General features: G+C 36.7%; 2 protein-coding genes across 2 annotated transcripts; both read left to right on the top strand.

Annotated features, from left to right (window-relative positions):
* The first annotated feature begins 12,249 nt into the window (after nt 1–12,249).
* Nucleotides 12,250–34,392, top strand: LOC121427188 (deleted in malignant brain tumors 1 protein-like). The gene is made up of 8 exons (XM_041623458.1): nt 12,250–12,294; nt 12,475–12,810; nt 17,667–17,996; nt 18,887–19,210; nt 27,308–27,646; nt 30,866–31,186; nt 32,806–33,165; nt 33,515–34,392. The coding sequence occupies exons 1-8, from the start codon at nt 12,267–12,269 to the stop codon at nt 33,718–33,720; spliced, it is 2,244 nt and encodes a 747-aa protein (XP_041479392.1). The 5' UTR covers nt 12,250–12,266; the 3' UTR covers nt 33,721–34,392.
* An 11,918-nt stretch (nt 34,393–46,310) lies between these two features.
* On the top strand, nt 46,311–48,208 carry LOC121427814 (beta-1,3-galactosyltransferase 5-like). Its single transcript, XM_041624379.1, has one exon. The coding sequence runs from the start codon at nt 46,351–46,353 to the stop codon at nt 47,605–47,607; it is 1,257 nt and encodes a 418-aa protein (XP_041480313.1). The 5' UTR covers nt 46,311–46,350; the 3' UTR covers nt 47,608–48,208.
* The last annotated feature ends 2,264 nt before the right edge of the window (nt 48,209–50,472 follow it).

Below are 50,472 nucleotides of genomic sequence, written 5' to 3'. Positions count from 1 at the left end.
GAGATGTTCTAATTCTATTTAGATTTTTTTTCATTGCTCTCACTGAACATTGTCTTGAAGTGTCATGAGCACCGAACTAATGACCTGTGTCTTCATTATTATCATCATTATCATTATTATTATTAATTATTGTCATAAAATTTAGGTAGGTTTATTCGTATTCCTATTTTAAGTATAATATCTCGTCAGTATTTCATCATTTTTTTTTATAAATGCATACATAATTACATTGATAATTATGTCTAGTTTCAGTCCAATTATAAATCATCGATGGCCACAAAACATTTTTACTCATTTGATATTAACCTTGTACACAGTTCAATGGACGGGAATAAAAGATTTTTCGGCGCATGCGCTTTATTATTTACGGACACTCCTCATACAGTTGTCTACCTCACTCGGCTATTCATGTTGGGGAAAAATGCGAAATGACTTCCAACGCCATTGGTCATATTTTGTGCTTCAATATCTTGAAGTTGACGGCAAACACGAGTCACAAAACCGTCTAGAAAGTTAACAGATTTTATTTCAAAACATATATATTCAAGATTGGGAAGCTTATTGATAATACGGAGGATTCTAAAACAGTGCTTTTGATTTCATCAATATTGGCCCAAATCCGAGCCTTCTTAATATCATGGCGTCCATTATTAATAACGAGCGACTTATTGGATCTATGAAAGTGTGGATTTTCTGTGCCTTTATAATGCTAATCCCAAGATTAACACAATGTGGTAAGTATAGGTCTAAAGATTTCATATTAGCTTCATCTTGTTATACTGCAAGTGCAAGGGATGAAAATGAAGTGCCGGAATCCTTTCCCTACCTTTTTTTAAAGACGTAACGTATTATTCTATGCAGAATAGAAATGGAACTATTGCTTTGATACGAAAAGGGTTTCGAGTCATTTGATAACATAAGATATATATTAATCAATAAGCAGAATTCTGCAAAACAATGTTGAATTATTATTTTAATGTTCATTTCATTCATGTTCCGAAATTATTCAAACGTACACAGTCGTGACAGTTGCCAGTTCCATGTTTAAATAACTTGTTGTACGTTATCCGTACATTCCAACACTATACGATGAGGCTGGTAAAGGATACTCAATTTAATATTACAGGAAAATGCACTCGAATCTAGTAAAATCTCGTGAGCACGAAAATTACTCAACATATAACTTCTTTACTAGTCTTGAGAGAAATAATAAGTTTAGTCATTATGAGTATCTATCACCATTACTGACGATCATTTTTTTTTAATATTTCATCACTTTACCTGTTAAAATTGCATTCGAAACACATACCTACACCGTCCGGTAAAAGCACAAAATAAATCCAAGCCTTATTATATATTCATTCTTTCTTAATGATGATGAATAAAATGATACTGATAACAATCCTTACTATCATTATTACGAATGCTATACTATCATCATTAAATGTTATTATCATAATAGTAATTAACAGTAAGTAAATAACAGTAATTATCATTAGTGTTAGGATATCTTCTTCAGATTAACCTCTTGAAAGTCATTGCAACCTTTAGATTTTCTTACAAGCTCATTCGGTCATTGTAACTTAAAAAAATGCAAAATACATAATATAAATGAAATCATATCAAAGCGGTGATTACAATGTTGCATGATGAGGACATTTTCTCAATGTTACATATGAAAATTTACTTCCCGAAAAGGGTCTTTCTTATATCCAAAGGAAATGATAAGGGCAGTTATTCGTAATAAGTCATACATCTTTTTAGTAATTGACTGAGGTACAAAATATGCCATTTATGAAAAATACTTTTCCTTTCATTTTCACCTTTTTTGAACGCTGCGTTCCTCCATACAATGGTAAATGTATGCATAATGACCTACTCGTGTATAAGAACAAATACCACACCCAGCATAGCAAATATTGCCAGCTTGCCCCATGATCGAGTCAGGACGCGATGTGGACAGTCCTTGTTGACATTGGTCTACAATTTTTATGCTTTATCTTTTTAGTCATTTGATATATACATTAATATTATTTTCTTATATTTTACTATCTTGATTTATTTTGTTATCATTTGCTGGCATTTATTGAATCAATTACAAATAAGATTCGATTGTTGCCTATCTGTACTATATAAATGATAAAATGATAAATCCATAATTTATTGTTAGAAATACACATGAAATGAAACACTCCGAAAATTTGCTTTGCCCAATTGATCGTGGGCCCGGCAGCCGCTGTGCAGCGCCAGATCGACGAGGCTCTATCCCTTAAACCGTTGTACGCCAAACAGGGTAGCAGCAATTCCAATCTTTTAACGTCTTTTGGTCTGACGCGGCCGGGGTTTGAACCCTCGACCTCCCGGTTGTGAGACGGACGCTCTACCGACTGAGCAAACACACCGGTTTGCCCTTGCACGAGCTCGAGGTGGTCGTGATTGCCCTTTTATCTTAAGTTTTCCCAGATCCAATACTCAGCCCTATGAAATTGTCTACCTCATTAGTGTTGAAAAACATTATTAAACAGAATAAAGAAGTCAATTCGGACTTGCAGGCATAATTTACATACAAACTGACTTCTTTTTCTTGTCACGAAAAAAAAGGTTCTTTATGAGGAATGTTTTGGAGGGGATGGCCGGGGGCAGCTGTGTATGCCCTTTGTAAATATTGTCATGAACAATTGCTTTTTAAAGCAATATTCCTTGATATAATATACGATCAGTGATATTTTGCAATTCTTGCACCTTATAAGAAGAGCTTTCCTTTTACCAATGTGAAATCTTTTGGAAATTATCACAATATTACTTATAAATTCGAAATTTATAACAATAAATCTAAAAAAAATGTGCAGTTTAACTTGCTGTCAGGTATTGACGTTCGGGTACTGCAGTCTGATACTAATATCAATTTGATACAGTAGAACATTTAAGCGAGGGAAATCATGAAAATTCCGTTTAAAATCGAATGACATACTGGATTTAACGACTTTAGAAGTGTTTTATTATATTATTGTAGTAAAACAGGCAAATGTATATGAAAATGTATATGCAATGAGCGTGCTTTTGATGCCACGCCCCCACTTTGCATATCCTGAAATTCCTATTGTCCAAATTTAACGCCTGATTGATACCTATATAATCTGCATCTACTATGATCGTACGTATTAAATGAACAATCAGATCAATGGTAATTATTCTTGGAGCAGAATAATCAAATAATTATCTTTGTCATACACGGATATAATGGAATATAAAATTGGTGAGACATGACATATCTGATAAGACTGATCTATAAAATTGTTTAAGAAAAATAAAAAAAAACCTAAAAATGCAATAAATCCATCATTTATTTATTTTCCATCCAATAAAAAGAAAAAAGAACAACAATGTTTTAATTGATTAATGAGCCTGGAGTACAAATCAAGGAGTTGATTATGTAGGAGAAATATGAAAAAATTAGGAGCTTGAATTAACGAAATATCAGGCCATTAATACCGCACAAACGTATATTTTGTTTGAAAATGACAGTATATAATACATTTTTGCTATAACTAATACCTGCAAAAATATATATTCATTTAGAGGATATAGTCGATTCATAGGATTACTTTTGGCTTTTTATCTCTTATTTATCGAGAAGACTTAATTAACAGGAATTCCAATAGAACTGTTGATTTTGCTTTTTAATTCAACCCAGATGAAATCGACAAATAGCAGACAAGCAAACTCAATAATTTCCAGATAATGCAAAAACAATTGAGTTTGAATATTCATCTTGTAATCTGCCGAGAAATTATACAGCGTTTTTCCACATGTACTTTAACATGTCTGCATTGTGACAAATCGCCGTTTGTCGTGGGCAAATATGAACAGCATATGTTGACTCGATATGAGGTCTGTAGGCTTTTTATAGCCATGACGCAAAATTCAAAAGAAAAAAAAAAAAATATACCTTTACAAAGATGTATGAATTGAGGTATCTACACATTCAAAACAAATAATGGTTAGAAACGAAACTGCATTTTCATATAAAATTTATTGTGGGCCTAACCCCGGAGAAGTAATATGTACTGGAAATGGAAATTGGAAAACATAATTATGAATTCCACCTGATTGATAAGCATTTATCTTAATTATATCATAAGGCTACGGTAGAGCCAAAACAAATAACATCACTTCAGCACAAAACTATTTAATTTTCACTCCATTTTTTTTTCCGAATGGCCCCCTCTAAATTTTCGCCAAAGCTTACATGGTGGAAATGGAGAATGATGAGAGAAGATGGTCGGTGTCCATCTACACATTACATTTTAAAAAGTCCATTTGAGCACTTCTCGTGACTGATATATCGACTGTGCATGCATCCAAACGTTTACCAATCCAAGGATTTTTTAAATATAAAATAAACGAAATTATCCATAAGAATCGTAGCATGCTTGAGCTGTTTGTATTAATGTTCTCGTCATCAATGGCTGTATGATTTGTTTTTTCATGGAGAGCAAGAAATTTATTAATCTCTTAAGTAACTCGAAAATGAGGGCGCAAAGCGCCCTTGCTCGTCATATGCCGCTCTTGTATTTTATCAATTTGAATTGAAGGATCGGTGATTTTTTTTTTTTTTGGGGGGGGGGGGCGCTGCCTCCTGCCACCATGCTGCGTACCGATAAGATAAATGAGATTTTTTAATTATTCACCTGAGGATACTCAGAATAAGGTAGGACATGAGATGTGGATAATATTTGCTTGGTCTAAAAGCCATAGCCCTACTTCTTATAAACACCACATTTGGGCGAAAACTCATTTGAAGTAATAATACCCACGTAATCTAATTCCCATTTGTTATATTACCGAAATGGTAATAATAATTACAATGTAAAGCGCTCAGAAAAACATTATATTGTGCGCGAAAAAAATGTAACTATCATTATTACTATTATTTTTATCATCATTATAATTATCATCACTATTTTTATTATGATTATTATTAATGTTATCAATATTTTTATCTTTATTATTATTATTATCAGTATTTATATTTTGTTCTCATATTTTATCATTATTATTATTATTATTATTGTCCTCGTTGTTGTTATTATGGGTTTACTACCTCTTTGTGTGCTAATTATTTAGGTTTTTGTCAAATGTAACGAACGATATTGTTTCAACAAAATGACTAGGTCAATCTCTAAAACATCTACTTAAAAAAAATCCACCATTTATAAGATCCAATGACAATGTATTGTAGTTAAACTGGCAAAATATCTAAAAATATAGGCTACACAAATAAGGGAATTAATCAAGAAAGTAAATATGCAGTTTTTAGAATAGGTATAAATGTCAGTTCAGTAACAAAAATATTAATCTCATCTTTTTAAGCCAAACATGCAAATGAAGATTTCATTTTGTTTTCAACTTTGGAAATTTAGTACAAAGCAGAGCAGTTTGTAAAAATGCTTTTTATTCTTTACAAGGCCTATGGTTTTATTTCTATTCTCCTACACAGAAAAAGAACAACACGTACGTTGTTTAAACAACTCACTTTAACAGCAAGTTCTTTAAACATTGTTTAAATTTTTTAAAATCTGAATCTGAAATGGTACCCGGTTGTTTGTCCGGAGGAGACGGTAATTTCAGAAACTTTGCGATCAATATTTTTCCCATTTTAAGAATGTTTTTTCTGTGTTTTTTGTGTTTTATGTTCTTGCTAATCACATTATTTTGATTTCTTTTGTTTTTGATAAATGTGCAGAACTGAAGGATTGGCCTAGATAGGTATTTGACATTTTTCGAATTCCCTACATCCACTGCAGATTGATTTTGCCCCTTTTTGTTCTCATAATAATTTCTTATTCACTAATTGTTCATTTCTTATAGTTTATAAACATATTGTATATTATTATTGTAAACTTTAAATGGATGTGAATAAAGTTAATTCGATTTTTATATTCATAAAACGATTGAAAAGTATCATCGGACAATATTACACAGCAAAAAATATTGAAACTTATCTTTACAAATTGAATGATGGAATTATGAGAAAACCCAGGTTAAAAGATGGCGTTTTATTCGCTTAGTGTCTGGACAAAGGACATTGCTCGCAGAACTAGGAGGTGAAAGGGGAGAGGGGGGGGGGTGTTCGGAGCTGCTTTAGCCCCATCTTTTTGACTGTGACGTCTGATCATTTTCGGGGATTTGTTGCGTGTCCACTCCCCCAGTCCCGGCTCAAATACATTTCGCGGACCCGAAGGCCTGATAGATAAGCTCATCCTAATTAGGGGGAAAGGGGTGATCCCCTTTCTCTAGCATGGATCCTACTAGGTTCCTTCAATAAAGAATATCCGTTTTTATCGAACTCCGACGCAAATAATATGTTTGAACAGATGAAGAAAAATCAAACAATACTGAAATTTGTTCAAAAGGAATAAAGTTATGACATTTCAAGCTTTTGAAATATTTCGATGAAACAGTTCGATGCATGTATTCATGAATATTCAATTAGGAAAGTTATGGTGACATATCCTCACTTGTTTTGCATTTACGTTTATTAAAATTTTCCCTGCCAAGAATTATGAATACTGGATTGGCAACTTTTAATTAGTTAACAGGTGAGAGCGCTGCAACGTATTTTATCATAATTAAGGAGACATAATACATGCATGCATGAATAAATGAAATAAGTATGATTTCATGTTATAACATAAAATAGGAAAGTGGGGACAAGACGTCATCAGCCTATGATGAAGTTTTCAGCACTCTTCTTGGTGAATATTACTTCGTACATTTAGGCATAATTGTTTTCAGCGCGGAGTACCCCTTTTTATATTGATCTTTATCACGTTGACAGAGTCCGAACCTGCAGAATGGGACATTCGCCTTCGAGACGGCGGAAGTTCGAGCAGAGGAAGGGTAGAGGTCTACCTCGATGGCATGTGGGGTTCTATCTGCGCAGCTGAAGATGCTTTTCTTTACCAGACATCGAGGATTGTGTGCGGAACACTGGGCATAGACTCTACGAATGTGCGAGAGTATACAACAGATCGTGGGAGTAGTAATCTGCATAATATAAGCATTGCTCATTGCTTTAATAATTTTCACGGACCGTTAGAAAGATGTTCATATCTAAACCTGTCATCATGTAATGCCAACGAGCAGGTTTTGGCAGTCGAATGTGGTAATTCATTTTTTATTATTTTTATTCATATATTTATCTAAAAAGATGCTCATTTAACAATGTGTTGTTCTCCCATGGGGCTCTGTGACGATGTATGAATTATGAATTAGAGCTATCAGTAGGGAACATTTTATTTCTATGTTTTCATAATTTTTGTTTTCTCCAAGTCGTCCCTCCTTTTACGAATCGAAACATGGGCTTACTCTTTATGAGATTATCAATGGGAATGTTTTTACTCTAATATGAACTTACTTGAACTTTTGCATGAATAATTTACCCCATTTAGAAAGATCGGATTTGGCAGGAAAGTTGCTGAGATGCAGGAAAGAGCTCTCCACGGAGTCTGAGGAATAAAATTAGCAAATACCGTAGCGCAAAGTACAATCATGATAAAGTCTCTATGTACTTTAACACTCTAAAAAATGAAGTGCTAATTTAGCTCTTAAAGAGCGTGTACAGTGACTGCACTTCGGAGTGCTGATTTGTCTAGTTCAAATTACAGTGACTGCACTTCGGAGTGCTGATTTGTCTAGTTCAAATTTGAACTAGACACATCAGCACTCCGAAGTACAGTCACTATACACGCTCTTTAAGAGCTAAATTAGCACTTTATTTTTAGAGTGAAGGAAAGACGGGACACACTCCTGTTATCATCATCATCATCACTATCGTCAACACCACAATCATCATTATTAAATTTTAATTCTTTATATACATGTAAGGGGAATCGAAACAATTGGGTTGGAAAGTATCCTAGAAACAAATTGTTTTAAGTGGAATCGAAAAAATTGGCCGAGAACAAAATATTTCCCTTAAAGTTAGAATTATCATTATCAACTGTAATTGTTAATATCATAATTGTGACCTCACAATTATCGAATTCTAGGAATCACACTATCATGGTTTGAGAGTTATTTTTCAGTTAGAGAACAAATATGAAATTCGCAATAGTACTTCTTCTAACTTTCAGTCAATCAAGTGTGGAGTTCCTCAACGATCGATCTTAGGCGCCTTGTTTTTTTATAATACAGTAATTATTTGACTACCGTTACGCATAACGTGGTCTCATCGTCATACCATAAATTTCCTACCAAGAGCACATTAATTTATTCATTCACACCCTACACGGAACCCTTTACAATTTCATTAAATCAACCACACATTGCTGAGAGATCCCTAAGACGCCGTGGTCCCGATTTATGGAATTCTCTACCAACTCATTTATGGCAAACGTTAAATCCATGTGTAGAAATAAGTAAAACGAGGTATAAACAACGGTAGCTAGCTGAATGTATTCATATTAAAGCTGCGCTATTCAAAATAATGTTTGTTAATTTTTTATTAATAGTTAAATAAATTTCCTGTGTCAATGTTTCAGTGTATCATCAAATCATTCGTCCTTCGACATGTTCGATTTAATCAATAAACTCCACCATAACCATCATCGCCCCCATGGCCTAAATCTTCATAATTGTCTCCATCATATCCTAGACCCTATTATCTCCATCTTCATTATTTAAATTATGAACAGATATTAACATAAGTATTGTAAATGCATTATGCAATTTAATTAGTTTTCTTTTTCTCAAACAATCTGCTTAAGATGACAATGCTTCTCCTGTAACACGTGTAAATTTCGAATGATATGAGACTAAATCATTGCGTAATATATTTTTAGTTAATTTCGTTTTTCTCAATGATTCATGCCAAAAACCGTAATCAATATATTATGTTTACTACATGTGTTACGTAATGAAAAATGTACTATACAAATTATATGAATGCAGAAGAAAACAATACATCAAATCAAACCAAAACCAAAAATAAGTCGCTAAGGAAGGTTCTCTGTAAACGCCAGAATGGTAATTCGATCTTCAAAAGGTGATAATTAGAAATTATCTTATTTCAAAATTAGATAAAACACGAGATACAGCCATAGTTCTTTTAGGCACATTTTTTCCCCGGCCTTCATACTTTTTCGCCGACACGGCCAAGATGACTATATATGCACATCCCATGCTTGACTGAACCTTAACCTTCAAACCTTGCCAACCTGTGATTCTCTGTTGTACTTCGTCTTCGTTCAATCACGTACTTGGTCGGTAATCGTTTATTGATGCTGACAGGCTATAAATGAAGCACCATTTGGTGCTAGCATCGTTGTTCTGATTAAGTCATTATTACATAAACTGCACCCTTTTCCCTGTAAATCACTTTGTTCAAGGTACCGTTCTGGGCGACGTTCGACTGGTAAATGGATCAACCGTTGATGAGGGGCGGGTCGAGATCTTCATTGACGGAGAATGGGGGACAATCTGCGATGACGGTTGGGATGATGACGACGCTTTTGTTGTTTGTAAGCAGCTAGGATACTACAAGGATGGCGCTAAGGCAGTGAATGGAAGTACATACCCTCAGGGAAGTGGTCCGGTACATTTCGGTTATTCTGACTGCGATGGATCAGAAGAGAGACTTTATTGGTGTAACAGGACCGATTGGGGGGCAAGCAGTTGTGGTCACGACCGAGATGCCGGAGTGGTGTGTCCTTGTAAGTAGCGCTTAAGAGTAGAAGGCAATTCACTCAACCAATTATGCAGATGTTTCAATTATATGAATGCACATCCCCGGACTTGGCATGACATGTTCCACGCCTAGTTACAGTTCACTTACTATCTCGTTTTCTTGACATACGAATTTCATTTTATTTATTTATTTATTAAACAATATTTCAATAGGGTGCCCTGTCAGCAAAAGCTGGTATCAAAAGGGGCCCTAAAAGCATAGAAACAATACATGTATTATAGTGGTAAAACATACAAGGTAAAACAAGGTAAAAACATATAAATCATAGATATTAGAACACAGAAAGGCATAGAAAATTAAGTCATTAAAATATTTGTGGCACAGAATCATTGACATTTTAACATTTGCTGGACATTATATATGATTTGAGTTCTTTTTTTTTAAATTCAATTCATTTCATTTTGTATAGAAACATGAATGCAAATGAAATAAAAACCAAAACAAAAAGTTGGGTACTTGTGACAAGCCATCGTCGCATAAACGCGACGGCAGTGAATGCAACTGGTTTACATGATACCAACGTTAATAATAACCACTTGGTATTTCGATTTTTATTCAGTTGTCATTGGTCTGAGCCTCTTTAAAAAGAACTAAAATCATAATATTTAGAGATTTGATACCCCCATGCCTGATACAACTTCAATTGGTATATTAAAGTTCACACGCCTTCAAAACTACCTTTCTGATATTCAATCACAAAGTGCGCAAGATAAGCGATTAAAGAGACCTTGTTAACTTTTTTTAAAAAACAAGTGCACACCAAGTTATAAATAATGCATATAGCATTTCCATTTATTTGAAGGCAGGATAAAAGAGCATTGTACATTAAATACTTTTCTCACGGGCATAGGTGCCGCGGCCGGGGATCGAACCCCGGATTTTCTATGTATAGCCAGGCGCCTTAGACCACTCGGCCACGGCACCTCCGAACAGAGCCAAATTCACAATACGGTGCGCCAACTATCGGTTGCAGCGGACAGGCCAGATCGCAATACAAATGAGAAAAAATCGACATCTGTGCTATAGTACTTAAATGAGTGCAAGCATGGGATTACTCGGCGCTGGTTGACGTATCTCGACCATAATTTATCTTTACTAGGGTCCAGGAGGTAGGAGAGAAATTTGCTTGCATGTTGTGCGGAATTTAGACGTTTATGGTGATTTGTTTTGGCATATGGTTTCCATTTTTGAAACAGTGGCACTGTGCGCTGCCTGCGCCTGCTCGCGATGTCGACCCCAGAGGTCGACCCCAAATCTAGAACGCTTTCAACCGATAGATGGTGCACCATATTGTGAATCCACCGAACAGACCAGGGGCCCGTAACACAAAACTTAGCAATGATCGTAGAACAATTTTTCTACGATTGATTCCATAGACTACAATGTACAATCAATCGTGAAAATCAAGTGTACGATCAATCGCTAACCTTTGTGTTACGGGACCCAGTTCGGAGTTACCTAAGGGGAAATTTTAGTCAAATGACCTTTCATTTCTTTCACTATCATAAGCAGATTTCAAAGCAAGATATGTAACCATGCCTTACATAGCAGGATGCAGAAATTGCATAGACCAGATGACTAATACCTTGGTCACATTTGCTCTACGGCGGCCGTACGGCGAGTAGAAAACAGTCGTTTAATCCATTTTTATTCTAACCACCTATATTCAGCTGGTACGAAAATGTTAAAACGGCTGTTTTCGACTCGCCGTACGGCCGCCGTAGAACAAATTAATACCATGTGACCATGGTATTAAGTAGCACACAATCAATAAGCCAGTTCGTAGTTCCTTTCTGCGCATGATCAAAATATTCTGCGCATGATCAGAGGAAGGTCATTTGTACTAAAGTGACATGGTGGATTAAAATCTAATGAGATAAGCACCAACTTTGATGTCTTACTTATTCATATTTTCTTTTGAATTGTGGTTTTCCTTTACATCCACAAAAAACAACAATGCATCCACGAACGACTGGTATTCCACAGTTTGCCAAGTACATTGTACAAAATGCTATGATACGCATTCAAAGTAGGAATGCAACAAATACCTTCATAAAGTGTACATTGGTGTGCTATTCTCGTCACCTGGTCTATTCAATTTCTTCATCCTGCTATGTAAGGCAAGCTTACGTAATATCTTGCTTTGAAATCTGCCTATCATAATGAAAGAAATGAAAGGTCATTTGACCAAAATTGTCAATGAAGTAACTACGAACTGGTCTATTAAGACTCTTTGAAGGTATTTGCTGCACTTCTGCTATGAATGCATTAGCATGTTGTTACATCAATGATTTTGGCCAACTGTGAAATACCAGTCGCTAATTGGCGAATTGTTGTTTTTTGTGGATCTAATGAAAAACACAAATTTCATTCTAAAGAATATATGAACAATCAAAATATCAAAGTTGGAGCTTATCTCATTAAATAATCGCCATGTCACTTTGTTCCTAATGATCATGCGCAGAATGAAACACCGAACTAGCTTACTGCATGAGAATTCGGCCAACAGGTTTCAATGGGTTACCAACAACTGCGCCGTGTTGGTAACTCATTGAAACCTTAGACACACATTAAGAGGAAGGAGAAAATGAATGATCATTTTATTATGCATGTATATGGCATGTAAATTTTTTCAGATGAATGACCAGTATCATTGCTATAATTTGCGCTGTCAATCCTATCATAACCATGGCCTTTGCTTTGTCATTTTGTTTAATTCAAAGCTACTGTCGAAGGTGACATCCGCCTCGTCGGTATCTACAGAACCTCGGGTAGCCTAGAATACTTTCATAATGACGAATGGGGCACTGTCTGTCGTGACGACACTGATTATTTTGATGATTGGAATGACGTAAACGTTTGGGTCGCTTGCTTCCAGCTGGGATTCAAGCCATTTAGTGGATTTAAAGGAGAATGGAGCAGTTATGTTAATCGGCTTGCTCCTATACATTTGAAAAATGTCGAGTGTTCAGGGAAAGAGACCAGACTACAATCATGCCAAGGTGACCTGTCGGATGTAGGCTGTTCTTACTTCTCAGGTGTATCGCTAAATTGCCGACGTAAGTACAACGTTGCTGCCAGCTGCGTGGGAAGAATGTCATAAGGTGAAGACGTGGGTTTACACTGCGCAAAATTAATGGAGGGGGGGGGGTGTAGAAACGGAGAGATTATTGAATAGAGAGAGTATGTCGAGGGGGACGGGGCTGTGGTCCGGGAGCAAGCACCTGTGAAAAATGAGTTTGTACAACCCACCCCGCAGTGCTTGGTAGGTAGCAGATTGTGGTATTAATTTTTTACTATTATTATTATTCTCCCGTTGAATAGCAATGTAAAATAGCAAAACGTGAAAAAATCTATAACTTATAAGGGAAAGGTGAAATGGAACTTGCTATATCTCCGTTTGTATATGTCATAAATCCGTCATATGTAGTGTCGTAGCACATACACACGTGGCGTTCTATAGTTTGAACGGGGTTACCTGACCGATTATGTCAGAGTTAGTCATGATTAAAGTATTGCTGTGAACGTTAGTTAATAGGCCTAAGGCATCATTCATAACGTTCACAACAATACTTTAATAATAACTAATTCTGACCTGTTCGTTCAAGTAATCCCGTTCAAACTGTGGAACGCCACGTGTGTACGTGCTACGACACTACAATCCTCCTATCTTGCGGGTTGAACTCAACAACACAAATATGGATTTGCTCTTTAACACAAGAGAAACATTGTTAACGTTGTGCAAGTACTTGTTGGTTAGATTATTAACTTGTTGACTACTTTACATCATTCATGTATGAAAATGTTGTTGGGTGACAGCTAGCTCTGACGTTACAGTAACATTCAAAAGTGAAATTGAGATATCGAACCTTCAAAATAGGAATACACTAATACTGACCAATGGCCAGTGTCGTTTTCAATCTCAAGTAGATATGAAAAAATGAGACGATATATTGATTTTGGGTTCAAATATGTGGCGCTCTATAAAATTATACTTGGATTAAATATGCGTTATTCATAAAAAATAATATATTTTAAATCATGTTCAGATATGGTCTAACTAGCGGTCTTCAATTTACAATCTTGTAATGCCGTTAGCCATATTAGTTTGGGATTACAATTACTTTTTACTGGCGATCTGATCTAAACCAAATTCATTACCACTGGTGTAGGACCCCGCCCTCAAAAATTAAAATGATGGGGCCAGACATGGAGTATGGGGCAAAATGTCTAAGGAACTGTGCGCGACCAGAGCGATTGAGCCAAAAAATCCGTTTTAATACACTAATATGTTTTTTAAACAGATTATGACATGTTATCCAGAAATATATTTCCTCATTTTTCTTTCTTTCTCTTTCTTCTAACTTCATTTTTTTTAATCATGAAATTGTTTAGGGGTCAACGGCTCTAAGCGTCCCATTTTTACAGCAGTATTCATTACTGAACATCATAAAAAGTAATATTTTTAAGTCGTTTTCCCAGTCAGAGACTTTGTTTATATCAGCACCCCCCTCCCAAAGTTTGATGATCTCCCCCACCTAAATAGTATCAAAATAAAACTGGATGATAGGTCCAGTGATACACAAAAAAACATTTCGAAGTGAAAATCTCTATTTCGTGATAATTTTCAAACGAAGTTTACATTGCAAATTCTGATGATCAAGTTCAATTATCAGATGAATGTTACTTTACTCAATATTCCCATTCATTTGAAATTAAAAAAGTAATCATAGGAATGTCGATTGTTTTTGTCGTATCATTTAACTTCATTTCAATTCAATTAAACATCTATTTTATTCCAATTGACATTTAATCAATTTTCATTTAATGTAATATACACATCAATAATGTCATTAATATAGTAGAGAAAACAATGAATGTAAAATACAGTATGATAATTGTACATGGAAGAACCCAGAAAGCAGGTTCCTTTGTCGGAAATCGGGATACCTCTAACACAATGAGTAAACAACAATTTAAAACAGAGGGCTAAGAGAAGGGAAAGGAAGAGAAGAGAGGAGAAGAAAAGAGCTTAGAGAGGCGAGCAAGCAAGTAGAATACGAACGGTTATGAACTTAATTATGATGCAAAGTAGGAGTATAGATTTAACGCATATTTTAGTAAAGCAGCTTTTAATTTTTATTGATCTCTTGCAAATTAAAGAGGAGATATTTGCTCAAAACATTATCCTGGCATACTGAAGCAGGGGCGTCGATCCATTTTTCAGATTGGGGGGGCAAAATCATTAACGTTCCAAAGGCGCTGGATCGTACAAGACACCCACACATACATACACACACACACACACATACATATACATACACACACACCCTCACACACACACACATATATATATATATATATATATATATATATATATATATATATATATATATATATATATATATGACTCATGAGACACAGACACGTATCTCACCAACAAATTAATGCGAGCGCGAAGCGCGAGCTGATTTTTTCTTAGTATACTGACAGGAAAAGCGTGCCTGTTTAGAACTGTTTGTAGTAACTCATGAGGAGGATACATATCTCACTACACAGATAGTACGAGTGCCGAGAGTGAGCTAAAAAATCTTTATATTCTGACCTGAAAGCTTGATATTCTAAGCATTTTTGGTACCAATGATTAAGATTTGTATCTAAAGAAGAATAGATGCGAGCGCGAAGCGCGAGCTGAAAATTTTTATTTTTCGATCTGAAAAAATAACAATTTAATGGACGTTTTTGATAAAGAACAAGATACATATCCAAGAAGAGATGAATGCAACTCGAAGCAGGAGTTCTTTTGAGACTTTAAAGTGAAAACGGGACATTTGCATTCACCTATTTAATCATGAAAATTATGGGGTTTTGCTACAGAAATGATGCGAGCGCGAAGCGCGAGCTGAAAATTTTTATATTTCAATCAGAAAAACGGCCATTTTGAGCACGATTTTAAATAAAGAACGAGTTGTGTATCTCATTCTCGCTTGCTGAACATTACATTCTTGTTTTTTTTGCCATATCCAGAATTATTGGGGGGGCAAAATGATATGTTTGCCCCCCCAATATTTTCATTGGTGGGGCGATCGCCCCCCCTGCCCCCCCCAGGATCGACGCCTCTGTACTGAAGCCTATTTTAACAGGAATCTGTTGAAGTTACCTCACCCTTTTTCGTACTTAACATGTCGTCTTTTGGCATCCCCATTGGAGCAAAATGGCAACAGCTTTTTGTCTCAATGTGGGTTCCAAAATGGCAAAAAACGAAAAAGGGATGGGTAACTTTGGCAGGCCCCTTAGGGGATAGGCTTCGATTTCCTTACACTTCGTTATATGTAGCTGATGGAGAAAGAAATACTCTTTTGCCTCCAAGAAGTTTAAGACGATTTATGTCTCTTGCCTTACAGCGGAAACAATTTTTTTGCCTCATTAGGGGCTCCAAATTTGCAGATTTTCCAATAAATATGCAAAATACGAAGGGGGGGATACTTCGGCAGGCCCCTCAAGTTCCTAAGGGGGATAGGCTTCGATTTCCTAGCACGTCTTTGTATGAAGCTGATAGAAAAAGAATTTTTCTTTGTCTACAAGTATTTTTAGACGATTTAAGTTGCTTGCTTTACAGCGGAAACAGCTTTCTACCTCAATAGGGGCTCCAAAATGGCAGATTTTCTCATAAATAGGCAAAATATGGAAAAGGGGTGTAATTCCGGCAGCTCCCTGAGCGAGAAGGTTGCCAGCACCTCTTTATTTCTAACAGATAGATAAAAGGTGAACCCCTTTGTCTTAAAATGGTTTCACAAAAATGCTATCCGCCTCAATAGGGACTTCAAAATTGCAAATTTTCCAAGAAATAGACAAACTTCGGAAGGAGGATAGGGTGCCTTTGGCAGTCCCCCCCCCCCCCCCCGGGAAGCCTTTCAGCCAGTAAACCCTATAAAAGAATTGGCAGTTAAAGAATGGGTTTGAAGAAATAAAATGGAATATGGTTGGGATCAGATTATATCCCCAGTGAACAAGAAATACTGATTGATTCATGCAGCGTTGGTTCTCAAGCTAACGGCACTACAATATTATGAAAAGTAGCCCATATATGGTAGTTAAAACATATCTGAAATGTTTGTATTGCCAAAATCTTCATTTTGTTATGAATAACGAATATTTAGTCCCACCGTAGTTATTTTGAGCGCCTCATGATTAACAACACAAAACCACTTTATCGTATCAGTTTTCTCATATCTCTACTTGAGATGGAAGTGGATATTTGTATTCCTATTCCGAAGGTTCGGTATCTCAATTTAACTTTTAAATGTTACTGCAATGTTAAGAGCTATCACCTAGCAACATTCTGATACATGAATGACCTATTTTTGGCATATGCAAGTGGATATATGGCAACTTACATTTCATCTTACCCTTAAAGGTTATTGATTTTATTTTTTCAATTTTTTCCTATTTTGCTTCGCTCTTTAAATTCGACTGTAGAAAAAAGGTGATACCACAATTTGAGACTACTACCTACCAAGCAGTAATCTAAAGTGTCCATACTACAACCCTATTGTGTCAAACTTTTTCTTTGGTGTGGGTTTTACGAAGTCCTTAAACATGGCCCCTATGAGATTCTGCTCCGGACTACTATATACTGTCCCTGCTTGAAGACGGGTCAACTGTCATTGTTAGGCGGGCCTTTTTTATTGTAAAAGACGTTAAAGGTTTAGCGTAGGTATACTACTTACGCAGATCCCCTTTTGGCTACAATAATGTTATCATTATTAAAGATACGTTCCTTCAGAGTCGCTGAATTTAAAATTGTATGTTTTCCATGTTTGCTACCAAGCTGTGTACACCACGAAAGACGAATGGTGGTACGTTCCTTTTGACCAATCCACGTTTGTTTCATCCGTTGTATCTATTCAAATAGTACCTTCAGATGGAGATATCCGATTACAAGGTGGTACACTTGCAATTGAGGGTCGCGTCGAGACATTCTACAGAGGAAGATGGGGGTCCGTCTGCGCCTCGAACTGGGGGGCCACTGAAGCTTGGGTTGTTTGCCAGCAGTTGGGGTTTAAACCCCTTACAGGATTCGTAGTCAGTGGTGCTCGATACACGTCGGATCCAGGCCGTATGCACATCAACAATGTCTCCTGTCAAGGACAGGAATACCACATTGATGAATGCATCAGCAACAAAGTATTTGAATTGGGCAGTTGTGGGGATGATGGCTATGCTGCCGTCTATTGCCCATTAGGTAAGTCGACCCTCTGATTTTACTGAATTCTTAAATCATATTATACGTCACGGTAACAACATAGCTTCAGTATGAAACTGGAACAAAAACCGCAGCTGGGCGGTAGGCACGGCGGTACATGTGTAAGTTGTTAAAAAGAAAACCAAAATCATTGGAATATTTTTCATTACCCTGTGTACGTTAAGCATGGGCACAAGTTGCTGACTTTCACTATGATTATGTCTAATATTTTCCCCAAACCAGCATTTACATCTTTGCCACCTCTTTTGTCCTGTCAGTTAATACATGTAATAACGTAATAGGGTGAGAAAAACACCCAAAAAATGAGAAAAGGTATATTTCGCTAAGAAAAATACGTATTTACGGTTCAATTTGTAATTAAAAGACTAAAATACCTCATTAAGGATGTACTCTTTGCACCAATACCACCGACTAAGTGCATGTTTAGGGTCCAATTGTGAAGTGTGTGGGGTGGTACTCAATAAACAGTAAAGTCCGACGTCCGTGGCATGTCAGTTAAGATATCGTTGTACTTGTTTAGGGGATTAATTCGGGGAATACTTCTCAAGGGCACCGTTTTTTCCAATACCTTTAAAGGTAGAGTTCCATATCCTGAACATGGAAAATACTTCTATAGGGTGCTTTTAGACTACCCCATGGTCACGCATGGTATCCACCCGTCAATGGAAGTTTAAATCAAATTTATGAATTAAATTGATTCCGAGAGTGATAGTGGACAAACTGCATTTTTCTATAAACAGATTTTCTATAAACAGAGATTTTCTATAAACAGAGATAAACATTGTTTCCGCTCTGCACTCGCACGAACTTCGCGACAGCTAGAACTGCGACTTAGTTGACCTCTGTTTGTCTAATATCTTTCTTTCAAGATCTTCAAGATGGAGATGTCCGACTTGTGAACGGTGTTGGTCCAAACGAGGGTCGGGTTGAAATATTCTACGGTGGCGGATGGGGGACTGTATGTGATGACAGATGGGGCGATGTAGACGCTCAGGTAGTTTGCAGGCAGTTGGGTTATAGAACAGACGGTGCAGCGGCTACAACGACAGCTTCATTTGGTCAGGGTTCTGGCACAATATATCTTGATGACGTCGAATGCAGTGGAATTGAAGATCGGGTGGAAGACTGCAGCCGCAATGGCTGGGGTGTCCACGACTGTTTTCACTACGAAGACGCGGGAGTTGTGTGCTCTGGTAGGTGAGATCTTCGCCAATCGGCATGATCGGAGAAGGGTTTGCTGCATGTACGACCCTAGTTTCAATTCTCCAATAATCCAAGTAATGTTCCATTAAAATATATATTTTAATTGTCACATCGCTCAATTATAATTCGTAGTCCTGGAAAAAGCCGCTTCGTGTTGATTGTAATTCAAACAAATATTTTCTAATTTTTATTTTACAATTCTGTCTGGGGTTGCTTTCTCTGAAAAATTTATGGAACATTGAAATTGATAGAATAATTGTCTGTCGATAAGCCATTCATGGGTGCAGCATCTATCTTGAAAGCAGATCGATTAACGTAAGATCAACGATTTGCTGGAATCGGTGGACAATAGGCCCTCTATTTAAAGGGGGAAATGGTTTGGTTTCATTCATTTTACAATAGCTTACCATTTATCTTTCACCGGAGGTAGACTATGGCAATCGAAGCATATTCATCCCCAACTACCACTAAGAAGCATAAAGTCATAAAACTTGTTGTACTCGAGACCATCTCACTACTTATTCTGCTGAACTAATCACCTAAGCAATATAAAAAGAATTTCAACCTCCTATATGAGCTAGAAATAAAGAAATATTATTTCAGTAAGGCCCCAGATAATGGGGGTCGCAAGTGTGTTACAAGATTGTCAATAGATGCTATAGGCCTTTGCTCTAAATAGCAAGGGCTATTTCAAATGGTGCCTGTCTACACCTCTGATACTGAATACTCAAAGAAATGAGATATTTTCTCCTAGTCAGGTCCAGAGTTAAGAAAAGTTGACTGCCTTAGGGAAATCTTGTTAATGCTCATTTAAGAAGTGTTTTAGCTGAATTCGAATGTGCTGAGTTCAAAAATGCTGTTTGCCAACCTCAGATTTGCCGTTAAAATCCTCAAATTTACAAAAACAAAATGGCCGCCGTTTTGTACCTTTTCTGCCCCATAGATTGTCTCTAAAATCAATCAGAACGTTCAAAATTGGGTATTGGTATGTGATTATGATATCATGGATAAACTTAGTAAAGAAATATAAGGCATGTATGGTTTGGTTTGTCAAATACCTTTAATTCTAGAATTAAAAGTAAAGGATTGTCCCTATATTACAACAGCATAGGTTTCTATATGGAATGATGTAATTACTGTGCATCGAATATTAACTAAGAATGAGTAAATTATTATTCTAAACCATAGTTATGGTGGGTTTTCTTATCCCAGTGTGTTATCTGACAGCATGTAGGCGAAGGTTACATAATCATGACTTAAACATGACTTTGTCATGATTGGCACTAACTTATTCTCATTACACATCCACTTTGTTCCTGCATTCTGTTTCCCCAAAGGCACACGATCATCCATCAGTGAGTTTTCCTCTTCTGCAGCCACATTTCTGACTTTGACACGCTGTAGAACAATTGCATGTGATAACTTCTCGACAAGTCTCTGGAATAGGTGGATGTGCCATCAATTTGGGCACAAGGTGGCCATCAACAATGTTCCAGCCAGACTTTGTTACTTGTGAGAGAGTTGGTTTGGGGATACTTGCTTGCCTCCATATCAGTACCTATTGTAATAAAAAAAAGGGAGAATATAAAATAATGAGATCTATGATCCTAAATAATATCATGAAGGGTATCATCAGTATGACAATATGTTGTGTGACATTGATTATTTAAATTCTATATTCCTTTGAAGAAGAGCATGACACGGGCCTTGTTACAGGTATGCACATTGTCGGGCAATTTGTATAAGTGGCAGATGAACTTCTCTGCATCTCTAAATACTTCGTCAGTGGCATCTCTTGTTCCAAGCTTAGCCAAGAGCTGGGAATTTTTCTGGAATACTTTCCACGCGGTCTTCTTACTGTGACCTGCAATGTGGGATACACTGTCACAGCAGGTAATGGCGTGAAATGGAAGCAAGGAGTCAACCTGACAAGATGATAGTCCCTGATGAATAGTGTGGACAGGAGTGCATTTCGGCTTCTTCGATGTTCCAGCCTTCATCAAAAGTTCTTTACATGTCATCTTGCCAAAGTGTGCAATCAGTAGCACAAGCACGTCAGTATCACGAGCTGCAACAACCACAGTCTGGGCACTGGAGTGAATAGCATGGAGGACTAGACGAGTGTCCGCTTCCTCATGATTTGCTTGAAGTAGTGACGTATCCATCTCTGTATCATTGCACTAGACGTCTGTTACTTCAGTAAATCCTCCAGCTACTACAAGTGTTTTTGGTGAGATAGCTGACGCGTTTGGCATGAGTTCCTTTGAAAGGAAGGCCGCCAGATTTGCTTTGTTCTCAGCCAGAGACAAAAAAGCTTGGCCACTTGTCTGGTACAGGATTCGACCTACTTTCTATGACTCTTCGTACGGGCCTGGTCCCCTGTGTGCGCTCTGTTCTGGTGCCTGACTTGATTGATTCCACCTGATATGTGTCAAATGTTACATCAATCCTGTCAAATGGTGCACCAATGTCAAAAAACGCTCTTTGTGAACACATCTGCATATTCTCCGAAAGTTGTTACACCTAAGGCTTTCCTAGGGCCATCACAAGTGCTTGACCATCGATCAACAAGCTGGTTGTTCCACACATATTTATCTCAGATGGCATCGTAACATCTTCTGTTAACACATCGGTCAGGATGGATTTATTACCCGTGTGGAGACTTCCATTGGTTGCAGCAAGTGAAATAGGCACAGGCATTAGTTCATGTGCTAAAATCCTCTCCAAGTTCACCTGTCGTCCTGATTTATATGCTGTCACAATCCGCTGTAGAATATTCCTGTCAGCCTTGATAGTCGTCTGCTTTGTGGTGGATTTCTTTGAAGGGATGTCATACAGCGATGAAAATGTTGGAGCTTTGTTCCTGTGTAGAGGAGCATTGAAGGCAGAATACTTCTCACTTTCGGGTGGTAGAATTAGACGATGCTCAACAATTGTTTCCAACTGCTCTGTGCCAAGCTTCTCTGCATTTAGCAAGGAATGACTGATGCTTGCTGATGCCAGATCCTTTGTTGCGATATTCTGTAGCTCAGGGGGAACCACTTCCTTGTTGAAGAGATTGGATCATTTGAAAGCAGAGACTATTTTGTCTTCTTAAAGATTGTCACGGGATTTGCGTAATGGCATAAACTCATTGGGAACATAGTCGTTCCATGAATCAGTCATCAGTATCTGGCGAGTCTTTGCTGATATGCAACTTCTGAGGATGAATGAAAGAGCGCATCTACTCAATGCCGTGACTGTTCCAGTTATTCCAACAATGCCACCACTATTCTTCCCAGTACCATTCAGCCATTCATGGCTGTGATCGGGGTCTACCTGATTGAACTTTCGTTCCGAAGGGAGTCGATGCATTTCAGCAAAGTATACAGTACCCCATCTGGCATAGTATGATCATACCTGAAGAAGAAAGGGAGCATCCTACTGAAGGAAGAAATGTGTAAGTCCCACAGACCATCACGTTGAACTGTAATGAACATTAAGAGAATGCTTTCCATATCCATGTACAGAATCCAGAACTGCGTGGTTGGGTCACTTTCCTCTAGTTCCTGTCGAATTGTTGAATCTGTTGGTGAAACTGATCGGAAGAGAGAATTTGCAGTGCTTCCGTGTATTCAAAGTTGGCGACTTACACGTCTCTCTGTACTGTTTCCTTCAACTCTTGATGATGATCTTCTAAGAATCCATAGAATCGAGGAAGAAGTAGCTGCCACAGAGCTTGATATGTAAGTGTGTGGACACTTAGTGCTCGTGCATATGCCTTTCCTCCCATGACATCCTGTGATACATTGGATCCCGATATGCCTTTCTCAATCCACAGATCAGTCAAACCAGAGTCTTGCATGTGCTGGCCAATGACCCGAAGGATACTGTTATATTCTGGTACTGACCACTTAAATTCCATCAGCTTTGGAAACAAGGTTTCATCTACTGTGAGTACCACGTATTTCTGATTCAAAGCCTTTGTGACGTGCATTACTCTTTGTATGACAGTGTTCAAGGTATCTATGTCATGGGCGGGGGCTCGAATGATCGGAAGATATCCTACAGATGTCATTTTAGGATGTACAGTACTGTGCTTCTGATCGAACTCTGTCCATGAAAGTTTTGTTTCTTATGACTGCCTGTTCATTATAAATGCATCGTCTGTAGCTCGAGCACGCCGTACTGAGTTTGATTCTTCATTGGATCCACTAAATGACTCCTGTTTAGTATTCTTGCTGTGAGGAGGTGTGCAGGTTTTCATAGAGTCTGTTGGTACAGGTATAATATCATTCATGGCAGCAGGAACTTTCAATGTCTCACAACTAGACAGATTGAGGTTATCTAACCGATTACTTGATGTTGGTCCTCTCTGCCAGGCAGCAAGCTGAGTGGCGTGGAGAGTGATCTTGTCATCCAAAGTACCTTCATTGATATCTATGTTGTCAGCAGAGTGAAAGACAAACCTGTCTTTAAAGGTCAAGTCCACCTCAGAAAAATGTTGATTTGAAATCAATAGAGAAAAATCAGACAAGAACAATGCTAAAAAATTCATCAAAATCGGATGTAAAATAAGAAAGTTATGACATTTCAAAGTTTCGCCTATTTTCAACAAAATAGTTATATTAACGATCCAGTTACATCCAAATGAGAGAGTCGATGATGTCACTCACTCACTATTTCTTTTGTTTTTATTGTTTGAATTATACAATATTTCAATTTTTACGAATTTGACGATTAGGACCTCCTTGCCTGAAGCACAAAATGTTAATATAATGGAATTCCATGTGTTCAGTGAGGAATAAAACTTCATTTCACATGACAATGACGAGAAAATCAAAATATTTCATATTTCATAAAAATAATGAATTATAAAAGAAATAGTGAGTGAGTGATGTCATCAACTCTCTCATTTGGATGTAACTGACTCGTTCATATAACTATTTTGTTGAAAATAAGCGAAACTTTTAAATGCCATAATTTTCTTATTTTACATCCGATTTTGATGAAATTTTCAGTGTTAAGCTTGTTGAATTTTTCTCTTTTTAAAACAAATCAAGTTTTTGTTGGGGTGGACTTGTCCTTTAACTAGATTGGTTGGAATAACACCCCACTTTCATCCATATTTTGCAGTGTGTTGTTAGCCAAAGCTGTATCCATTCGAAGAACATCCCCATAGCTCGCTACATACCCAGCATTGTGAAACAATTTGATCAATTCCTTTGATCGTGTTGATTGATGAAGTGTGCTACCCAATCCAATATGCTTTGGGCTCAGGATTCGGTCACCAGACACAGTATAAATCATATCTTGTGCAATACTTAGTATACGGAAATGTCTAGCGGACTCATCGTCACCCTCACTGCTTTCATCTGCACCTTGCTCCAGTATAGTCTGACCCCCTATCATTAGGTTGAAAAAAAAAAACATGTATAGACTATCAGGTATACATTTAGAAGCTTCTTCCTCACTAATGTTGAGTCCAGTAAAGTTTGGATGTGAAAGAATGTCCCCTCGAAGCCTGAGCGCCACATGGAACATAGACAAGAAGTCATCTTCTTTTTCTGTAGGTTGATAAGTTGGAATGGTGAGTGCAGACGCTGTTTCTTCGTCCATTTCTATCAGCTTTGAAATTGGTATATGGTTAAACTTCAAAGGGACGAGAAGTGAAACCCGCTCATCTGGTGCGCCGTCACGTAGAACGATTATATCATAGCATTCTGAGATTCTAGAAGTCTGCTGCAATTAGATCATCTACATTAGCCACACGAACACCGACATCTCGGTCAAACTTTGCAGCATGCAATATTTCTTGACTCTTTTGTATGCTTGTTATAGATATCAACTTTTGCTTTTCATTCTGCTCTTGGCAGATCAAACACAAGTCCCAGTTGATAGGCTGCATACTACTGCGTCGCCACATGTGAGAAGACTGTGATTCTGGAAGAATTGCTGCTGATTGAGAGTCACGGGAACCGTGGGCGTCATCACCTGTCTTCATGGATACCCTTTTAAGTCTGCTAAGTCCATCTTTACTGGTGTACGTGGCATAACAGGTCTTGTGCCAACTCGTCTTGCTTCTGGAGTCGTCATTAAGAATCTTCAAAATTCTGTCAACAGTATCGTTGTTAGCATCACGTAACTTTTTTTTTGTTCAAGTGTGACTACCAACAATTTGCTCAGTCCTTTCTCAGAAGAATTATAACACTTGTCTGGTCTCTCTTCCTGGCATATTATACACAAATCCATGGACACTGGTGTGGACCTCTTTAAGTTGGCTAATGCTTCCATGGTCTCAGATAAACGTCTATCATTTAAAGCACTGGAGAATAAACAAAAAGAAATCAGAATCATTATTTTACAATTGTGTTTATTGATGTAAGTTACCATTTAACTTATAATCGTAGCAAGTGAACATGGTAATTTTAACAATATTCATGAATCGCTTTGGTACCATACACTAGCAATATTCTTAGGGACAAGATAAGATCCTATTTACAGTGTTTAATGTATACATATAGGTTTATTAATTCACTATTTTGTTCAATTTAATGTTCTCATGTGATGGTTTGTTAACGTATAGGTTTTAGAAATATTTCTATATACTAGATAATAAATCATACATACGAGAAGATGGATATCAATCTTTGACGGGAAGGTGTAACTTTGATTTTAGGAATCAGAGTCGGGCTTCCCTCCCAATGGTAATGTAGATAGAGCAAATCCTGTGTACTTACAATGAACACTGGAGACAATTTATTCTGTACATGTATAGAAGTATTTTCTCTGGCAATGAATCTATTTCTTTGTCTTAGTTTCAGTACATGAAAGTCATTAGAGGTTTAAGTTCTCTGATAATTATGCATGGTATCCATTGGTTTATCACCTAATCCCAGCTGGATGAAGATTACTGCATATTTATTACCTTTGTTGTGCATAGGATCAAATTGCTTAGCTGTCAACGTGAATCATGATAACATGGTTCTAATTATTACTGATATTATATTTCAAAATAACAATTTGAAGCAATATACAGATTGTAATGTCAGGTTTACTATTTTAAAGATTGAGTCACAAGGATGGGATTGCACATGTTAATGAATCACCCGAATTTCACAAAGTATAACTGAATGTCAGTGTGTTCTATCACAATGAGTTTTAGCTAGAAGGGTTCATTTTTACAAACACAAATATAGAAATACCAGGCTTTTTCAGATTAAAATGTCAATTAAAGGTTACAGTTATGTTAAATATGATTTTTACAATTAAAAAAAGTTTGCTAACTACCGAAGTAGTCTTCAAACATTTGACTATTATATCCAACAAAGGTTCACCAGTCCAGTGCTCTAAACAATGACAACAGCCATCTTGAAATTAAAGATGGCCGGTGAACCAAATTATAAATGATGGTTTGTTTATAACTTATCACAAACCCTTGGTATCATAATCCTAGCATACAATCCATTTTTCGAAATATAACCACCGCTTAAAGTCATATAATAAGGAAAAAAACGTTCAAAATGCCGCCATTTTTTTGCCGATTTGAAGATGAAGACGTCGGTTACAGGTTTGGTAAACAGCATTTATGGATTCAGCACCCTTCAATTGCCTTAAAACAGTTGAAAAGTCAGCATTAACACAAAATGCCTCAAGGACTTTTTCTGAGCATTTTTTTTTAAATCTGGACCTGACTATCCTCCCTTGTACATTTTGAATAGCTTTTCTTGCGACCTTTGCGGCACCGTGAAGCAACTACCTATTCCTTTCAATAAATTAATGAAAAGGGTCCATCTCTCCGCGATCGATTTTTCATTTGAAAAATAGGATGAAGTTTTATGACATGACAGAAAAGGGGGAACAGAGTACTTCATCATAAGAAAACAAAATGTAATTGATAAAAGAATGCCACCACTCTTGAGTTATCTACCCATTATGATTCCGTAAAGGTTCGCTCGCAATTCTATATTGATTCATTTCACAACTGCCAAGATTGGCATTCTTGTTGTCGTGATTTTTGTTTGTTTCCCCATATCTGTATGCCTTACAGCATTTTATTTGTAAGTTTAAAAAGAAAATAATTTGTAGTCCTACTGTTTTATTACAAGTTCCCCGGGAAGGCGATGTTCGACTGACTGGTGGAGCCACCACAAACAAAGGTCGGGTGGAGATCTACACCAATAGCCAATGGGGATTTGTGTGCAGTCATTTATCTTTGAGCTGGACCGATACTGACGCCGCGGTCGTTTGTCGACAGCTTGGAATATACAAGAATGACAGTGGAGAAGTCATCAACAGTATCGCTAACCAGCGTGTAGGTCCAGTACACATAACTGACCTTAACTGCAACGGCACAGAGGAGAGACTGGACGAGTGCAGAAGCAGCATCAGCAGCAATAACGCTACCTACTGTGCAACTAGTGATGTTGCCATGGCTCGGTGCATAAGTAAGTTTAATTGGCCTACACTAGTTCATTATAGTGAATACAGGAGACTCTACGATCTTGTAATGGGGAGGGGAAGTACGATTGATGACTTCTTCAGTATCTTCACAAATGCGAGATAGCCTAATGTCCTCCTATCCAATAATTTGTCTTGCACAATTTAAAAATTACCATCCTTTGATACACTACATTAAAAAACGGCTAACGGAATCCCACATGCCTACCGTAGCATAAATCACACTAATCATACCTACCCCTTTGCCATCAGCTACAATAGAGTTCCAGCCAGACTTAAATTATGTATATACCCAAGTAGTGTTTTGCTTTTCTATCGCTTAATAAATCTCATTTGTCTATGGATGTTAGAAACTATGTATCATGATACCAATCTAATTACTCCAAAAATATCTCAAATGTGTATTGAATATATATTTGTAAAGAATATTACAAGTGCACTTAAAAGTTAACTTTGTTAAAAATATCAGATGCTTTAAAAAATCAATATGAGGAATGAAATAATGAATATGTCTTTATTTTTGCTATAGGCAAAACCCAAATATATGGGTCCATGTGTATGAGGCCAAATTGTTCTGGTACAATTCGAATCTACCATATTAGTTACCATCCAGCACAGAAAAAAAACTCAGATTGGGTTGGGATGGGGTGTTTTGGGCACTGGACACCAACAGATCAACGACAAAGAAAAAAAAAACAGATAAAGAAGGTTGAAAAGTAAGAAATAAAATGGAATAAAATGTAGTATCATTTTTTTCTGAATACAATGACAAAATCTATCCCAAACCAAAACTAGACTTTCATATTAAAAATGTAAAGTTCTATTTAGCTCACTCGCAACTTTTTAGGAATTTTACCCACTACTGTATAATTTAACATCCAAGAAAAGAATTCCATACCCCACTAGACGCCCTAGGTACTGCTTAAGAAATTTAAATGTGATTTCAATCTGACTTGATGTAGGCCCACTGCCCAAGGGCGCCGGAAGCGGGGGGGGGGGGCAGGGGGGCACTTGCCCCCCAAATAAATTTTTTTGGGGGGCAAAACGAGATTTTGCCCCCCCCCCTCAACGTGCCCCCTGAAAGATGAAAAATGATAAATTATTTAAGGACAAAAGTAAATGAAGGCACTTTTCTGCCTGAAAATTGTCATTTCCATTGTCAAAAATGAAAAAATTTTGCCCCTGACGGGGCAAATACATTATCATAGTAAGCCTCGAGTCTTTTGACGAACAGTTCCTCTGTGAAACATAGCTTTGATAAGCACCTTTTCCATCTTATTACAGTGTGATAACATTTTTTAATGAATACATTTCAGACTAAAAGCGAATGGCAAATTGATAGTGGTCCACCAATGATATAGGTTTATAATTCTATGATGCTGGCTGTGTCGTCTAACAAACGCGCGGTCGCCCAGAAACGCTCAGTCGCCCAGAAACGCTCAGACCGGACCAGATATCACCAACGCGCGTGAACACTAGTTACTCGAGCAAGAAATGGAATCTATGTCATAGCTGTCAAGCCCAGACACCATAACATCTCGAGAAACTTGTTTCAATTATTTAATTTTCAACTAAATATAAATTGAGTTTATACAGTGATAACAAGAGAGCGGTGTTGGCTCAGTCGGCAACGCGTCTGCCCGTCGAAGTCGAACCAAAGATCGTAGGTTCGAGTCCACCCTGGGCGGATGACTGAGGTCAGTGCGTTGTTTGTAAACGTCTCTCCCATGTTTCATAGATGCAGGCTATGTTTCAATGGAAAACACTCCGTCCCTCGGATAGGACGTTAAATGGAGGCCCCGTGTAGAGGAGAGTCACCACCTTTGCACGTTAAGAACCCACTGCACTATTCGTATAAGAGTAGGGGGAAACCCCGGTGTCGAGGTCCACCTGCACCCCCCCCCCCCATCATTATCGGGAGGAGAGACCTGTGGATCATAGTGATTCAGTTCGCTTTTCGCCTCCCACGCACAGGTGACGCCAAACAAATAATAATAACAATTCAGTGCCCTAAAGAAAATACCAAGGTCATTTCAACTCAATATAGACATGTTATCAGAATATTACACTCAGAATGATCATTTGTAGAGGATTATAATTTATGATTTGTAAAAATGGTGAATCCCACTCGAAAGCAACTTAGAGATAATGATTAGACATGTAAAAAATAAAATCATCTGTGAAAGTGTCTTCTTGACCGGACTCATATTATCCGAGATATGAATAAAAATGTAAAGAATATAAAAGAAAAAAAATAAGCGTTACAGTATTGCTCTACTACATGTATAAAAAAAATCTTAAGATATTTTCACAGCCCCGTATTTTCCTCTATTCATTTTCATTGGCATGATTGGAAGGCGTTTTGTCTGATACTATTTCAGCTCATATATAGCACTTATGTATTTTAGATTCCAAAACTTCTTCCCATTACCTGTTACTAATCAGATCGAGATGGCAGCTATGTTCTCTGGTTTATCCCGGCTTTTGTTATTCATGGACATCTGCAAAAATAAAAAAATAAAGAACCCGGGAGTGGGTGGGGCTGCAAGACCTAAGTTTTCGAAGAAACGTAAGAGCGAGGGGATTTGTGATGGGGGAGCTATTGCATTTTCTAGAATAAAATTGAAGGATTTCGTGCACACTTTTGATGAATTTTGTGAATTTTGCCCTCTCGATCGGCGGCCCCCGACTGCGTACGGTCATGTTTGTCATCTTAAAGTCTTTAAAAGGCCTATATTACATTGGTTTGAAACAATTTCGTTTGCAATAAGGTTCGTAATTTGCTGGACCTGCGACCCTGCATGGGCATGAAGAAACACCAGGCTGGATCAGAAGAGAGGAAACAGAAGGAGCAAAAAGAACTCCAAGACTGTTTAATTCTCAAGAAATTTATTTAAAAAAATCTTAAGATATTTTCACAGCCCCGTATTTTCCTCTATTCATTTTCATTGGCATTATTGGAAGGCACAACTTTTATACTCCATTTTATACTCCAATTTTACACAAAATCCTTACCGTGGGGGGGGTCCCATAGCCTCTCCCGCTCGATCGCTTCGGTATCTCACGCTGTCAAAAATATTGTGCCCCCTTCGGGATTTCCTGAAAGTGTTCCGGCACGCCTGCCACTGCCCGATGGGTGACCGACCACCTGGCCACTAATAGAGTTATTGTGTATCCAAATGCCAACTATTTTTATTGTTCTCAAGGTCCAATGGAAGGAGCTGTTCGCCTTGTAGGAGGTTCAAGCCTCGACGAAGGCAGAGTCGAAATCTTCCATGATGACCGCTGGGGTAGAGTTTGCGCAACTAGAATTTGGAGCGTTGCAGAGGCAAGGGTGGTCTGTAGGCAGCTCGGTTATACTGGGAATAATGCAGTCGTCAGCTATTCTTTTGGCATTGGTTCGGGGCCGATTTACTTGGATTATGTCACCTGCTCATCATCGGAGGATCGTCTGGAAGACTGTGATCATTTAGGATTTGGTAATGTTCTCCAATCTGCAGGATTCGATGCTGGGGTGCAATGCAATCGTAAGTAAAAAAGGCCAACATTGATATCTTAGAGGAGAATGAAACGGTGGGAACAAGTTATATTGAGTGAAGATAGGAATATTAAAGAAAAAAATAAACAATGAAAGCTTGAGAAAAAATGACATATCAATGCAAGTTTTAATAGATTTTTTTTTATTTTAGAAAATAAATGACTTATCAGCATTTGAATAGTGATATTTCGAATTCTGTTGACATCCACCCATTGGCATGGCTTATATGACTCAGTTCCAGAGGCGTCGATCGGGGGGGGGGGGGGGTTGCCCCACCTATGAAAATATTGGGGGAACAAACATGTCGTTTTGCCCCCACCCCAATAATTCTGGATGTGCAAAAATAAAATGTTACACAAAAATCCGTAGCGAGACTAAAATACACAACTCGTTCTTTACTTAAAATCGTGCTCAAAATGCCCGCTTTTCAGATTGGAATATAAACATTTTCAGCTTGCACTTCGCTCTCGTATCATTTCTGTAGCAAAAACCCGTACTTTTCATGATTAAATAGGTGAATAGAATGCCCCGTTTTCAGTTCTAAATCTGAAAAGAACTCCCGCTTCGATTTGCAATAGTCTTTTGTTGGATATTGTTCTTTATTAAAACGTCATTTTTTTTTCATTTCGCGCTTGCATCCAATGTTCTTGATACCCATCTTAATCATTGGTACCAAAAATGCTTAGAATATATCAAACTTTCAGGTCAGAATATAAAGAGATTTCAGCTTGCTCTCGGCACTCGCATTATCTATGTAGTGAGATATGTATCCGCCACATGAGTTACTACAAACAATCCTAAACAGGTTTCTTTTTCCTATTTTCAGGTCAGTTGATTGATCTCATTTGGTTTTTCTGTTATACAGAACTAGTTCTTGTAGTTTCATTCTCCTAATAAAATTCAAGAATTCATAAAGAAATTACAAAAACATAGATCTTGGGCGCATGCAGTTTAAAATAAGAAATGAAAGAATCATCGTAGAAAGACTGACCATTTTAAAAAAACAATGACGCTTTGGGAAATTTAGAATTCAGGCTTTGGGAACTAGCCTACAGAGATATTCGTCCGAAGTTGGACTGGCAATTAATATTGTAATTTGGGCGAAGCCCAGAGGACAGAATAGATTTATTTTGATATACCGCCAATCCATTTAAACGCCTGTATACAAATACTTTTATAGCATACTTTTATTTCGTTGAACTTGTCCTCGTTGACCAATGAAACATCATAGCTGGAATATGTTTGGTCACATGATGCTATCTGTACCAGTCACTACAAACTTTTTAGGCCTAATAATGTATACTACAAGAAATATCACAACGCCGTATATAGAAAGACTCAAAAGTTTGGATAAGTTACTTAACCGACTTAAATTTAATCGACTTAAGTTTGTAAAGTATTGTTTATGCACATTTTCAAATTAATATTAGTATTTGTTTTCTTGTTTATTTTGATATTCGTTTGCATTTTTAACTAATATTTGCCTATGTCCAATTAATTGTTAATATACAACAGTCATTATGTCAGTACTCGTAATAAATGTAGTCATTAAAACTGATGTGCCTACACTTTAACGTTTCTCCTCTGTGACTAACCGTGACGATGAAGCGCCAGCAACTGAACAGCCGTTGGTCTTCACATTGGACGAAATTCGATTGAATGGGTCGTCGGCGGAAAACGAAGGCCGGCTAGAAGTCTACACACACGGGCGATGGGGAACAGTGTGCGGAAATAATGAATTTTACGTCCAAGAAAGAATGGCCGAGGTCGTCTGCAGGCAATTGGGATTCTCCGATCAGGAACCCGAAGTCATTGGCAGTGCTTTCTACGGCAGTGGTTCAGGTCCGGTATGGTTGAGACGCATTTATTGTGACGGGACTGAGTCCGACCTGAACAGCTGTATTCTTTACAGCTGGTCCAGCGGTTCCTGCACGAGCAGAGAAGTTGTAGGCATCAGGTGCCAGACCCGTAAGTAATCTTACTTTTTTGTTCGGATTGATTTACTAGTGAACCCTCGAATTCCCATGGTAAAAAAAAACTGTGAACATAAAGTGTTCCCTCCGAATAAAAGGCCAATCAACTTTTGCTTGAAGTTTCAGTTGTATGTTTATATCTCATAAGATGAATATCAAATTGTAAACCATTAAACTGTGAAACTCTACTAAAAGAAGTTAAGGGTTTTAGATCATTCGGCTTTTTAGCACATATTGGCTACACTCTAATAGGTCCAGTTTCCATGTTAATTCCTCAAATAAAAATAAACCTGTGTGCATGTTTAATACCAATAAACACATTCTATTATCTCGTGTTCCTATAGGCGCAAGTAATAACCCTCGAGTCGTTGGGACCATTGCTTTCGTCGGCGTGTCTCTGTCCCTCCTTGCAGTGGCCAGTTTTGTCGCCGTGTGTCATACCTGCACGAATGCCAAGCCCGTGAAAATAGCAGAGGGGACGCGACAGGGCAATACCCTTGGCGAGACTAGTCCAACCAACGAAGAACTTGAAGTTACGTCCTCCTTCTAATTCTTATCACATGGTCCTTTAAGGCCACTTCGCACACCTTATGATTGGTCTGGGATCCGATTTTGAAATAAAACGTTGTAATATTTAAATATTGTGACATGAAAAATAAAGTTCTAAATCATCGTATGAATACTTATGAAAAAATTTGTGGCTGTGCTACCATCGTGTTTATAATAAAAGCCAATTGAATATCTAGTCGTAATGACGCCATAACAATAGCAAGATTGACAACGATTTGAAACAAATATTGCCATCACTCAAAAATAAAGATTTTGCAATCATCCAAATAGTTATATGAGTATAATTATAGTTAATTTGAACCTAATGAAAAGGATACTTTTCATATTTTCAGAAAATGAGCAAAATGCTACTTGTTTAAAAAATCGGATCATGGTCCAGCCTTAAGATGTTCGTAGGCCTTCAGGAGACACCATGACCACAGTCTACTCCGTTAATAGGTCGAATGAATGAGCAGTAGAAGTTCTCTTTTTTTCTAGCGTGTCTAGTATTTTGCTAGCTTGTGTTTGAAGCAGTATGCATGAAGAACAAAGTTATTGCTTTATTGGAAACTTGAAATGTGTTTGCCTTTAATTCTGTTCGCACAGCAGTGACTGCTATTGTGTAATGAAAGGCAATTGCCGAAACTTCGGAATGGCTAATGGGTACAATAAATGTCTCATAACATTTCAGTAACTTTACAGTAAAATTAAATGATTCCTTTCATATTAACTTATTCACTTTGATTATTTAGCTTTAACAAAAAGCTTATTTATATTTTTGTGAGCAATCACTGGATCGTAAAACAATTACTTTGGTCATTTTTATGGGATTGTGTGTATTGTATATGGCCAAAACAATTCTGTGTGGTTCCGCTTTAAGTAAACGACTGCAATAATTGCTTTTCTTTTTAGAGATGACTGTTTTTCTGTCTCACTATCTGTCTCAACTATCAGTTGATTCCGAACGAAATTAGTGCTTGTGGATGTAGCCAGTGGCTGCATTATTATGGATTTTTTTAATGATCAATAGTAATATTAACTATAATAGATATTAAAATCATAGATATTTAGTACTATAGTTATCTGAAAACCGATGAATGATTTTTTTAGTCTACCCTTGAGTTCATGTTATTTCATATCCTTCATGAATATCACTGAGAGAAAATAAAGTGTTTATGGTGATTTGTGTTTTTATTTTTTCATGGTATACATCCAACTATCGCATTGTTGTAGTTTTTTCCTTTTAATGTTCTCTTTCAAGAATATAACTGGATTTATAATCATCGCGCGTGATTCCAGGATGGTGTAAAATTTTATATTTTTTAGGGTACATGAATTGATTTAAACCGTACTGGTAAAGTTGAACGTATGTCACATGACTCGGATGTAATATCCCTCTGAATTTTGACGAAAAGACCTTAGTAAACAAAAATTGCCTTTGTATTCATCTTAATGTATATGTATATATATATATATATATATATATATATATATATATATATATATATATATATGTATATATATATAGTGTGTGTGATGATAAGTTTACTATTACCAATCGCTGTTGAGTTGTGAATATTAGACATAATGAGATAAGGCGAGGCCAACTCAACAGATGACACGCAGGACACCATTTATTTGCTTTAGCTTTCGTCTTTTAATTGAGACTTCTTCAGAAGCGTCTGAAATATATAAGGAAATACAACATCCAAGTTTGTTTTGCACATCAAAGAATTATCACCAAGTTTTCTTCATCCTCCAGTCTACGATATCTATTTCATGAATATTCATATTCATTGTGACATAAATTATATGCGCATTACCAAAGCGCTTTGCGCTTTCAACACCTAGCAACCAATGGTCTCATTTTGCAATTTTTGCCACTTTCCTAAAGAACGAGATGGGATAAGGTCATACTATCATATTCTTTAATTACAGGTATGTCTTCTTCATTTATATCATTATTATTTTAATCGATTTAAATATTTATTATTCATTTATTAATTTATTTGTTCATTCATTAATTTTTCCTTATGGAATATTTTCAACTTGGTGATAATTCATTGATGTGCAAAACAAACTTGGATGTTGTATCTCCTTATATTTTTTCAGACGCTTCTGAACAAGTCTCAAAAGACGAAAGCTAAAGCAAATAAATGGTGTCCTGCGTCATCTGTTGAGTTGGCCTCGCCTCATCTCATTATATATACAGATATGATTTTTTTAATGAACATGTGATTCTTTCTCAATGGAAGTTTCCGCATTTATTTTCAAATTAAGATACAATATTACGATAATGAAAAAAAATCCTATTCAAATTACAGAATTTAAATAACAAGTACAATAGATTGTATACAAACAAGGAGAAAATCATTAATATGCACGAGCCGGGCGTACGCAAAATGGTTTACTGAATATCAGCCATGTAATATTAGCCATTCTTTATGTAAAAAAAATCACTTTGTTGATATACATGTATAATGAGGACAATATTTTTACATTTTAATATCTTTTCTTTGTCATGGGGGGGGGGGAGTAAATTTAAATTCGTACAATCAATCAAATAAGGGTTAAGCCTTAGAATATTTCATTTACGTGGATTCTTTTCATCAGTCGCAACAAATATGCAAATACATAATATACATAATTATTGGTCTTATTGATTTATATTAATTAAAGAAAAAATCTTGAACTGTTAGTAGATCTGGTTGTCAAAATTGTAAACTTAATTTCATTACCAAAAAATAGGTTATATTATGTGTAAACTAACTGTACATTACATTATCGGTTGCCGTGTGGATTTTGTCAATCTTTTGGTTGTTTTATGATATTTGACAGCTTATGTATAACTTTGATTTAGGACAGACTGGAAAATCAGGTAGCTTGAAAGCTCCGCACTTCTCACCATGCTCACTGAACTAAATTATAACTGTACTTTCAATATTTTCTCACCAGCATAGCAGTATATAAGTTCCAAGTAAATTAGTACATGTATATGAACTAACAATGAATGTGCGTTTACTATAAAATAATCTGTAATAACCTTCGATAATTAATAATGTGTATACAAATATTTTGGTGATTGTATATCGCAGTTTTATATACTGTAGCTGAGGGCAATAGTTTTGAAAGATAATAAGGGAATATTTTGAATTCTGATGATGGATTTAATATGTTTGGAAAGCTGTTGAGGCATTGTCATTTCAAAATTTTAGAAAAATGGAAATTTTGCCTACCATTATTTGTTGAATAATTAAGATCTGTGAAAGTTATCACTTCAAGCAAAATTAAGTCACCTGGAAAAAATCCCAAAATACATTGCATATTGCAAATAAATGCAAAGTTTGGTTATTAGAAAACAGTACATTTTTTGCCAAGTCTCACTTCTAACTTTTCCCTATTATTCAGGGTGACTGAACAGCTCATGATTACGTAAATAACACAAAATGGCACCCCATTTTACGGACAATATAAAATAATGACTTTTCGAATGATACCAGTTCAACTCTTAACAGTTTTGCTACTTGAACCATATGATCCACATGTTAGGCAATTTTTCTCTCCACGGTGCATTCATGAACATTGAAAAAAAATGGATTTTAAAATGCCCTAAATGACGATGAACAACCGATAAAGCTATGTCAAAAATTGGTGAATGGAAACAGTACGATTCCTCAACCAAACAAAATCATCAAGGAATAGTAAAGTTCTGTTCCTTTAGAACAAAATATTTGATCCATAATGTAATAAAAACGTTTAAGAGGTATAGCTGTAGATGTTATTCCGTTTTGTTGACGACCAGCACCCTCCCCACTCGATCGCTTATCATAAAAGATGTTCAGGCATATCCATGGACCGTAATGTTCAATCGCATTTACCAGATTGCTCTCCGTAAATTTTCTTATTGCAAAACTTCAATAGGATACAGAAGCAGTCAATATAAGCCGGTTTATATTTTTGAGACTGTAAAATTGCGATTATTTATGCAATCTTCCGTATAATCGACGTGCAATTTTTATTTATTATATATATTAAAATCATGGCCGTAAGCAGAAAATATTCTGGGGGACAAGATACATTATTATTTGAAGAAATACTAAAATAGAAGGGGTGAAGCGACCTAGCCTGAGCTGGAGGCGCTTTTTGTATTTTCTAAAAAAGGCGAAATTGAAGGATTTTGTGTATACCTTTTTTATGAATTTTGTGAAAATTATTGTTGAAAATAAGTAACCTCTCAGAATTTCGGGGGGGGGGGGCGGGACGGGAATGCCCCGCGGCTTTGTATGGCAATCATTACAGAATGGACACTATTTTCAACAGTGTTTTGGGGTTGTCTAATACGTTTTTAAGATTTTCTGAAGATGTTTTGTTTGTATAACTGAAATATGACTAATAAAAATTTTGAAGAAAGGATGTTCAAACTTTTGATTTCAAAAAAAAAAATCCTTAAATATTTGTATGTGTATTATTTGTTCACATTGCAATTAATAAAAGAGACATTCCAAACACACGCAGTTTATATACTGAATGTTCAAACTCCAAACCGCGACCAATGTGATGTGTCTCATTTTTACTTCTAAATAATTTTGTTCCGATTCTTCCCCCATTTAAAATACCACTTCAACATTAGCATTTAGCAACATTACCTGCCCAATTTCACTTTATTTTCTCAAAACATCTTGATATCAATAAGTAGTTTCAGTAGAGGGGGTATCCTTTCCAAATTCAAAACAAACTATTGCATAGTTTATTCAAATGGGATTTAATGATTGGTTCAGTGTGATTACTTGAATATTTATTATTCCTTACTAGTTATTGACAGCTGTTATGGTTAATTTCGAATTTGTATGTGATTTTACACATTTGTCAATATTTATTGTTCGCTAATATTATTCATCCACTTTACAAATGTGCAATGATATTTGTCATTTATGCATTTATATTTTAATTTATTTTGTTTAGCTAATCATCAGGTGTCCAAATAGGGAAGATATTTGTGTCGGAGCCTTAATTCCCTTATACGAGCTCGGTATAATTGCAATGAATGTAGCACATAAAAACAGTGTGTAAATCGTTCTATCAAAATCTCTAGTACATGTACAAAGTAAAACATTGGCCAGCAACTTAATAGATGTCTTTGAGGGAGGGTGTTGGTGTGTGTGTGTGTGTGAATAAGACATACATACAGAGAGTCAATGGGAGTGCGGGTGTGTGGGTAAATTAGACGTAGCGAGAGTGAAACTGTGTGTGGGCGAATGAGAAACAGGGTGAAATGGTGTGTGGGTCTGCGGGGGTGAATAAGACACACATAGAGAGAGTTAAATGAACTGTGGATGTGTAGGTGAATGAGACACACATAAAGAGAGTGAAACGGTGTGTTGGTGTGTGAGTGAATAAGACACACATAGAGTGAAATTGAGTGTGGATGTGTGTGGGTGAATAAGACACACAAAGAGGGAATGAAATGGAGTGAGTGTGAGTGAATGACACACACATAGAGAGAGTGAAATGGAGTGTGGGTGTGTGTGAGTGAATAACACATACATAGGGAGCGTAAAATGGAGTGTGGGTATGTGTGAGTGAATAACACACATAGAGAGAGTGAAATGGAGTGTGGGTGAATAAGACACACAAAGAGGGAATGAAATGGAGTGTGGGTGTGTGTGGTGAATAAGACACACATAGAGTGAAATTGAGTGTGGATGTGTGTGGGTGAATAAGACACACAAAGAGGGAATGAAATGGAGTGAGTGTGAGTGAATGACACACACATAGAGAGAGTGAAATGGAGTGTGGGTGTGTGTGAGTGAATAACACATACATAGGGAGCGTAAAATGGAGTGTGGGTATGTGTGAGTGAATAACACACATAGAGAGAGTGAAATGGAGTGTGGGTGAATAAGACACACAAAGAGGGAATGAAATGGAGTGTGGGTGTGTGTGAGTGAATAACACATACATAGGGAGCGTAAAATGGAGTGTGGGTATGTGTGAGTGAATAACACACATAGAGAGAGTGAAATGGAGTGTGGGTGAATAAGACACACAAAGAGGGAATGAAATGGAGTGTGGGTGTGTGTGAGTGAATAAGACATATATAGAGAGAAAAAATGGGGTGTGGGTGTGTGTGGGTGAATGACAAACGCAAAGAGAGACAGTAAAATGGAGTGTGGGTGTGTGTAAAGATGAGACACCCATACAGAAATAGTCAATGTGGGTGAGGTTGTGTGTGTGTGTGTGTGTGAATAAGACATGCATACAGCTAGTCTATTGGAGTGTGGGTGTGTGTGCCTGAATGAGCTACAGAAAGAGAGATAGAGTGAAATGGAATGTGGGTGTGGGTGAATGAGACACACGTAGAAAAAATGGGGTGTGGGTGTGTGTGAGTGAATGACACACGCAAAGAGAGACAGTGAAATGGAGTGTGGGTGTGTGTGAGTGAATAACACACATAGAGTGAATTTGAGTGTGGATGTGTGTGGGTGAATAAGACACACAAAGAGGGAATGAAATGGAGTGTTGTGGGTGTGTGTGAGTGAATAAGACATATGTAGAGAGAAAAAATGGGGTGTGGTGTGTGTAAAGATGAGACACCCATACAGAAATAGTCAATGTGGGTGAGGGTGTGTATGTGTGTGTGAATAAGACATGCATACAACTAGTCTATTGGAGTGTGGGTGTGTGTGCCTGAATGAGCTACAGAGAGAGAGAGAGAATGAAATGGAATGTGGGTGTGGGTGAATGAGACACACGTAGAGAGAGTGAAATGGAATGTGGATGTGTGTGTGTGCGCAGATGAGACACCCATACAGAAATAGTCAATGTGGGTGTTGGTGTATGTGTCTGAACAAGACACGCATACAAATAGTCTAGGCCTATTGGAGTGTGGGTGTGTGTGACTGAATGAGTTACACATATAGAGAGTGAAATGGAATGTGGATGTTGTGTAGCTGGGTTAATGAGACACGCATTGATAGAGTGAAAGGGAGTGTGGGTGTGTGACTGAATTTTGACACGCATAGAGAGACGTGGTGCCGTGGCCGAGTGGTCTAAGGCGCCCGACTGCACAATGAATGTTCGGGTTCGATTCCCGGCACGACGGCCCTCGACCGAGGCGTATTTCTATACATTGATCTTTTATCTTGTATCAAATGAATGAAAATTTTGTGTGCATTATTGATACCAACATGTAGACATGTCGGTGTGTGTGGATGACTGAGACACACATATGTCGAGTGAAAGGGATTGTGTGTGGATGGATGAGACACACACAGAGCATGAGAAATATTTTGTGTGGGTGTGAGTGAAACACACAATCATAGAGTGTGGATGTGTGCCGTTGCGTATAAATATATCCTTTTGAAGGCACAATCGGAGGAGTTTGTAACATAATGTACCATATAGGATTAATGCACTTCTTTCTTTCAAATCAATATTTTTTCATTCATGTTCTATTGTTTCCAACACGATAGTTTATATAATGCTTGTTTCAACAAAAGAGAACCGATTTGAGGCCGAGTATTTTGTTCACTTCTTAAAGATCTATGTTTAATAATCAAAAATGAAAAAAGTAATATAATAAAATAATGCGGTCTACAAATTTATGAACATTTTTTTTCAGTGTATATACTCAAGTCAATACACGTTTCCAACGATTTTTTTTAGGTCCGCCAAAAGTTCCTTATCACTGTTGTATTGGAAGTGGAAGAGGGGCGTAGAAGTCCTTACTATTTTGACTTTATTAAGATTTCTTGTTTTTTAAAGAGTTTATATGTAATTATATTTTGATAACATACATACCTTAATTTGACCTTGCTAAAGAACAAAGTCCAGTCCAACAAAAAATCAATTTCAATCAAAAAAGAAAAAAGTAAACAAGCAAAACACTGAAAATTTGAAAATTTCAAACATTTAAAAATTTGTTTACACGAAAGAGTTATCAAGAAGACAATTGTGACATAATGTGACACTACATGTATTATACTTGAATGCTTGAATTATTGAATATTTCAATATTTGCTTATTTGGTAATATAGAAGATCTTCATAGAGTACCGAATCGATGACGTTAGTTGCGATGGTGTCATGGCGATCTGTTTCTAAACAAATGAACCAGGGCGCCGTTTCACAAAGTTGTTCGCAAGCTAGGAGCAACTTTAAGAACGACTGGTGATCATTTCTTACGCCTAAAGCATCGCCAATTTATCATACCATTTACCACAAGAAATGATCACCAGGTTTTTTGAAGTCGCTCTTAACAGCTATACGGCACGACTCTCAGAATGATGGTAACAACCAGGAACAAACAACAAACACATCTCCAAATACAAATTCGTTTAGACGGTTGTGCAGCTGCGAATCAGTTTACATGGTTTAGAACCAGTCCGTTCGTTGTCACAATATCATGACGTCACAATTCCATACTTTATATACATCAATATGTTATACCAATGGTAATTCCATATGTTCCGGGACGAGTCAAATATATCTTTTCACTGCACCATAGTGAACAAAAACTTAATTTTTCATCTAATAAATGGCAACAATAATAGTGGGTTGATGACGCTATTGGTTCCATGAATTGCACATATCGTCCAAGAGCAGCATATAACTGTTTTGTGAAATAAAGCGAAATAAAAAAATCACATTTTACTTGTAATGTATGGAATTCTTTCGTAAAACATTTAAGGTGTTTTAATTGTTTCTTTATTTGTTTTATTCAATTCAGTTCTAAGTTGGGGAAAATGGAAAATGTAAAAAAAAAATATCGCAAGGTTTCTCGGGCTATATATATATATATATATATATATATATATATTGGCATTGAAAGCATTACCATTTATCTTCAGCATATTTTGTTACTATTAGAGAAGCCAATACGTGAAACTTTAAGATATATATATATATATATATATATATATATGTGTGTGTGTGTGTGTGTGTGTGTGTGTGTGTGTGTAAAGCTTTACATGTACAACAGCTTTTGGCAACTCTTTTTTATTTAAATATTGTAAAGAAATGGATGAAGAGAACAATGGTAGGCGTAGCTTAAATCAAGGTTCCCCAGAGCTATCTACCCTTTGGAAAAATTGGTGATGCCGAAAAAATGTCTCTGCCGGGAATCGAACCCGGGCCCCCAGCTTTGAACGCCGGTGCCTTAACCACTAGACCACAGAGACGGGTTAATGGTTAGGGCGAGCCAGATCCGATTGACCGTCAGATAGACAGATTTTCGACACTATACCAATTATATTTTCCTTTGTCGGGTGAAGGTGAGTTTTGAACAATGACAAGCCGCCATGCCTCAGCTGGATCGAAGCTATTGCTTTGATACAGTACACGTATGGGAGAAGAAATACAAATGTGTAAAGCTTTACATGTACAACAGCTTTTGGCAACTCTTTTTTATTTAAATATTGTAAAGAAATGGATGAAGAGAACAATGGTAGGCGTAGCTTAAATCAAGGTTCCCCAGAGCTATCTACCCTTTGGAAAAATTGGTGATGCCGAAAAAATGTCTCTGCCGGGAATCGAACCCGGGCCCCCAGCTTTGAACGCCGGTGCCTTAACCACTAGACCACAGAGACGGGTTAATGGTTAGGGCGAGCCAGATCCGATTGACCGTCAGATAGACAGATTTTCGACACTATATCAATTATATTTTCCTTTGTCGGGTGAAGGTGAGTTTTGAACAATGACAAGCCGCCATGCCTCAGCTGGATCGAAGCTATTGCTTTGATACAGTACACGTATGGGAGAAGAAATACAAATGTGTAAAGCTTTACATGTACAACAGCTTTTGGCAACTCTTTTTTATTTAAATATTGTAAAGAAATGGATGAAGAGAACAATGGTAGGCGTAGCTTAAATCAAGGTTCCCCAGAGCTATCTACCCTTTGGAAAAATTGGTGATGCCGAAAAAATGTCTCTGCTGGGAATCGAACCCGGGCCCCCAGCTTTGAACGCCGGTGCCTTAACCACTAGACCACAGAGACGGGTTAATGGTTAGGGCGAGCCAGATCCGATTGACCGTCAGATAGACAGATTTTCGACACTATACCAATTATATACACAACAAAAAAAGTAAGTCCCCCCTTGAAAAAACATCAATAATTTCCAAACCAATTCGAATTATTGATATATTTTTACATGAGCGTGTAGGTAATTTTATAGGCTACCCTCTGAGTAAATGTTATGGACGTATTTTACGTCATGCTTCAGTGAGCACCGTCAGAAGGCAAAAATGTCACTTTTCAAAAGTCACAAGCCAAATATCATGACTTTGATTCCATTTTACTGGAACTAATTCCACATTCTAATCATGAAAAATAGTCAGAAGGCTTGTAAAGTGTACTTTCTAAAGTACGATACAACTTTTTTGCTAAATTTCATGGTTGAATAAACACAAGTCCAAATTTGCAATAATTGGATTTTTTACACATTTATATCACTAAGAATGAAAGAATATGATGACAGTTATTTTTGGGAAGAGTATCTTCAACAATATTCATCGTTTCACGGTTCAATGAACATTTATTAAAAACAAGAAATACGATTTTCAAATATCATAGACAATTATTGTTTCATTTTGGTAACTGAAAATGATCTTTTCTTAACTTTTTCGTTATGTTCACGACCATTTAACTTGCTTCAATGATTCAAAGGCTTTTAATTAAACATTCACGCTTGAATGAACATGTGGAATGTGATGCTCTCTTTTTTACGTTATTGAAAAAAATGCAATTCGTAACTATGGATATCCATTAAAAACCTCCTTGCATAGTTCATTTGATTTGATATTTATGAAAATCCCGATGTTTAATGCATCAGTGAGCACATGATATTCGAAAATTATGCAAATGAGAAGAAAGTTCAAAGCATTGGCCCCACTCTGTGCCGTGTTGAATGGTTATTTTTGTGTGCGCGCCTTTTGGATAGTGTTATTCTGAAGCCATGTGCGAAGTTTCATGAAATAACTATTGGCAGAAGTAGCAAAAATCGTCCATGAAACAAACCCTAATTTCATATTTGTGAAAATTTTGACTTCTTCTCTCATAGACTTGTGTACATTATGGGTGCATATGTTTAAGCATACTTAACCCCTTATTCAATATGGTGGAACTTTTTTTTCAAGGCTGTCTTTAGCAATGTCATTTGGCAGTAATGTTTATTAACCTATGGGCAGAATTCTGTGCAAAAATGAAATCAATATGTTTATTCATGGATGAGTGAGCACGCATCAAAGTGGGAAAATTGGTATTTTCAATGTCACAGACTCATTTTAAAGGGTCATAAAGTGCATATTGAGGGCAAATTCGGTTTCAAATGTTTTTGTTTTATCATCCATCATTTCTATCACCACACACTTTTCGAACTTAAAACATTTTCATGGTTGAGCGAGCACATTCGAAAACTTAGGAATGAATACTCTTTATACGGCATAAATGCATTCTTTTCGTAACAAATTTTCATGATCAGTTTAATTTATGGGCAAATTAGTGGTGGATCCAGAATCTTAAAATGGGGGAAGGGCCTATAATCGGGGGAGCCACCAACATTTTCAAATTCTAACATGATCTTTAGCAAGCTGTAAATGATACTACCATAACCCCCTATGATACAGGAGCCGCGGAACGGTTTTCAAAGTGGGGGGGGGGGGGAGGTTGGGGGTAGCTGAGCCAAAAGTGGGAGGGTGGGGGCTGACCATGCAAAAAATCACAATCGTATGCTCATTTTTACATTTTTGTACATGCTTTTTGAAAAAAGTGGGGGGGGGCTGAACCCCCCCCCCCCCGCTTCCACGGCCCCTGCAATACAATGTGCTCACTCAACCATGAACATACGATATTAAAATTGTGTGTGGAGTGGCTAAATGATGGATAGTGAACCAGTATAACACCATAAAATTTACCAAAAAAACAACTTTTATCCAACATTGTATTTGCACAATCTAAAACACGACTCTTGTGACTTTCAAAAATGGTCATTTTTAATTCAATCTTTGATTATTCATGCATGACTCAACCGATCAATTTCATATTTCCCCAGGAGTTGCCTAATGGGTGTAGAAATATACCTACGAAACATCATATCTCGAAATCATTCCGTTCAAAAGTTACATCAATTTGATTTAGGGGGACTTACTTTTTTTGTTGTGTATATATATATATATATGAATATATATATATATATATATATTTATATATGCCAAAAATGCGGGGAAACGATAAAGTTTTCACTAATAGAGAGATGAACTAAACGTGTTGATCGGATGAGATTAAGATCAAGCAATCTTTGCGCATGCGTGAATTACACACTGCTGAGATGTGTGGCATATTTCTTTCATAGGTAGCTTAGCTATTATACATATTTACACTAATATAAGTAAATACAACTGTATTTGTCAGCCCAAGGGTAAAGTAGGCATTCGATAACGAAGTCCTTTACAAAGTTACAGTCTTCTTTTAAATTTCAAATACATCGTGATCTCCTTCACCTACTTTACAGTTACCACGGTAACTTGGGGATGACTAAGATCTATTTTTAGACATGCCATATGCAGGTGTAAAATATGCCGCCAACGTATACAAGCAGCTAACGAGTGGTCACAAGAACAAATGAAGTTATAGACCATGCGCTTCAGGAAAAGACGTCAGGCTTTTGCAGTCACGACAATAAGTGGTTTAATCATTATTCTATATCTGACTTTCCACAGACATTCATCAGTAATCAGTAAAGAAATTCAGTTTCGAGGGATTATTGATCATGAATTGCGTAATTGCTCATGCTCTGTGAAATACATCAAAGACCGTCACCCTAACGGGAGTATCATCCGAGCTGAACAGGTGAAAATTGGTGGTAAAAGTTGGAAAAAGAAAGCAAACATTACTGGAACACCGGCGTATTCAAACGATATTCATTACTTACAAGAACCTATAGACAAACACGTTTTTAACTACATCCATAACCCGGAGAAAACGTGTTTTCACGAAAATGGCACGGAGATGGATGTCTACCTCGTATTCTTTGTTCTGTCAGCACCAGGGAATTTTGAACAACGGGAGAGCATAAGGATGTCATACGGGAATAGGGAGACCTGGCCAAGCATTGGCGGTGCGCAAGTGGTGACAGTATTCATGCTTGCTTCTACTAGCACGGAAGGGATGGGGGAAAAAATTGACGCCGAGTCTGATCGACACGGGGATATCGTACAAGAGTCCTTCGTTGATTCGTATGTGAACCTGACACGGAAGACTATCATGGGTTTAAAATGGGTCAGTAACCATTGCGGACACGCCCAGTTTGCCATGAAGATCGACGATGATACAGCAGTCATCCAACGTCGCCTGCTGGAAGTCCTCCATGACGCACCTCATACAGGATACGCATCGGGTTATGTCTTCAAGGAACCCATCGTCATGAGGGACAAGCAGAACAAATTCTACCTTTCAAAGAAATATTATCCCGACGATCACTTCCCCTCCTACCCCAACGGCCATGGGTACGTCATGACCAATGACGTGGTCGACGCCGCATTCAACGTCGCTATCACCACACCCCTGTTTCCCTGGGAGGATGTCTTTTTTGGCATTTGCCTTCGCAAGCTCAATATAACTCTCCGCCATGATGCGAAGTTTTTCTACTGGGGAAAGTATACTTCTCTGTTAAGTGCCAGAATGCATAGAAAGGCAGGAAGGTATGTTATTGCAACAGACATTCCCCCGAAAGACATGGTGCGTTTCTACCAAAGATTTCTAATCAGCAATTATGTTCAATCCAGTAACCAGTTTGCGTCATATTTCAAAATTGTTTTGCTCTGCCTTGGAATATTGTTTTGCATATATCTTATTCCTGTAGTGACGGAAAAAAGAAAAGTGAGAAAAGGGTAAAAGGTAGAAGCTTGAATAAGAGTATACAAATGTGAGACTGACGTTTAGAAGTCAAGAATGACCTCATGGTAATCACCTTGATAATATCTTCTTACCGCCGTATCAAGATAGTCTGGCGCATGCAGCCCCGGAATAGTATATGCAGTAGCAAGGCAAATGCATTTACCTTCTTGGGGCGAGCATTGACCCTGGGTTTTGGGGGTTAAGAAATGAAAAAAAAAATCATTATTCAAATACCCCTTAATGATATTGGCCTATTACCTACAGATCATTCCTTTTTTTCCAAAAAACAAATTCGATGGACATGATTGATGGAATATGTGCTCATCGATTATGTATAGAAATGACTTTGTCGTGTAGTCTGGCAGTAATAAATCAGATTGTATTTGAGAGTAGCAATTATACAAGCTTGCTTTTTTACGTTAGTCTCGTCTATGTTCACGTGAATCTTGCAGGTTTGCAGGTTATACATTATATTGCTCTGCCGTTATGTAATATTATGTCTCTGAGTACTGGTTCAGTGCCTGAAGAACTAAAAATAGCAAAGGTTGTGCCATTGTTTGAAAAGGAAAATCCAGATTATATTGAAAATTACAGACCTATTGCACTCCTTCCAATATTTGCTAAATTACTTGAAAGAATAATGTTTAACAGACTAACTGATTTTCTTACTAAAAAAGACAATTTAATACAGGAAGGGTTTGGTTTTCCGGAAGAATTATTCCACTTCTTTAAGTGTGATATGTTTTTATGATTATATTTTAAATGTAATAGAGAACTATTGTTGTGGAGTTTTATGGACCTGTCGAAAGCATTTGACACCATCGATCATCACATTATTGAAGAAAAAAAAGTTTATATGGAATTAGAGGTTTATCTTTACAATGGTTTGAAAGTTACTTATTAAATTGAAAACAATTTGTGGTGGTCGATGGTGTTAAATCTGTTAAATTAGATGCTGATTTAGGTATACCACAAGGTTCCGTGCTCGGGCCCCTCCTTTTTTTAATACATGTTAATGATATGAAATCTTCTAATTTATTGAAATTTTCACTCTTTGCTGATGATACTGTTGTCTTTGGTTCACATAAAAATATTTTTACTCTTGCTCTACAATAAACAAAGAATTGAACATGTTGAATGACTGGTTTGTATGTAACAAACTTATCTTAAATTTCAATAAAACAAAGTATATTATTTTCCATCCTAAACGTAAGAAAATTCCATTGAATACCGAACCATTAAAAATCGACAATATTGTTATTTCTAAAAATGAATCATTGAGTTTTTTAAGTTTATTGGTACATGATACTGGAATTATCATATTATTAATATTTGTTTTAAGCTTTCAAGAAGTATTGGTGTTTTATCAAAACTTAGGTACTCTTTACCCGGTAAGATATTAGTTAACATTTATAATGCTATCATCTTGCCACACTTCAACTATTGTAATGAGATATGGGGTAAAACGTATAAGACTAATTTAGAGGAACTTTTCATTCCACAGAAAAGAGCACCAAGATTAAGAACAAAGAGTGACTTTTGCAGTCCCAGTCTACCATTATTTATTAATCTAAAAATTATTCCTATATATGTTCTTAAAAAACTAAATATATCTGTTTTTATGTTTAAGTACCACAGAGGAATTCTACCCAAAATATTTAATACGTTTAAAACCAATTTTTTCTTCCATAGTTACCGCACGCGTATGCAAAACAATCTTTGTGCTCCTTTTACTCATTTAACAATGATGCAAACTCATTCTATTCGGTACACATGCAGGTGTTCATGAATGGAACTCACTATGCAACAGTCTGAAGTCATGTTCAACACTCTCTCGTTTCAGACTATTACTGAAACGATCAATTTTTGAAAATTATCATCCTTGGCTGAGTATAGCCCTTTTCTTCTTCATTTTATCCTCTTTTCTCGCTCTCACTCTTACTATGATTCTGTTATTCCTCTCTTATCTAATTTTTCTTTCTCACTTTCCTTATTATGTTGCAATGTGTGTTTGCAGGTGTATGTGCCTTTATGGTGTGCAGGCCTTTAGCTAATACTTACATTTTAAACAAAAAATTAAAGTTAATTTATTTTTTTTATTGTATTTATTATTTGTCATATACGGCGTCATATATAAGCACAGGATGCTTTTACAGAGGTCCTGGCTCATTCTTATGTATTTGTTTATTTTGTAACTTCTTGATTGTTTTAATTTGCCAAATGAAATTGAATTGAATATTTTGAGCTTTTTGCATTTGTTTTATATAAGTATGATTGGTTACACTGAAGTCTTGAATAGATTCTAATAAGTAAAAGGACAATTAAGTTTCCAACAAGAAATGCAATTGTGTTTAAGACGATATTAACCGAATCGTCAAAGTGTAGCTAAGGGTCTGGTTTTAAGTTGTGTGTATGTTTTTTTTATTAATATAACTTCCTCATTAATCAGTTTGATTGAAGAGTATGGAGAATTTTGAGTTTTATATACAGATTATAAGTTTATTTCCGTAATTTAGATTTTTGCTGTTGTACCCGGATTCTGTTCTGTATTTATCCCTTCGTGATTATAAGTTGTTAAAGAAATGTGAGCAGATTAATTTTAAGTTTACATTTGAAATTCATATATATTCCTTTTCTCACCATGTTAAAATGTTAATGTGTTAACTTGAAACAATTAAGTTTTAATGATGTCATGTTATATATATATATATTTTTTTACATGTGATATGAGGAAGAAATAAATATGATTTAAAACAAAAAAATACCACCTTTAGCATATGAGTAAGTCTTTTCTACCCTAAGCCAATACTGTTACTCTGCTGGAATTACATGTATAAGTGGAGGTCTGTAGTATGTGTTTTT

This window comes from Lytechinus variegatus, chromosome 14 (genome assembly GCF_018143015.1).
Source record: "Lytechinus variegatus isolate NC3 chromosome 14, Lvar_3.0, whole genome shotgun sequence".
NCBI lineage: Eukaryota > Metazoa > Echinodermata > Echinoidea > Temnopleuroida > Toxopneustidae > Lytechinus > Lytechinus variegatus.
This window is presented reverse-complemented; position numbering and strand designations above follow the sequence as displayed.

Coding starts and splice junctions, on each gene's coding strand:
- LOC121427188 (XM_041623458.1), top strand. CDS start 12,267: ATGGGTTACCAACAACTGCGCCGTGTTG. Junction 12,811..17,666: donor TGTATCGCTAAATTGCCGAC/GTAAGTACAACG, acceptor CTATTCAAATAG/TACCTTCAGATGGAGATATC. Junction 17,997..18,886: donor TGCCGTCTATTGCCCATTAG/GTAAGTCGACCC, acceptor CTTTCTTTCAAG/ATCTTCAAGATGGAGATGTC.
- LOC121427814 (XM_041624379.1), top strand. CDS start 46,351: ATGCGCTTCAGGAAAAGACGTCAGGCTTTTGCAGTCACGACAATAAGT.